The sequence below is a fragment of the Euphorbia lathyris genome, chromosome 2 (genome assembly GCF_963576675.1).
Source record: "Euphorbia lathyris chromosome 2, ddEupLath1.1, whole genome shotgun sequence".
NCBI classification, from domain to species: domain Eukaryota; kingdom Viridiplantae; phylum Streptophyta; class Magnoliopsida; order Malpighiales; family Euphorbiaceae; genus Euphorbia; species Euphorbia lathyris.
This window is the reverse complement of record NC_088911.1, coordinates 130,432,094-130,503,732: the sequence shown is the minus strand read 5'-3', so window position 1 is coordinate 130,503,732 and position 71,639 is coordinate 130,432,094. Positions and strand designations below refer to the sequence as shown.

Genomic DNA, 71,639 nt, shown 5'->3' with positions numbered 1-71,639 from the left:
TGAAAAGTAAAGGAAAAATTACACAAAAATTCATATTTTAAAAACTATTTTTAACGATGTCAATCATCATTTTGAATTATATGAAACTAGTAAAATCAGTATTTTTAATAATTTTAAAGATTAAAATTTATAAATTAGAAGTCTAGAATATATTTTATAGGGTTTATAATATATAAATCGGAGTCTAGAAGTTTTAAATGATAGTGCAAAATCATAATATATAGAGAATAATGACATATTAAGAATTAAATTTGGTGATATTATTTGTAATTTTATATTTAATTATGATATTCATGTATTTGATCCAAAAGTAAACTCAGTTTTTGGGGATAAATTTTTTTTAAAAAAATTATATATATAATATTGATGTCTTTGATAAGGTGAGCGGTAAGCATACTATCTCATTTAGGTACGGACAACAGACTTCTCAGTTTCACCAATCAAGTAACATATGATATCCTCTCCCACATTGCATTTTTTGTTATTCCTTTTTTAGATTTAAAGATTTAAGGAAAATTTCGATTTCTGTAACGGTCATAATAGTATTGTTGAAACTTGTTTAGAGAGTAACAATCATTTGACTTCACTCATATTTCTCAGAATGATTTATAACATCTAACTAATTCATACTTGGCACACAGTTACAAGAATGTTATACGATAATAATAAAAATATGTTGTGTCCCAATTAGGTCTTATAGTGACTTCGGGTAGAAGTCCATTATAAGCATTACATGAGATACACCTACTACACATAACTTTATGATGTTCATAAGCGTATATACCCAATGCTTGCTGTTTCATAAGTCGTTATACCCTTAGTCTGACATTTCATGTCTATGGTCGGCAAAATACCATCACAACCGGGGCACATACTAGTCTTTAGTTCATTATTTTCCCACTATAACAACAAACTAGAGATCATTTAACATAGTATGTAGTCGCACCATGGTTTCACTTGTCCGGATCTTCAACCCTCCAAACACGTGCAAATCACTATATTAGGATGTTCTATTAAGTAAATTTTGCACAAAATAAAATGAACTGCATAGATTATTGCTTCTTATTATTGGTAAGATGTCAGAAACATCTCTGGACTATGAATACACCAACAAAATTGCCAATAACATAATATAGTTTTATTTGTTCATATAGGACATGTAACATGTAATATTCTAAAACGTTTTTATTGCGTATATGAAATCAAGTTAGTTGTGGAAGATAACACATAATGTGTCCCTTTTGTGATTTTTGGCCACATGGATGAAGAATCGACATTACAATGCACAATTTGGTAAGTGGTTTCAAGTACATGCATAATATACCTCTTCTCATGACAAATATTTATGGAACTGAAAAAATATTTAAGGTACAAGTTCACAATTTGGTAGATGATCCGACAAACATATCATTTAAAGTCATTTACATATTCAAAAACAATATGTTAACCTAAAAAAAAAAAAAACTTTGAAACCCATTGCACATACCATCTACTCATTTTACTTCTCCTGGCTTTTCATTTTAAAAAAGATAACTCAACATCCGACATATCCATTAGCAATGCATTCAACAGTAAAAAAAAAAGACATATAGAGTACGTAAACACCGAACTATTAAGTATATTTTAGATCTTTTTATGCTTGTTTCTATATACGATTCTAAAAGCGCTTTGAATAACACATTGTTAATATTTAATTTTTCCCTCCTTTTTTCTACAGCTCACTCTTTTCTGTTGTCCAAAAAATAACTCCGCAAACAAATACACTTAATAAATATATAAGCCGAAATACATACTTACGGGACGTTTGTTTAACCTATGTTTTATGTTTGTACTTTTTTCCCAAATAATGTAAAGTATATTGTCATACTTTTTATATAATTAAAACTATATTGTTACATATTTCTGTGGAAAAAGAGTAGAACTCCCCAAGCATAGTGAGGGTACTTTCTAGTGCAACATTAAGGATTTTGTTATTTTATAAAGATTAAATAAACTTTTGAAATTAATTAAATTTGGTTTGAGTTATTAAAAATTTCGTATTGTTTAAATATATTTGAGGAGTTTCGAACGAAATAATCAGATTAATTATATTTAAAAATAAAAAAGAAAACTTTTTGGATGTTATTGAAATACTTTCCAAACATATGTGATCATACATGTGATTTACCTCACCTGTTTTACTCTTCAAATTCCGGTACTAATTATTATCAAGCCGGATCGGAGTTGAGGGATCCCATCCCCCACTACTTTCAGGACATCTCCAAGAAATCGGCGAAGGCAGAATCAAGAGAAGGATCTTTCAGTAAGTTGAATCGGAACTACTCCTCTTCAGTTTCCGATTTTCAAATGTAAGCTCTGTAAATCTTTGTTGTTAGTGATTACTTCACTTCAATAGTTCAAATTGTTCAATAGCTTTTGATTGATTAGCGAATTTAATCTTCATTTCTAACCTAACGCTCTTTCTTCATTCTGTTCTTATTTAGATAAACGTCTGGCCGTTTTCTGTTTTGGTTGAAGCAGCAATGGAATGGATAAACATGAACAACTTGCTAATATTCTCTGCAGTTCTTCGATTTGTTTTGATCATTTATGGAGAATGGCAAGATACTCATATGGAGGTTAGATACACTGATGTGGATTACCTTGTGTTTTCGGATGCAGCCTCCTTTATGGCTTCTGGGGCATCTCCTTACAAGAGAAGTACTTACCGGTATTCGCCTCTGCTTGCGTTTTTGCTCATTCCTAATTCAATTATTCATCGCTCATGGGGGAAATTCCTCTTCTCTGCTTCGGGTAAGTAAAATTTTCACATTGAAACTAAATTTCCTTTTCTGGATCTTGGACTTTAGGTTGTTGATTTTGCAATTATCATCTGGTTCTTGATGTTTTATATCTCTTTCTGTCCTTAGAATAGTTAAAAAAAATTATATATAGCTTGTGCGGAGGTTCAACAATCTGATTAAATTGAACTATATGGGAATTCAGAAATGTGCTTCATCTATTCAAAAACACAGTTACATAGTGTATGCGAGTAAAAGTTCTCAACTATAATATTTTGCCTGTGGAGAGTGGCCACTGAAATTGGGTGCATAATGCTACATTATTTTAGATTAGATGCATAAGAGTTCCTGAGAGATCTGTTTGTTTCTTTGGTATTGGAATCCGACTACTCGGTTCAAGGTTGATCAGCTATCCTCTAATTAATGTCTGCTGCTTTCACTAGGACTTGAATTTGATCTGTCTAGCTTTAATGACCCGAGCCCTTACCAATTTAACCTTAATTGGTCCTGAGGGATCCGTTTGTGATCGTTAGGTTTTTTCCTTGTTTGCCTCATGCCAGAGTGGTTTCAACTTGGGTACTGAAGTCAAAGAAATAAAACACTTGCTTGTTATGTAACTTCTGCTCATACGGTTCATGGTATGTTGATGAAGTTGGTTGCTAATTTTAAAACTCTGATCAGATATATTCCTTCAAATCTCTGAATATAAAACAAATTGAAACATGAAAGAAGTCAATGATATTTCTCTATTTATTCTGATTTTCTATGGATAAATATGTTCAACATGATTGCAGATTTACTTGTTGGCTTGTTTATCCACAAAATTTTGAAGAAACGAAAGGTGCCTGAGGATCTATGCTTATATTCTGTAATGGTATGGCTCCTCAATCCATTTACCTTCACCATTGGAACTCGTGGGAACTGTGAGCCCATTGTTTGTGCCATGATTTTGTGGATCATTCTCTGTCTTATGAATGGTATATATCTTTTTTTCATCCCTGTTTAAAATATTATTGTTGCAGTGTTTTATTGAAGACGTGAACGTCGTCTTAACCTGTTTAATATGTTCTTCTTGGTAATGATGGATATATAATGGGTTGCAATAGAATTCATCTAATGCTATGTTTACCACCTTTCAATCAAAAGAAATGTTAATTGAACTTGAAACATGGACGCTTAATTGTCTTAAAAACCTTTCTAAAAGTGTAACGTCTTATTGCTTGGACAAATGAAATGCCCTGGTACCGGTTGACATTTGTAATAAGTTCTCCGGTTGTGTCATTTCCTTGCAATGTCTAATTTATTAGTAAGACCTTCAGTATTTTGGGTTTTTATTTCCCAAATGCTAAAACGTAATAGTTCTAAGTCAAGGAAACATTAAATTTAAAATTATATCCACTGAACAAATTAGAAGGGTTGAGATTTCTCTTGAGATTGGTTGACAATGAGCACCCTCAGCTTGGTGCTACGGTTATGGTCATAATTATTTGCTTATATGCAAATCCATGAGAAATTTTTTGAAGAATTGAGTTTCTATTCTCCCTCTTTGAGAGAGGATTGATGTTTTGGGGAGTGAAAATTGCCACATTTGATATTTGCATTCCCTGCTTCTATGTTGCGCATAAACTTTTGATTTTAAAGCATTCCATGTTTCAGGAAACGTTTCGAAAACCGAAACTCTCGAAAACTTGTGCCAAACGTTTTTTTGTCACGTTTCCGTAATTCACAAAAACTGGGAACTCGTTTCTCAAAATTCGTAAACTTGTTTCCTAGGATGTAATGTGTTTGAAAAGTGGATGGATGCTAATCATATGTTCAGTAAATCCCCAATTCTTTTACAAGCTTTCGAAATGAAAAAATCTCTTTTTTCCCTCTATTATGTGTAATTTTTGTAATGTATATATTTAAAAACAAAACTTAAACAGACATTCTTACAATTTTTCAAATTTATAGATATATCCATATATTTTCATTATTTACGAGTTTCCCTTTCCTATAATCTTTACAGATATCGTTTCCCGGTTTCTGTTTCAGTTTCTGTATCCGTATCCATTTCAATGTAACATAGACTACAGTACTTCATTGGTTTTAAGCACCATCTCATCCCATCTAACATTTCTGATGTGTGTTTTTCCTGCTGTACAGGTAAAGTGATCCAAGCTGCATTTTGGTATGGACTAGTTGTTCATTTCAGAATTTATCCTATAATCTATGCACTTCCCATTGTTGTGGTTCTTGATCCACACACCTTTCAATCTGGGAAGACGCCTCTTATCTTGAAATGGGAACCCACTCGAGAGAAAACATCACAGAGCGCTACAGCAGTACAGGAAGGATACAGTTTCTGGACTTCCTTCCAACAGATATTTACAAAACAAAGACTGATGTTCGGGCTGATCTCCGGAACTGTTTTTATCTCCTGTACTGCGCTGTTCTTCTTTTTATACAGATGGGAGTTCTTAAACGAGGCACTGCTATACCATCTCACTCGGACAGATCCCCGACACAACTTCTCCATATATTTCTACCACATATATCTCAATTACGAACACGAGTTTTCAATAGCCGAAAAACTCTTAACTTTTTTGCCTCAGTTGATAGTCCAACTGGTTCTCATTTTCTGCTTCGCACGGGACCTTTCATTTTGCCTTTTCCTCCAGACAGTTGCATTCGTGGCTTTCAATAAGGTTGCTTGTTATATTTCAAACCCGTCGTCACTATTAAAATCCCAATTTCACTCAACCTATTCAATGTTTATAATGGATGTTCTTTTCAGGTAATCACAGCACAGTACTTCGTCTGGTTCTTTTGCTTGTTGCCACTGATAATTCCGTGGAGCGATATGAAGGTGAAAGGGGACGGTTTAGTTTGTATGGTAATGTGGATGGGAGCTCAGATCCATTGGTTATTCTGGGCTTATTTGCTTGAATTTAAAGGTAAAAATGTTTTCCTACAAGTTTGGGTAGCTAGCATAACTTTTTTGGTTATTAATACTTTGGTAGCTTTCGTGTTTATCGCGAAGCATAGATACTGTCCAATGTTCAAACCATTAGAGAATCAAAGTTCAAAGAAATCTGAATGAGTGAATTAGATTAGATTCCATTGAAACTCTTAGGGTATTTCTAGGTTTGTGGATTTGACCTTAAATGGAAGTTTTGTTGTTCCATAGTTTTGGCACTGAATGAACATCTTTTTTCTGTTAGTTTCTTTATATGCTTCCTTTCTTGGATTAAAGAGGGAAATGGTGTTCTTTTTAGTGTTGTATACACCAATTGTAATGCGTTTTTGAAACTATGTACCGAAATAAAGTGTTTCGGACTAAGGAAAAATTGAGATCTAGCAGAAATTTGACGAATCTCTTTAATTTGAACGCTTTGGTCTCACAAGTTAAAACATTAAATGACAATTTCTTATCTAAAATCCAAATTAACAAGTCAATATTTTTAAACATATAAATTTAGCAATTTGCATTAGGGAGGTGTTAAGTTGGGTGAAATTGAAAGGTTTGGGTAATGTGTGTATTGAGATGGATTCTAAAGGGTGGATGGTTTCATAGCAAGCTCCCGATATTTCAGAATTGGGATCCGTCTTAAATTCCTGCCGTCAGATTGCCAGTGAGTGTCAAACTATTGAGATTGCTCATGTTAAACGCATAGCAAATAAAGTAGCGGGCGGATACTTTAGCAAAAGGCATCGTTTTCATGGTCTATCCATTTTTTTGGGATTCAGCTCGAAGTTTAGTTGTTTATAATGTAATGTATTCTTATTAATTTATTGAACTTTAGTTCTTTCGTAAAAAAAAAATAAAGGTCTATTGGGGGATGAATTCATTTGTTTTGATGAGATGATAAGTTAAAAAAAAAAAATCCTTGAGGGTTCATTCTATTTGAGGGTGGAATTACAAGGATCGCTGAGGGTAAATGGACCTCCTAACTCCGGGAGAAATGATGGAAATTTATATGCTTAAATATTTTGTTGGTAATTTTGTTATTTAAAGGATTTGGACAAATTCGATTGTACTGGCGGAATTAGTTTTGGAATATTCTTGATTTTTTTTTTTTTTTTTTTTTGAAACAGAGATAAACTTTATTAAACATCACAAAACACGTCTCTTATAATGGCATCACCGATCCAACTCGGTTCAGAAAAAGAAATGTAATCGTTAGCTAAGGAATCAGCCTGTCTTGCCATCGCATGAGCAGCTATGTTCGCTAACCGTGGTATAAATAAGACGGAGTAATCCGGTCTAGAACTCAAAATATCTCTACAATCCTGTAATATGCAACCATAGTCAGAAAGATCTTCGCTGTTGTTTAGAATACTAGAGACCACTCCTTGCGCATCCGACTCGAATATAACTCGTTCCCAACCCTCGTTTGCTGCTAAAACCAATGTTTTCCGAATTGCTAGAATTTCAACAATACGAGGTTCCGTTACACCAATAACCTTCGAGCTGCAGGCAACAATTACCTTACCCTGGCTGTCCCGAACTACACATCCCAGGCCACCCGACTGTTGCTCTTTGAAGACAGCACCATCCGTGTTGCATTTCAGATGACCAGCAGGCGGCGGGATCCACCGAATTTGGGGACGAACTGTTGTATCGATAGTTGATTGGACCTGCAGATTGTGCGATTTCCACTCCTCATAAAATCCCAGGCAGCGCGTCTAGCATACAACAAGACGCTGCACCACTCCCTTCCACATCAATGCGTTACGTTGCTGCCAGATCGTATAAAAAACCAGCACAGTTTAATAAGATCAATATCAGATGTTGATTCACATTGCTCGAAGAACCAATCTGCAGCAATGTCATGAAGACCAATCGGAGCAGTCACATGAGCCTTATCCCAGCAGCTAACTGCGAAGGGGCAATCTGCAAATAAGTGCCAGTTGTGTTCGATATCGGTCAGACATAGACAACACTCCATTTGAATAGTCATTCTTCTTGCTTGAAATGTATATCTTAGAGGTAAACAACCAGCGCAAAACTTCCATAAAAAGTGCTTCACATTCTGAGGTAAATTTATCCATGACCTTTAAGTTTTTGGTCTTGGCCACTAAGGCCTCCTCTTTATGACTAAAAAAAATTAAACTCAACTGAATGCTACTGAATTGAATTGAAACTGAAATAATAATATAATCCTTTAAAAATAGCAATAATTAAAATAAAAATTTTATAAAAATAATAATGGTTTTGATAATAATAATGAAAAATAATAATTATAATAAATAATAATAAATTATAATAAATTATAATAAGAACCGAATTGAATGCTACTGAACTGATTGATACTGAAATTATGTAATAAAGAACATGGTCTAATCCCATTAGAGAAGTTGTCATAAAACTTACTATAATGAAACTGAGGCGTCATGTCATTGTTGTGCTATATATTTAATGGATAAATTATATATGAGATAAACTAACAAATATGATAATCAAGTTTAACATGTCTGAGACGAATTATTTTGATCAATTGTTTGTTGGTGTCAAAACTTGGTATCTCTATAAAAAAAATTATGAAATTAGAAATAAAGTATTAACCAAGTCATTTTGACAGTCATGAATTTTATTATTTTCACATTAACAAACTAAAATTATGTGTATATTTATACAACAACAACAAAGCCTTAGTCCCGAAATGATTCGGGGTCGGCTAACATAAACCATCATATAAAACCGTGTGTATATTTATACACGTTAAATTTTTTTTCTCTTTATCATATATTGAATAAAAAAATGAAAAGAAAATCTTTTTGAACCAACTGATATATAATTGGTGCATAAAAAAAATATCTATATCTTTTCTAAAATTTGTCCAATTTATTAATGTAACACCTTGAATTATATTATTTATGACGTTAACGATCAAATCTTTGTTACTAACATTAGATTTTTTTTTTTTTGAAGAAATATTATAAATAATTTTGTATCTTGTCTCTTATTTTTATTTTAATTAAATAGTGAAACTGGGTTTTAATATCTTGTCTCTTGAGAAGTTAGTACGTCTCCTCTATTGAGGTGTTTTCGAAAGCCCTAATTTTTCTGATTGAGTAAATTCAAGGAGGTGTCGCCGCAATACTCTTTTCTCACAACCCGGCATTATCGATTGCGTCCAGCACCCAGCATATCACACTTTTCAAGCTTTTCAGACTCAATCTTGATGGACAAAGGGAAGGGGATTCTCGATGCCTATGCCCAACTCAGGCTCGACGACGAAGATGATGAAGGCCTGGTGTTATCAGCAGAAGAAGTTCCAGTCGACCTGACGAAACCATCACTATTCATGATCGGTCAGTTCCTTACTGCAAAAGCCACGCACTTTGATAGTATGAAGTGTACCCTGGCGGCTATCTGGCGTCCCGTGAAGGGTGTAACGATTACCAAAACGGACAAGAAAGGTAGATACCTCTTTCAATTCTACCACGAGATGGACATCTCAAGGGTGCTCAACGATGGCCCTTGGACCTTTAATCAGAACATTCTAATAATAAAAAGACTGGAGATAACAGAACAGGCTCTCCATGTGGACCTCTCCAATCTGATAATTTGGGTCCAGATTTCCGACCTTCCTGTGGGATACCAGACAGAGACAGTATGCAGAATCTTGGGAGACTACATTGGACAGTATGTAGAAACTTATGCAACTAATTTCTCCGGACTCAGACGAAGCTACCTCCAAGTCAAGGTGGCCATAGACGTACGGAAACCAATCAAAAGAGGTCAGAAACTGAAGCGTAGCGGAGGGGATTGGTTCTGGATTAACTTCAGGTACGAAAGGCTACCCAGTTTTTGTTTTTACTGCGGAATCATCGGGCACTCAGATAAGTTCTGCGTCCTATTATTTGATGAGCCAAGTCCAACATCCGAGTGCCAATTTGGAAGCTATCTGAGGGCCGCTCTTCGAAGGAACAGTAACCAAGCTGGGAGGGCATGGTTGAGGGAACAGGCCGGGGAAGAGGAGGAAATTCAAAAGCAGGAAACACAGAAAGTAACATTGCATATCCAGCCAAGTTCCTCAAACCAAAATATCTCAGAAGGAAATTCAGGCTTTACTCATGATCCAAAAAGGCCAAGAACGGAAGAAAGGGAGATGGATGTCGACAACTCAGATAGTTCAAAAAACAATTTTGTGGCGGGACCTGGAGTTCAGGCCCGCCTGAATCAATGAGTCTCCTAAGCTGGAACTGTCGTGGATTGGGCAATCCACGTACAGTAAACGTTCTCCTGGACATAATCAAGATTCACAAGCCCGCGGTTCTTTTTCTTATGGAAACAATGATTAAGGAAGATAAGGTGAGAGGTGTTGGCAGGAAGCTTGGGTTCCCTGGTTGTCACATTGTTGACGGAAACGGGCATGGAGGAGGGCTGGTTCTCTTCTGGAAGGAAACAGTCAAAGTGGACATTATCTCATCATCACAGAACTTTATTAACTCTAAGATTACCTTTCCTAACTCGATTATATGCAGGATCACCGGGTTCTATGGTTATCCAGATAGAATAAGACGTCGTGCATCTTGGGATTTGTTGCGATCCCTCAAAAACCAAGATGGAATGGTGTGGTGTTGTATTGGAGATTTCAATGATATTCTTAATGCCAGTGAAAAAATTGGAGGTAGAAGACAACCAGACTGGCTTCTCGATGGTTTCAAAAAAGCAATTGAGGACAGCGAATTGTTTACCGTAGAGATGGAAGGACACCAATACACTTGGGAAGTAGGGAGGGGGACAGATCATTGGATTGAGGAAAAATTAGATCGTGCACTGGTTAATTCGAAATAGAAAACAGCTTTTGCAAATACAAAGGTACAAAACTTAACAACTATTGCTTTTGATCATTCCGCTCTGGTTCTGAGTATGCAAGCTTGGATCCGAAAATCATCTATTCGCCGGTTTCGTTTTGAAAACGCATGGACAAGAGAAGAAAATTGTGCATCGGTGGTGGCAAACTCATGGGCGTCCTCGCAAGGCTGTTCCTTATCAGAAAAACTGTTAAGATGTTCTTTGGCATTACAGGACTGGAGCTTAACGTTGGACTCCAATTTCAGAAAATCGCTCAACAATTTGAGAGCATTAATAGAAAAATTCCGAGGTAGAAGAGATGAGCACGGGATGGATCAATTTTTCAAAGCGTCCTCTACATATGCAAAAGTGTTGAAACAACAGGAGGATTTCTGGAGACAAAGGGCTAAGTTATTCTGGCTCAAGGATGGGGACTCCAATTCCAAGTATTTTCACTCTTATGCTTCAGCAAGGAGACAGAAAAATGACTTCACCTCCTTAAAAGATGAGAATGGCAATAAGGTTACTTGGGGCAGCGGGCTTGAGGAGGTACTGAAAGAATATTTCGAGGGTATTTTTGCAAGCTCGGGAGTGGAGGATTCTGATGTGCTTCTTCATGTTCGATCAAAGATCACAAATGCTCATAATCTGCTTCTCTCAGAGCCTTTTACTGCAGATGAAGTTAAAGCAGCATGCTTCTCTATGCACCCTGACAAAAGCCCAGGCCCAGACGGACTAAACCCGGCGTTTTATCAGAAGTATTGGGACATTATGGGGCCAGAGGTATGTAACACATGTTTATCAATTTTAAGAGAGGGCTCTCTCCCTTCCCAATTAAATGAAACTTTTATTGTCCTGATTCCGAAGAAGAAGGTTGTGGATACTGTATCGGATTTGAGGCCTATAGCACTTTGCAATGTTCTGTTTAAAATTTTATCAAAGATGCTTGCCAACCGTCTCAAACAGGTTCTTCCGGACATCATCTCTCTCAATCAAAGCGCCTTTATCCCAGGAAGGCTCATCACTGACAATATAACAGTAGCCTTCGAGATTATACACAAGATGAAAGGGCTAAAACAAGGCAAGGTGGGGAGCACGGCTTTGAAACTCGACATGAGTAAAGCCTATGATCGGATCGAATGGGACTTCCTCAAGCATATGTTGCAGAAGTTGGGATTTTCCTCGGAATGGATTATCTGGATTATGCTATGTATGACAACAGTGTCTTATAAGATCCTCCAGGATAACAGGGAGATAGGGCCTATTATCCCGCACAAGGGACTGAGGCAGGGAGATCCTCTTTCACCTTTCCTCTTCTTGATTTGTGCAGAAGGGCTGTCCGCCATTCTTTCGGCCAGAGAGAGAGAAGGCAAGATCCATGGCTTTAAAATATCAAGAAATGCTCCGGCTATTTCTCATCTGTTCTTTGCAGACGACAGCCTCTTATTCTTCAAAGCCACTAGAGCAGAAGCCCAAAGCATTCGTGATTGTCTGAATTCCTATGAGAAAGCATCAGGACAGAGCATTAATTTTCAGAAATCCTCAGTTTTCTTCAGTTCGAACACTCCAAGGCAAGATAGGGAGGAAGTTCTAGCTGATATCCAGGTAACAGAAACGGCTTCTCTTGACAATTACCTCGGAGCTCCGATAGACGTCGGGAGGAGCAAAGCCCAAGCGTTCGGAGTGCTAAAAGACAAAATCTGGAGCAGGTTGAATAACTGGAAAGAGAAATTTCTTTCACGCGCAGGAAAGGAAGTGTTAATAAAATCTGTCTTGCAATCTATTCCAACATATCTTATGAGCATTTTTCTTATCCCTAAGGAATTGTGTGAAGATATCCACAGGCTGCTTAACAGGTTCTGGTAGAGATCCTCGGGGCCCAACCCTTCTGGCATTCATTGGAAAAAATGGGACAGGATGTGTTACTCAAAGAAAGACGGAGGTATGGGTTTTCGAAATATGCAGTTATTTAACTTAGCCCTGTTGGCAAAACAAAGTTGGAGAATTATTCAAGATCCATCTTCCTTAATGGCTAGAACTTTGAAAGCTAGATATTTTCCGAACAATAACTTTCTTCATGCTGGTCTGGGACACAACCCATCTCTGGTTTGGAGGAGCATTTTAGCAGGCAGAACACTTTTACTGAAAGGTCTGAGAAACAAGGTGGGTACTGGTAACTCTATTCGAATTTGGGACAGCCCCTGGCTCCCAGATATTCTCAATCCTTTCCCGACGAGTTCGAAACCGCCGGACTACGCAGTAGAGTTTGTAAGTGAATTAAGGGGTCCTGATGGCAATTGGGAGACTGAATTGATAAACAACACTTTCAGTGACAGAGACCGGAATCTCATCCTATCTATTCCAGTAAGAAATCACGGAATGATTGACTCTATGTTTTGGCAATTCACCCCGTCTAAAGAGTATTCAGTCCGTAGTGGCTACTGGCTTGCGATCGATGCTGAAGCGGAAGAACAACGGAATACACCTAACATGAATTGGCAGCTGTTATGGAAACTGGATGTAGCTCCGAAGATCAAGAACTGTGTCTGGAGAATGCTCTCACAATGCCTACCAACAATGGCTAATTTGACAAATCGACACAGCACATTGGCGAATAGATGTCCGATTTTCAATCTGATAAATGAAAACGAGACGCACACTTTTGTGACCTGTATTTTCGCTAAACAGGTCTGGGCACTGTTTTTTAGGGATGATCGAATGGATCTTGTTAATGATGTACTGGTTTGGTTCTCGGGGCTGCTAGCTTCGTCTTCCACGACAGCGGAACTGGTTGCTTGCATCTTGTGGAACCTGTGGAAGTATAGAAACAAAGTGGTTTGGGAGAAGAAATATAGTCTCCCGAATACGGTCTTAACAGTTGCAGTAGCAGAACACCAACAATGGAGAGCAGCTCAGGTCCTAAAACCATCGAGTAATCAGGCAAGTGGTAAGACCGTAATTAAATGGCAAAAACCCCCTCCTGACTATTTAATATGCAACGTGGATGCTGGTGTAAATTTGGAGGAAAGCTTCTGCACATTCGGAATGCTAATTAGGGACAGCAGAGGAGTGTGTTTTCGGGCTAGAAATGGAAGACTAGCAGACTCGGTCGACCCTACTTTGGCAGAGGCAATGGCTGTCAGAGAAGCGCTCAGTTGGATCAAGGCCCTAAACCTATCTCGGGTGATAGTTCAATCCGATTGTTTACAAGTGGTCCAAGCTTTAAAGGCAAAAAATTTTGATCTTTCTTATTTATCTGATGTTCTCCAAGATAGTTACTCAATCCTTCTAGATCTGAATTTAGTTTCGATCTCTTTCGTTAATCGTTTAGCGAATCTCGCAGCTCATTCATTAGCAAAAGCTGTTAGATCTAGGTCTGATCGTGGTGAGTGGGCTTGTCCACCGCCTTCCCTTATCGATGTATTGTTCTCTGATTTAATTAATTGATATTCTTTATTCTTTCAAAAAAAGAAGTGTCAACTTAGTTGGGATGTCCAAACATACAAATAATACCTTCTACCGTAGACCTGTCCACGGGCCCGGGTACCCGCCCGGCCCGCCCAGGCCCGTGTCCCTTGGACCGGGCTTGGACAATAAAAAGTGTTCATCAGCCCAGGCCGGCCCAGGCCCGCCTATTTTTTGCGCGGGCTTGGGGTTAATAAAAATAACAAGGGCCGGCCCAGCCCGGCCCGCTTATTAATATTAATTAATAAATATATATTTATATATTAAATATTTATTTTTAAGTATAATATTTATTTTTTTATAATTAACAATTATATATATATATATAGGTGGGCTTATATGGGTTGGGCTCGGGATTTGATTTTTAAGCCCGAGCCCGTCTAAATTAATTGTGGGCTGGGCTGGGCTTGGACTGAGTATTTTTACTTAAAAACCCGACTGGCCCGGCCCAGCCCGGCCCATTTACAGGTCTACTTCTACCTGACCTCTTGATTAAAAAATTATCTTATTTTTATTTTAATTATATAGTGAATTTTTTAAAAGTACTTTATGCAATAAAAGAGGGTACATTTTTAAAGAAGATGATAATCCATTTAAGGAATAAGATTAGAACATGTTGAGTGGATAGTGTCCTAAATCTTAAGGCCATCTCCAAGGGCTCTCTAAATTTAAAGAGAGCCCTTGGAATCTCCAAAAATCCAGCTCCAACGGAGCTGGATCTGCTTGCGGCAAAGATGCCGCAAGCCAAGTTTGAATATTTTATTAATTTTTTTTTAAATCCTTTTATTTAATCCTTTTATCAATTTATAATTTTGTTTTAAATCCTTTTATTTTATATAACATTTTGTTTTAAATATTTTTTTATTTTAAATATTAATTTTATGTATATTTATTTTTTGTACATTTATGTTTATTATTTAGGTACATTAATTTTAATTTCTAATTGTAGTGTTATTTGATTTTTTATTGTGTTGTACATTTAAATATTAAATTATAATTATAAAAACACTAAATATTACATAAATTATAAAAACATTTAAATATTACACGAACCATAAAAGCGGTACACGAATTATTTTTAATGTGTTTCTTTGTTCGTGTTAAATCTTATATTTTTTTCAAATTTTATAAAATTATATTTCAAATTAATAATAATAATTATTAATTGAATTATTAATTATTGATTTTAATAATTATCATTTAATTATTTAATTTAAAATAGTAAATTAAACATTACATGATAATAATTAATAAATGGATATATTTTGATTGATAATATAAAGAATATAAATGTTATGTTTATTAAAAAAAATTGTTATGTGAAAAATGAATATAATAATAATAAAAGTTTTAAAGAGTGGTTAAAATAGAGTATATGGTTGGAGAACTTTTACTGTAGCAACTCTATATTTGAAGATAGAGTAGAGAAAAATGAAGATAGAGTAGGCTAAATAGAGAACACCGTTGGAGATGGCCTAATCTATGTCCCTTAATTACCAACCATGTATTAGCATTAGATTAGGTACTTATGTGGTTGGGTTACGCATAGGATAGACCACTTTGTCCACCTCCATTTCCAATATTATCTATCTTTACCTTAAATCCTTATTGCACTTGTGACTTGTCAAATTTTCAACACTAAGGTGTTGTTTGATAAAACTGAAAATTAAGTGCTGAAAAAATAAGTACTGAATTTTAAGTGCTGAATATTATAAGTACTGAAAATATTGAATGATATAACTTTTATAAAAATATTAGTAGATAATGTTTAACTTAAAACGTTAAGTTAAATATTTTGGCTTATCAAAATAAGTGATTTTTAACTTAATTAACCAATTTAAGTGGTGGAGAAACAATCGTTATCAAACGCACTTAAATTAAATAAGTGCTTAACATTTTAATTTAAGCAATTAAGTGCTTTATCAAACAAGGCCTAACTTATAGAGAAAAAATTTAAAGAGTTATTTTAGTTATATGTGGTGGCGGAGCGAGGATTTCAGTTTAGGAGATTAATTTTAATCGTGCATTAAAAATTCGAGTTAAAGGAAGTGGAAACAATAGCGGTTGCCGAAGTTGGTGGATGGAGGAGGGGAAAATTGAAAGGAGACAAAAAAAAAAAGAAAGAATGAAAGAATTTCTTCTTTTCTATTGAAGAGAATAGTGGAAGGAGTCCCGTTCAATTAGATCCTAATGACCATGGACCTTCACCCTTAGATTTAACCAATAATAGTCCAACGATGATCATATTACTAATTAAAATATTAGTAACAGATTTCTTTCTATTTTTTTTTATCTAATTCTAATTAACTCCTACAAACAAGCAACCACTTTAGAGAGAGAAATTCTCAAACTCGATTCTTCCACATTGCAGGAGCCAAACTCGAACAATCTTCTTCTTAGGCTTCACCTCAGAAAAATCCAGGCATTTATTCGTTCAATTGAAGAACATAAAATTGATTAAAAGAATTTGGGGATGAAAAATCCAATTATCTTTGTTGGATGGTATAAAACAATGGGCATCGCACCAGAAGTCGAGAACATCACCCATAAAAAAACTCAGCCCTTCTTCGTCTGCTCCTGCTATTGAATTGAAAGTCAAATAATTAAAGTGGGTCTGATTTTCTAGAGAACAATCAACTAGTTACTGGGGAATAAGGAAAAAAATAATATGGTTCGACTCTGATAAAAAAAAAGAACAAAAACCGAGGTTCTTCAAATGCAATACTGTTTATGATTATACATCCAAATTGACTTTGTGAAACGAAAATACTCAATTGAATCATGGTTGAACGATACTAGTTGTCACAGAAAAGCTTATAAATAAAAGCCAGCATCAGAAAAGTTGAACAAAAATTCCAAGTCTTTTATCTTCTTTAGGGCCATAATGATGGAACGAGTAAATTGTGCATTTTTTCTTATACTGTGTTTTTCCGTAATTACCAAACACCAAAATTCTCATATTAATTAACCAGTTTAATTATCTGGTGTTCAATTCAGTAGAGGAAGGAGGAGTGAAATTTTCACCGGCCATCTTAGTAGAGAAAGGCGTGAACTTTTCTCAGTCTATATGAAAATGGTTCCTTGTTTTTAGAAATAAATTAAATATTAATACAAAAACAAGAAAAAGAAATTTGTTAATTAATATTTTAATTAAGTAATATGATCACCATAGGATTCGTAGTAGGCTAGAAATTTGTTAAGTAATATTTTAATATAAAATGGTTCCTTGTTTATTTCTTTTCCAATTTTACTTAGGTCCTGTTTGAAAATTAGATGTTAGCTGATTACATTAGATGTTAGCTGTTAGTTGATTACATTAGCTGATTTGACTAGATGTTTGTGTAGACCTGTTTAGTAAATATTAGCTGATTGATAATAACGGTTTGTGCAAAAAGACAAATTATGGCATTTATTTTTTTTAATACATAAAATAATTAGGGTTAAAGAAGTCCATTAATTTTAATATTGCAAAACGCTAATTGAAAAAGCTCTTAAAAGGATCTTTTTCCATATTAGCGTTTTCATCCCAAAACTCTCTCCCAAACCTCTTTCCACCAAACACTTCAATCAGCGGTTTCAGTGGTCAACCCGCTAAAATTGGTCAAAACCACTCTTTTTATCCCAAAACGCTCTTTACCAAACATGACTTTACATCGTTTACTCAAAGATTGAAAATGTATACCTATGGGTTGTAGTCAGTTGGCCCTACATGTTGATGAGCAATCTTAACTGTGACTAAATTTCAAAAAGAATTATTTTAATGAGGATATCTGTAGTTTAGATCAGAAAAGGAAAATATATTTTGGAATTTAGAAAACAAAATTAATCTATTATTTGGAATCAACTAAATTTAAATTTATGGATTACATAATTATGAATGTTTCTGGAACAATAATAATTTTTTTTGGTAGAAACAGGAAAGGAAAACAAACAAACAAAAACAACTATCCTGGGATCAGCCTAGGAAAACTAACCCCAATCTTATCCTCTAAAAGAAGAGAAGAGAGAAAGATAGGGGGGTCAGAAAGGGTAGTAACACCTAACATCCCCTCATGGCCAGCCGCAGCCAAGCGATCCGCAACACGGTTTTGCTCTCTGAAAATGTGACTGAACTTTAAGAAATCAAAAGAAGAGCAAAGCCTTTTAATAGCTTTAATAAGGTTGCGGCTATTAAGACAAAAAGCATGATTATCAGAAATTATTTCGATGGCCTCCCTGTTATCAGACTCCACAGATAACCTCTTCACACCCAGACTTTTAGCAAGCTTGATACCGGAGAGAATACCCAAAGCTCTGTAGAAAAGGAAGAGCCCAACCTCAGATTTTGGGTGAACCCAGAAAGCCAGGCGCCCCCCCGCATCCCTAAGAACACCTCCGGCAGCAATCTTACCATTGATAAGGCAGGAGTCATCCGTATTCAATTTCACAACCCCATCCCTCGGCCTTCTCCATCCCACGAGATGGACCTCTCTTTTCTGGGTAGACCTGGCAAGGGAATCCCCTTTGAAGCTCTCAATAATAATAAAGAGTTTTTTCGAGAAGAACTCAGCTAAGTTAGGAATAAAAACGGTTTTATTACCAAAAATCTCCTCGTTTCTCCACTTCCAAATTTGGTGACAAATGATAGCAAAGAAAATGTCACCATGCTCCATGTTAGTCAGTAATTTCCCACTAATACCATCAGAGAACCAGTCATTCTCAGAGTGGGCCAAGAAGGAAGAGAGAATGTGGTGTGGGATAATTTTATTCCAAACCTCTTTACTCTTAGAGCAATCCCTAAGAGCATGGCACAAAGTTTCATCATGGCCTCTGCATCTACTGCAAGCTCCTGAGTTCGCCAAATGCCGTCTGTGCCTATCTGAATTAGTAAGCAACTTGTCCTTAACTCCCAACCACACGAAACTCCTAATACGGTAAGGGATTTGGAGGGCCCAAATGGATTTCCAAGTATCCGAGGGAGGAACGGACCTGTCGAGGGTAAAAGCTTCAAAGGCAGATTTGCACGAATAAACTCCATTATTAGTCAGGGCCCAGCAATGCCTATCCCTGTCTTCCTCTTGATTACTAACCTTCACTCCCCGAATTCTAAGGAGAGTCTCCAGGCTAAAGAAGGTATCAAACTTAGACCAGATCCAGTCCCCCTCAGAGTCCACTACATCGGCAATCCTCTAGTTAAGGATATCACAAGGCGGGGGGAGCTACACACATCTAATAACGGTTTATCACCGATCTAGGTATCATACCAGAAACTGATGGATTTACCATTACCCACCTCTAGACCAACCCCCAAGCAGAACTCTGCAAACACATCGCTAAGCCCTTTCCAGAGGAAGGAACAATTGACAACTCTCTCCTTGGGGCCCCCAAAGATTTTGTCTTTCCGATACTTACCACAGAGAAGATGCACCCAAAGAGAGGAGGGGCATTGCCACATTCTCCAGAGAAGCTTCATTAATAAGACTTTGTTGTTGTCCTTCGCTTGTCTTATGCCAAGGCCCCCCACTGCTTTTCGACTGGCAGACCTCCTTCCACGGGACAAGGTGAATCTTCTTCCCCTCTTCAGACTCCCCCCAAAGGAAGCGCCGGTTAATTTTGTCAAGCTCATTGAGAACTGGCTCAGACAGCCTGCAGGCTTGCATGATATAATTAGGAGCTGCGCAATTGACAGACTGGATTAAAGTTAGGCGGCCTGCCAGGGAAAGAGAATTGGCTTTCCAACTAGCACACAACCCATTCGTTTTATCCAGCGTCTCTTTAAATGAGGCTTTGGACACTCTGTCGCTGTGGAGGGGAACCCCAAGATACTTACCCAAAGAGTGAGTAAGAGGAATGCCATAAATCACTAAGCCTTTTACAAACGCCTTTATCCATATTCTTAGAGCAGAGCATCCGAGATTTATGGATATTGATCTTCTGGCCAGAAGCTGCGCAGAAACAATTAAGGATCTCCATAACCACACCAACTTGCTCCTCATTCCCTTCCACAAAGATCATCACATCGTCAGCAAAGAACAGATGGGTAATAGGAGGGCAAAACTTGTTGATGGACACAGGGTGTAAAAAACCCTTGTTCACGGCCTCTTGGATCAGGTGAGACAACCTCTCCATAGCAATAACAAAAAGGAAGGGGCTCATAGGATCCCCTTGACGGATACCCCTGGAGGGAGAGAACTCATCAGACATATCTCCATTGATCAAAACCTGGAAAAAAAGGAGAAGAAATGCAATCCTCAATCAATCTCCTCCAGCTATCCGGGATACCAGCTCTCTCTAAACTATCTAGAAGAAAACTCCAGTTTAAACGATCATAAGCTTTCTCCAGATCCAGATCCAGCGCCATAATCCATTTCTTACCTTTCCTCATCTTCATGGAATGAACCACCTCCTGGGCAATCACCATATTGTCCATCATTTGCCTGCCAGGAACAAAACTACCTTGATTCTGGCTTATAATCTCCGGAAGAATATGCCGGAGTCTATTAGCCACAATTTTAGTGATAGCTTTATAAAGCACGTTGCAAAGACTGATCGGCCTCATTTGTAAAAAGGAGGAAGGTTTTTCAACCTTAGGGATCAGAACCAGGAGGGTTTTATTAACCAGTCCAATATCGTTGGATCCGCCAAAAACACCTTTCACAAAACTGTAAATGCCTTCCTTCACAGTATCCCAGTGTTTATGGTAAAAGCTAGCAGGAATACCATCGATCCCCGGGGCCTTAGTAGCTCCAATACTGGTGAAAGCCAGATCAATTTCTTTCTGGTCAATAGGATGGAAAGCTCCCTTAATAGCATCCTCCTCCAACCTAGGAAAGGAAACCCCAGAGAGGGCTTTATCCAAATCCACCTTATCCTCTTTAAAAAGGTCTTTATAGAAGTCAAGGGCCAGACGACGAATATCTTCATCCTCATAGACCCAATCACCATTGGAGTCTTTAATAGCATCGATCTGATTCCTCTATCTCCTAATTATAGTAGAGAGGTGGAAAAATCTAGTATTCCGGTCACCGTCCTTAATCCAAACCTTTCTAGATTTCTGGAACCAAAGAAGCTCTTCCTATCTAAGCACCGCTTCCAACTCGTTCTGGAGAGATCTAAGCTGACAATTCAGACTGTGATCGAATCGGGTCTCCAAACAACGTTGAATGCCTTCAATTCTTCTTAAGAGTTTATTTTTCCTTCTGATAATGTGGCCAAAGATGTTTTTATTCCATCCCACCACATTCTTTGTAAACCCCTCCGCGGCAAGGATAACGTTAGAATGAGGCTGCCAATTGTCCTTAACAAAACTTTTAAACTCAGGATGAGACTCCCAAGCAACAAGGTACCTAAAAGGTCTATTCTCTTTAAGCCGGTTACATTTAACCAGCTTAACGAGGATAGGACAGTGGTCAGAATGGCGGAAAGGGAGGTTAAGTACGTTTACCTCGGGAAAGCTATAAATCGCAGCAACATTTGCGTAAACTTTGTCCAACCGAACAAACACGCTATTCCTTTTTCAAGTAAACTTGTGACCAGCGGCTCCCAGGTCAGAAAGCCCGTATAAATCCATATTCTGCTTATGATTAAGGCACCGGTTCACATAATGATTACCTCCCCCTTTCTGATCACTCATAAGGGCAATATCATTAAAGTCCCCAGCCACCATCCAAGCATCCACCATGCTTATACTTATAGAATACAGGATCTCCCACAGCCTTTTTCGATTAGTCAAAACAGGATCGGCATAAACAAAGGTGACAAAGAAAGGTTTGTTACCAGGGTAACAAACCTTACTATGAATGAATTGTTTATCCATACTGATAATATCAATATTAACACGACCTGGCTTCCAAAAAAGCCAAATCCCCCCTGCCCGACCAGTAGCCTCCGATCTGACACAACTCCAATTCTTAAACTTTCTAACCACCTCATCAGCTATGGAACCACTAACCTTAGTTTCCAGAAGAGCAAAACAAGAGGGATTAAATTGTTTAATAAGATCTTTAACATGGATGCGGGTAGCCTTGCTAGTCGCACCTCTAACATTCCAAACAAAAAAGTCCATCAGAAAGGAAGACTACTGACACAGGCCCACACCCTAGATCGTGTATTTATTCGGGGCTCCTGAGAGCCTTAAAGAAGTACCAGAAGGCCCCCTCTTCTCCCAAGACTCCAAAGAACTATGGTTCTTTTTAGGGATAGCCTTAGGTTTCTTCATATTCAACTTATTAACTCCTATAGACTTTCCAATTGGGGCATCAACAAGAATTTTCAAATTACTAACCTCATTAGTCAACACTTTTCCTGTTGAGCCAGAGCTTTGGGAGCTCCCCTTGGCAACAGCTTTGGAGTCGAAAAAAGGATTAATAGAGTCACCAATGATGGTAGGTGGCTCAGCTGATTTCAGGCCTGGCATACTTAGCTCCATATGCTCATTAGAAAGATCTGAATCCTGACCCTCCTCAACAGTCAGGACGCCGAACCTTGACCCTGAACCGGATGCTGAATCAATACCAGCACCAGTCTTGATATCAGGGGGCCTGACCTTGATCTCGGGAGCAATTTGGAGAGAAGTCATCTCCTTACTGATATCTGGATATTGATTCCGAGCAACATTAGCTCGTGGCTTCCTTCTGACCGACCTTTTGGCCAGCATCCATGGGCCAAAATTCCTCCCTTCACCTTGACTCTTCTTAGCTCTATTTATGTTAGGCACCACCACCTGCTCAACCACCTTCCTTCTTTTAGGACATCCATCATAAGTATGGCCAAACATGTCACACTCATAGCAGATATTGTGAATCCCTTCATATTCAATATAAAAGACCTTATTCTGAACGCTGAATTTAGACAGAAGAGGCTTAGCAATAATAATTTAGTTTTTAATCACTTAAATTTATCCTAAATTAAATTTAATTAATAACTATATCCGATTTTTGTATATACTATGACTCATGCGAAATCTAGTTTAAGTAATTTGAGATCCTTAACCACTCAAATCAAATCGATCTTAATTGGTGAATTAATAACTTTTTAATCCTAATGAAAATGACATATATTATCAAATGGATAATATTAGCTTACATTTTTTTTTTCAATTTCAATTTATCATATTAATTATTTTAAGGTTGATAAAAATTAACTTAAGATTACTAGAGGGCGGAGGACCCCACAAAATTAAGGATGTAAAATTTGGAAAATTCCAATGTCAACCAAATATAAAATAAAATGCTTCAATCTACATCAGCTGTAGGCCACTTTTCTTTTTTTTTCTTTTTTTCTTTTTTTATGCTAAAAAATAAAAATTATAGTAGCCATTTTTATATAGAATATTCTGACTATTCTACACCATCAAAAGTAATATGGCTTTTCTAATATACAATAATTAATTCCCGATTACAAGTGTAAAGCATGATAATAAATTAGTAAAACAAAATTTTATTAGATAAATTAAGGAATAAATTATAAAAATACATCTAACGTTTACAATCAGAAGCAATTTTATTCCTAATTTCTAAAATGGAGTAATTTTATCTGTAATGTTGACAACTAAGAGCAATTTAACCCCTAATGTTGGCAAATTGGATCAATTTTAGATATTATTATAAAATACAGATATTTTGTCCCTTATTTTATATTAATTGTATATGAGTTGGTTCTAAACAAAATTTATATTTTTTTATAATTTAATAATAGAATTGGAAATTAATATTTATAAATTCGGTGAAATATTTGAATTTTTTAATCTAACTCATACAAAAGACAATATATTTTTTATTTTTTTAATTGTTTTCACGCCTAATCATATATTTGTGATCTGTTACTAATTAGTGATAAAATAATGTGATGTAAAGTGTAGTAGATTACAAGATTCATGATCGAAAGACAGTTTGATAAATTATTTTCAAATTGACCAAACTTGTCAATGGTAGAGGTAACGTTTATGATAAAATTGCACCAGTTTAAATATTATTGATAAAATTATTCCTCACTATAAACATTAGGATATTTTTGCACCTTATCCTATAAATTAAACTCTCTCACATCAATAACCTTTTTTTTTATAGCAACATCAACAATTTATTGATCAATAGTTTCAAGTGGTTTAAATTAAAAAAAAATTAATATATACAATACATTTTAATTAAAGAAAAACCTCTTCAAATATGTTTGAATTGTGTAGATAATATACATATAAGCATTTAATAAGGATGTGAGATTTCTGGATGGATTATCCTATCTGCTGCCTTCTTGGATCGGGATGGGTCCTCATAAACACTATTACGATCAAATTAATAAGAAGTTGATAGATAATACAAGTGAAAAATCAGAGTTCTAGAGAGAGATTGAGTCTGAATCCTTTACTAGTGAATCAGTCTATTTATAGATATCGAGTTATAGGGTCAACTCAGTGAATTGTCCTTTATGCTACTGTGGATTCGATCAGGTGGGCCTAAGTGTTGTTAGGCTGACTATATTGGTGGATGAGTTGTAGCCCATATTCCTTATCAATTAGTCCCCCCAGCATCGATTGGAAGGTGACCGAACCATTGAATGTGAGAGGTGGGGGAAGCTGGTGATTGAAAAATGAGCCTTTTCGATCACATGCACTGTCACTTGTTGCCACTTGTGATGAAGGTATCCTTTCCCTAAGCCCGAGCCCGGAACTACGAGGCGGAACACGAAAGAATCCATCTAAGGAGGGCGAAAGCCAAGACAAACCAGAGAGCACGTGGGGCATGCCTAACAAGACGCAAGGCGTGGCGAGTCCCATTTTCGAAGGAGTGCCAAGGAACTCAGGGACGCGGGGCATTCCCACTAGTACGCGGGGTGCAGGTGGCAGCTTCGAGCGAGAATCAGCTCAGGAGGTTAAGAACGCGGGGCGTACGCCTAGGACGCCACGCGTAGAGTCCAACCCATAGAGCCACCAAGTTCAGGAGCTCAACTACGCGGGGCGTAGTCCCGAAGACGCCACGCGTAAGGAGCCTCATCGAGCGTCCCCAAGCCTAGAGACTCAAACACGCGGGGCGTGACTCTTGGGGCGCGGGGCGTACTCTACTGGAATAATACTTCTCCTCCAAGTTCTTACCAAGAGGGGACCATTGTTGTTGGTGTTATTTACTGTTTTTCCACCAACCCCTTATTACTAAACTACCATAGACTCTTTCATTTCCCATCCTACCCTTACTCACATGTTTTGCCCAAAACCCTATTCATGGGTTCTTAGTCTTTTCTCTTCTTATTTGGGAGAGTATTTGAACTCTCTTCTTTGTAATGTTTCACAACTTTGAATGAATTAAAACTAAAAGCCTCCATTGGAGCTTGGATTATCAATCATTGGGTTTACTCAACCTTATAGTTTGAGCTAGAGAAGTTTGTATTCTTTGTTGGTATACGATTAAAACTTTCAGTCGATTTCAATCTACATCAACTTGTCTGGGACTGTAGAGAGCATGCTCTGATGTAGAGCATGCATCACCAAAGAGGCCATGAGTGGCAGCTGTGTGAGAGAGACACGTGGTGGCCTGACTGAGTGCGTCGTTTGGGTTCTTGTGACCTTTAGTATGCCCGTCAATGGCCTATAAAAGGAAACGTTCATTCTTCAACAATTTTTTCCATTGTTGCATTTATCTTGGAGTGAAAAAATAGAGATGACAAAAACTTGCTTCCTGTGCTGTGATCGCAGTGATGGTGGTAGGTAATAATTTTGACTACGTTTGCTGTCTAGAGAGGACATTGTTGAAGAGATAGAGGTCAATGTGCTTCTCCTCTTCTGCTACTTAAGAGATGTCCTGGTTTTCTATGTTTAGGCTTCTTTCAGGTAGCTAAGGGATGTCACCTCTTAAAGTGTAGGGATGTTATTGGCACCATTTTATATAGTGTTTTAAGCATAGTTTTAGCCCTATTTACATGCTTCTATTGCCCATATGCCCTAGTTTATATTGTCTTCTCTCCATTATTTGTTTGATGTGTGCTTTGAGGTGTTTCATGAACAATCGAGGAAGAAACAGAATGAAATGAAGCAAAACAAGGCTTGAAGGAGAAACTTTACTTGGCTAGTAGAACCTACTTCTCGATGAGTATGAGTTGCTACTCGGCGAGTAATATATTACTCGCCCAGACCAGACACTTTGCAAAGCTCAATCAAACTAGAGAATGAAAGTCAACCTTCAACCTGCGTGAAAGAGACATGTTACTCGTTGAGTAAGAGGACTCCTACTCGGTCGGTGGAAAAGGATCTACAGGCGAAGCAATCGTAGGTAGACATGCATGGAATACAACGTTAGGCAAAGATCTTTGTAGAAGAAATAGTGAAAGAACCATGTTCAAACTACGATAAACTCAAACTAAACAAAGATACGGAAAGAAATTAAATAAATCTTACATCAGTTGACCAACGATTCGATGCTATAGGTGTGAAGAACAATTCCCTAAATTATTGCTTTCCAAACCAGCAAAGCGAACGACCGATGCCTTCACGAAATTTGATGGGTAGCGATGAGGAACTGATGATAAAGAAAACTCAATAAATGGAGGATGAGAGCAAAGGAAACACGATAGGAAAAATGGTGGAGAATAGAAAAACACTTAAAATGAGAGAGAAACCGTGGAATAGCAATGGACGGGAACTGTGAGGTAATTCTGTCGATAGAAACCCTAAAATGTAATAGGGAGGAGAAAACTCTAAAATGTCTGAAATGACCCTTAAAAGCTTGGTAAAAAGACATATCAAGACTGTAGAAGTTATAAGAAATAAGAGAAATGAAAGGTGTGATTGAGAATATCTGACACATTCAATCTTTAATCATATATGGATGATTTTTTTTAATATAAACATTGTAATAATTTAAATTAAAATAAGAATAAGAAATAATTTATTTAATAAATGATGAAACTGAATACCGAATCGAACTGAAATACTCAGTTCAATTTGTTAATATCATTCGGTTTGATTCGGTTTTAAACACAAAAAGAGCAAAATAAATATAAAAAATCATCAAAATGAATAAAACTGAATTGTAACTATTATTATTTATTAAACATAAGGTCAATATCCAAACTGAAGTGTAGCTCTAAATGATGTTCCGTGACATAATTCATTAATGATATTCCTTTATTCTTCTTTAAAAAAAAAAAGGTCAATATCCAAAAAGAAAAATAAAAAGAAAACTCCAGATTCTAAAAGTTAAAATTCCACAATTATTATCCACCAATCACCACCCAACACGTCAACACGTCGATTAGTACAACAAACAAAAAAACTAATAAAAAAATGTGACGTAAATCAAAATCCACCGTCAAACCCACCATCGGACACCATATCTCCGATCAACATCCCACCAATAGCTCCGCCGAGCAATCCAGCTCCCAATCCCATCCCAAAATTGTTCTTCTTCTGCGCCTGCTGCTGCTGCTGAACCGGCGGATATCCTGGTTGACCCTGACCGTACCCGTAACCCGGAGGTGGTGGATATCCATAACCAGGTGGCGGCGGCGGAGGATATACAGCATAACCCGGCGGCGGCGGGTAACCATAACCTGGCGGCTGCTGCGGCGGAGGCGGGGGATAATATCCGGGAACAGCACCATAAGGTGAAGCTGTACTAGGACCAACTAGAGGAAGAGGCGGAGGAGGAGCTGCTGGATACGCGGTGATGATCGGCATCGGCTCTTCCACCTTAGAAACACTCTCCGATAACACAACTTTATCGCTAAATTTAAAAGAAAAATTCAATTCACCTTTAGGTTTTCCAGAAGGTTTCCTGACTTGAAAACTAACGAACTGCATAGATTTCCCGTCTCCGATAGAATCCAATAGTTCCATGATCGGAACGTTGACTTCTCCGATATCCTTGTCGCCTAACGCGCGATCGCACCGGAGCTGGAAGACGAGATTGAGGCGATTCTGCTGCGCTAGAGGTTCACTGATGGTGAATTTGGCAGGGAAGTTCCAGGTCGGATTGGTGCCGCCGCCGTGGGCGATCGGGGTTTTAGTCTTTTGATTAGGTTGCTGAGGATCGCCGCCGGAGATTGAAACGACGACGTAGACATCCATCTTGGAGAAGAGATTGACATCGTTGAGATCTTTAGCGGAGATGAGATTGATTTCTAGAGTCCGTTGCTCCATTTTTGGGGAAACTCGAGTTGAGTTTTGAGACTAATTTTTTAATTTTTTGTGCGTAATTAAAATAAAGCTCGAGTGGTAAGAAAATAAATAAATTAATTAATTAAATCTCAAGTGTTTATTTATATATTAAGAAAAAATAAAGTCAATTTATTCATGTTGGTTGAATATTTGGTATCTGAAAAAGGAAAAATAAAAAATAAAAAGGTTTGAAATTGCACCTGAAAATGTAATGTATTCCTAATTTTTGTTAAACTAAAAGTCTATTTAGTTTGGTTTTCTTAGCTAAATAAAAATAAATTAATTTTGGTATTTGATGTAAAAGTATAAGGTGTGGTTGTTGTTGCTACGCCTCTCTTTACATAGTTTCATAATTAATTATATGTGTAATTACAAAAGTTATTTAATAAAAAGATTTAGGCCGGTTTAGTTCACATGTTTTTATTTGTTGTTGATGTTAAGTAATGGATGTTAGTTGATTTTTATACTAAAAACAGTTGTTTCGAAATTTTATCAAACCATTATTTATCTCGTATTTAGATTTAAAAGACAAAAAAAACAGCTCCGAAAAACGGCACTTAGTGCATCCTGAAAATTCTCCTAATCCGTATGGATTGAATCCTACTTTGTATCAACACTTTTGGCTTTATATTTAGCTCAAATGTTTATATTGTTTGATATGGTTGGTTTCAAGTAGGGGTATTTCTTTCTCATCTTGCTTCCACTAGTGTGATTCTTATTTGGAAGGTTGATACCCCTACATCTACGAAGGATCTTCGTATATCTCTCTTTGCAATGCCATCTATAAAATTGTGTCTAAAGTCTTGGATAATGGACTCAAACTCATTTTCCATAGTATAATTCTAATGAGCAATTTGCTTTGTGGCTGACTGCTCTATATCAGATAATGTTATTGTGGATTTTGAGATAATTCATTCAATGAAGTGGAGAATCATTGAAAAACAATGAGTGTGACTTTCAAAATTAACATTAACAAAGCCTATGAAAGTATTAATTGGTCATATCTTCATGCATTAATGACAAGGCTTGGTTTTGATAATCGTTTTTGTAGATTAGATGATGTTAGGTTTGACTTTTGTCAGATACCATGTGCACTTGAACAGAAATGCGATTGGTCATATTATTCCTTTAGGTTATTTTGCTTATTATAAGAAAGAAGCATTCTATTTTCAGTTATCTTCGAGATAGATTGTGGCAAAGACTTTTTAAATAGGGTGATAGATTGTTGTCTCATGTAGGAATGGAAAGGGGTCGGTCCTCACAATTTAGGTGCCCTAGGCAAAATAAGCAATACGGCTCATTTAATATAAAATTTACTAATTAAAATGTAAAGATTATGTATCCCCTTTAATTTTTTTTTTATCAATGGACTTTAAGAAAGAATTAGGCCCCTCCTCCTATATGATTATATCACTATCTATATTAAAAAAAAATTAACTTTTATAAATACATGTAACACTAAATTTCTTTTTTTTGCCCCCTCCAACCCTGGGCCCTAGACTGATGCACCCCAGGCCTAGGCCCAGGTCGGCCCTGGAAGGGAAGTTCTCAAATATGTAGCTCTTGTTATTTCCTATTTTTGTACGAGTATTTTTATGCTTCATATTTCTCTACGCGAGGAGCTTCAAAGAATAGCGAACTCTTTTTGGTAGGGTCGACTAGAGCTAAAGAGATAATTCATTAGGCTTCAGTTATGTTTGGAATGAGTGTGGAGGAATCAATTTTTGACATTTTCAATCCTTTAACCTTGCAAAGCTTGATAAGAAAGCTCGAAACTTGATCTTCAAACCGGATGCTCTTACTTGTAGGGTTATCAAAGCTAAGTATTTCCATAAAGGGATTTTTTGGACGACTCAGACGATTAACAATTTGAGCCTAGTGGAGGAGCATCTTGAAATTTGGGGTACTTTTGCGAAAGGTTGTAGGGTTAAGGTGGGTTTGGGAAGTTCGAAAGGAGTGATCCGATCCTTGGATTATAAATGATAACAATTTTAAGTCTATTACTTAAGTAAAAGAAAAGTGGGGGATTTGCTTGTTGGAGATCTTTTTGAAGGAGGAGGAGTTGGTTAGAATGTGCAAATGCTTGAAGAGATTTTTGATTCGATTGTTGTGAGTAACATTTTAGCCATGCTGACATGTAATTTGGATATGGATGATAGTATGATATATGGCATTTTGAAAAATACGTGGGTCTGTTCAGGCTACAAACTTATTTCTAACCAGTGTTTTTCTTCAATGGGTGGCTGAGAGGAATGACATATGAATTAAGATGTGAAGTTGAATATCCATCCAAAATTTAATTTTTTTTCATATGGCTAATTTGTGTTAATTTCTTGCCAAACTGAGAACTTCTACTTCTAAAAGGTATTAATGTGGTCAATGCATGTTCATTTGTAATGAAATAAGAGAACATAATACGCACATATTTATTGACTATGGCTATGCTGCAAAGTGTTGGCGGAGTGCAAAGAGATATTTGTTAGCTATTCAAATCGCCGAGTTCTCTCATTGGTTAGATGCAATATTGCCTCGCCTACGCATGGATGTGCATGCACTTGTTGATGATTTGGAGGCAACACAACCATTGGTTTTGGAATAAGAAAATTATTCCAGCTAATATGCCTTCAAAGCAAGTTATCAATGTCACGCGAGAATAACAAACTTGCAATCCACCGGCTGTTATTGGGGTGGGGGGAGTTTATTGATGTAGATATGGATTCAGACAATACGCGTATGAGTTTTGACATGGTCAGTTGAAGTCACTTGGAAATGATGATTGTTTCTCAGACTCCAACAGTTACAAGAGGTTGGTATTCTCTTTATAGATGAGGTAATGTGTTTTAAGGAAACTTTAGATTGGATCGAAGCGAATAACTTACATAATACTTGAGTAAGGTAGTAGATGTTTCAGAAGTGTACAAGATTATCAAAAGTTGTTGTAAGATTACTACAAGATGTATTAGGTTTAAGCCTTTGTTTAGGAGTTTGGAGGTTAACGGAGGGGAGAGTTAAAGGAGGTAACGGTAGGGGTGCAAGCGAGCCTTGATAGTTCGTAAACTATTCGAACTCGGTTCGGTGAAAGCTCGATCAAAGCTCGGCTCGATATGGCTCGACTCGAGTTCGGGATCGGCTCGAGCACTAACGAGCTGAGTCCGAGCTTCCTCAGGTTCGGCTCGAAAGCTCGCGAGCAGGCTCGATTATTTTTAATTACTATATATATTTCATTATATATATTTAATATATATTTCATTAGTTATTTAGTTTTCATCACAATTCACAAATCAAATGAGATTTAATACATATAAAAAATGACACAAAAAAAGTTTAGACATTTGAGTCTTTAGCGAGACAATTAGGTTTTGATAAGGAATAAAATACATTACAAAGTTAATATATATGTCATTGTTTGAAATTTTTCTCCGAACTTATGTTTTCCGATCACAAGTACTATATACTGGTTTGGAATCTCGACAATAACATGCTTGTTTTTCTTTATAAATATTTTAAACTCATATGGAGTATGTTATAAGGCTTTTCTATTTTTTACGCTACTTATTCTATGTATGTATGATGAATTTGGTTAAAGCTCGTTAGAAGCTCGATAAAAGCTCGGCTCGGTCAAAGCTCGGTCAGATTCGGCTCGGTCAAAACTCGTCAAAGCTCGATTCGAGAGGGCTCGGCTCGAGATATTAACGAGCCAATACCGAGCCTACCTAGGGTTCGGCTCGGTTCGGCTCGGTTGCACCCCTAGGTAACGGAAAGGGAAGGGAAGTGATGGAACGAAAAGTTAACAATTAACCTTGTTTGGGAGTTTATAGGATGTAAATGAGGTTAAATGTTTAACCTTGTTTGGGAGTTTAAATATGGAGGGGAGGGAAGGTTAAATTTACAGACAAGAAATTTTAAAAAAGTTTACGTTACTCCCATTAACCCCCAATTTGGAGGTTAGAGTTTGGAGGTTAGAGGAAGTAAACATTTAACCTCATTAACCTCCATTTACTCTCAAAAAAATAACTCACAAACAAAGTTAACTCAATACTTAACCTTCCATTACGCCCATTAACCTCCTCCCAAACAAGGGCTAAAGTTAGCAGGAAAGCTAACAGGTGTGTTAGCAATTATCTTCTTTCCTTATCCTAATTCTACTTTTTGGGACTCACTTCCTCAATTTATGAGGTTTCTTAATGAAAGTTTCTTCTTGTTTAAAATAAAATAACAACAAAATGATACCAAAAAGAAACCTCATAAACAAGGTAATTTTCTTAATTTCTCCTACTTGTAAGAAAATAATTGCTTAGTATTGACACTAAAAGCTGAATAGTTACACCTTGTTAATTTTTCTATAGCAAATATCATTAATAATAAAAAAAAAAGTGTAAAAGCATTTCTTTTTTGGTTCGTAAGGGTATCCACCGTCGACAACAATGACTATCCCTTTCGCAGATGGTTTGCACCTCTATGGGTGGGACTGCTGGCCACGGAAATTCTTTCCATTCCCAAAGGTGAAGTGTAAAAGCATTTCTAACGTTTACAATCAGGAGAAATTTTATTTCTAACGTTTAAAATTGTGAAATTTTACCCTTAACGATGACAGCTAAAAACTATTTTATTCTTAACGTTGTTAAGTTTGGTCAATTTTCATGAATCTTGTCATCTACATTTCACATATGAGTCATTTTATCATTAATTAGTGACAGATCATAATCATATGATTAGACGTGGAAAAAAATAAAAAATATACTGTCGATTTTATGATTAGGTCAAAAAATTCAAAATATTTCGCCAAATTAATAAAAACTAAACTTCAATCCTATTATTGAACCACATAAAATATAATCTTTTTTTTAAACGAACTGATATACAATTAGTACAGAATAAGGAACAAAATATCTGTGTTTTATAATAATGTCTGAAATTGACCAAACTTGTCAACGTTAGGAATAAAATTGCTTTTAACTGCTAACTTTAGGAGTAAAATTGCATCATTTTAAACATTAGAATAAAATCACCCCTGGTTATAAACGTTAAAGTATTTTTTACACCTTATCCCATTAAAAAAATAGTATACATCCAAGTTCAAAATAGAAAAAAAAATCTCTCTTACAAAAATCCACTAATAAAAGATTTAGATGATTATGAAAAATAAAAAGGAATTATAATTTAGAGAAAAATAAAAAAGACAATCACAATCTTATTTATTTCAAGTATTTACATTTTATAAGGCAAGGATTAATTGATTATTTCGTCTCCTTCTTTCTTTCTACTCCTCTGCTCTGAATTCTATTCCTTCCCAAAATCCACCTCTCCGTGTCCGCTCGCCGCTCGGAATCAGTAAGGCGGCGGCAAAAAGTGGACGTTATAAAATTAGATGGAAGCCGCCCCTTTTCACTTACTAACTTTCTCTTTCTCTTTACTGGTAATCTCTTTTTCAATCCCAAGTTAGAATTCTTTCTTCAAGTTTATTCGAAACCCTAATTGTTGTTATGGCCATGTCATTGATGGTCTAGTGTTTCTTGAATTTGGGTGGTTAGGTCTTCGCATAATCGGCTTAGCCTGAGAGAGAAGGAGAGGGTTAATTTATCTGGCAATGGGAGAACCGGGGCAGCTCAAACGGGCGTTGATTGATACCACTGCTGGAGCTCTAGCTGGTGCGGTATCTCGAACGGTTACATCGCCTCTCGATGTTATTAAGATTAGATTCCAGGTATTTTTTTTTCTTTTACTGTTAAATTGTGCAGAATTTGAACCTACGAATGTTTATCTGGTTTTTTTTTTTTCCCGAGTGCAAAATTGGGTGAGTTTATTTGTTGTTCTTTTAGTTTTGAACTTTTATTAGCTTTTGCATTGAAGAATTGCAGGAAAATCCCCTTCTTTTATGTTTTTCCGTGTATTCTTGAAAAATTGAATGTCAGTGTGTGATCCTCTGTTTCATTATTTCTCTATTTCGAACGCCTTTTGTGTTTTGCAGTTTTTGAAAATTAAATGTCTCTGTGTGTCTATTTCAGTACATCTCTGTTTCAAATGTTCTATTGTTGAATTATAAAGCTTGAGCTTTCTCATGCATCCATGAGCTTCAACTTTTCATGTGGATGGAACTTGATATGCAGTCTACACAGATAGTGATACTGAAAATAAATGGTGACATTTTTGGCAGGTTCAACTGGAGCCAACTTCTTCATGGGCTTTAGTTCGTGGAACTATGAGCACACCATCTAAGTACACAGGAATGTTACAAGCAAGCAAGGATATATTAAGAGAGGAAGGTTTGGCGGTATGTGAATTCCTTCTGTTTAAAGATATGCAGTAGCATCTTAATACTGTTTGTTTTAGTTAGTTCCGCAGTCAATTTTGTATTTACCTTGTAGCCTATTCTTCATTCATCCGAGACTGTTGATTGATTTAGGGTTTTTGGCGTGGAAATGTACCAGCTTTACTCATGGTTATGCCATATACTGCCATACAATTTACAGTGTTACACAAATTGAAAACTTATGCTTCTGGTTCTACAAAGTCAGGTATTATTATACTTTTTTCATAAATAAAATTGAATTTTTTGTGGTGGTAATATTATTTGGTTCTGTATTTCGCCTTTATTATTATCATTCATATTCATTCATGATAAACAAACAATACGAAAGCATGAAATAGTGAGTTTCTTACCTGTTTAATTGTCGAAGCCTTACCTAAAATATTTCCTGGTATATGTCTGTGCTATTTTATAAATTATCATTGTTGGAATATTATGACCTAGAAACTGTCTGTGATGTTGGTGGTTGCTCTTTTTTTTAATGATGATTTCTTGCTTTTTTATAATATAAAGCAATTACGATGGTGTTTTGAGAGCTTAATATCGAAGTAGGCTGTTAATAGCTATAATTTCTTGTGCTGTGTACGGTATTGATTCATGTAAAATGTGTTTTCAGGTTTTTTAGAGATTCCGAAAAATATTTTTTGTTAGTTGTACTGTCATTTTCTGTTGTTTTCCTTTTCTTAATTTTTGTGGGCTTGTTGTTATCTTTGGTGACACAGAAAATCACATCCACTTGAGTCCTTACCTCTCTTATGTCAGTGGGGCGTTTGCTGGGTGTGCAGCAACAGTCGGATCATACCCATTTGATCTTTTGAGAACCATACTGGCGTCACAGGGTGAACCTAAGGTATAGAATGCGTTTATCTATATCTAAAATAAATACTTTCGTTTTCTCAAGTGATTTAATGTTCTTATCATGACTTTATTCATATGCACGTTCCTGAATCATTTTCTGCTTTGGGTTTCTCTTGTAACTGTTATGATTATGATTTTCTTTTTGGCAACAGTTCCAAGTACACATTATTTGAAGGTCTATCACGCTGTTTGCGTACTTCTTACTGATAGAATGCAGGAGTGTATTTGACCTAATTTAATTTGTTCCTTTATGTTAATGTTTGAAGTGAGCTTACAGGCATTGTGGTGATGAGAATATCCTCTACTTCCACATGGGTCATATGGTTTTTGCCATATCTATTCAATCGTCTAGCATGTTGGGTGGATGTTTCAATTTTGCATTTGAGAGCTCAAATGTTGCGTTTTCTGTTGGCTACACCCAGGCAGAGAAGAGCTGTGTAACCTAGTCTAGTTCTATTATATTTGCATTGCAACACTTTTGGCATATAGATTCGGTGAGGCTAGCCTCTACTTATTTTAAGTCGTGGTGTGTCATATGCTGTCAAATCTGAGGTTTTGGCAGTTGTCATGCTGCCCTGTTTGGGCCTTCCATTAGAGTTCTCATGTAAACCATTATATTGAGTCATGGACCACTTACTTCAAATGCCCCTGTATAAGTTTTAAATGCTCATGAACATTCATTTCTTCTTTTTTGTTATAGATGCAGTGTCTCTGGAAATAACTTTGAATGTTTTGACTGTATATTTGTCAGTTGACTAATGAGCGTGGTTATTTAGGTGTATCCAACTATGAGGTCTGCATTCGTTGACATTGTGAATAATCGCGGGTTAAGAGGTTTATATGCTGGATTATCACCAACACTTGTTGAGATCATTCCTTATGCTGGGCTCCAGTTTGGCACATACGATACATTTAAACGCTGGACCATGGTACTATTTATCTCCCTTTTAAGTCAAATATTCTTTTCTAGGTGTGTATAGTACCTTCTAGGGTTAAGGAAATAAATGAATTGAAGCCCCTCAAGCTATTGACATGATACGATGACAAATTGTATATCAGATCATAATGTTTTGACGTTCCAAAAAGTCATGTGAAATGCACTTTCTAGATTAGTCACTATTTGTTGATTTACAACTTTATGTTCGAAGATGTGAAATTCTGGTTTTAGTTCCTTTTTTTTGTTCATTATAAATTGAGATATACTTGAGCATATGTTTTTCAAAGGAATACGCTGTTAGGCTTTTATTAAAGACGATTTAATTGTAATATACTGTAGCTAGTGTTCCTGACGCTGTGCAGCTGAATAATCTTTGCCATACTCAAAAAGTTCCATTGGATGGTCATAAATGTTAAGGTTTTAGGAGGGGTAAAAAACGCATCCATGGCGAGGGTAAATTGCACCTATGACCCCTGAACTATAGGGTTACTAACATTATGTCCCCTTAATTTCATTTCTTGACATAAAAATCCTCAAGTTTACATTACTGTAACATTAAAGTCTAAATCAACAAAAATATTTAAAAACATAATAACTAAATGATTACTTGGACAAGTTTGACTGCATTGTTGACTCTTTTTTTGTTCATGTCACAAAGTTATGGTCAATACCTATTTTACCCTCATCATCTTGTTAATTTTTTAACTGATTTTTGTTGATTTCGAGTTTAATGTTACAATAATGCGAGTTCAACTATTTTTATGTTAAGAAATGAAGTTTAGAAGCCATACTGTTAGTAGCGTTACAGTTCAATAGCGTTATATTTCAGGGGTCATGAATGTAATTTATCCATTCTACGAGTCGTGGAATGCTTACGAATTGCACTCTAAAATACATTCTTCTCTAAGGGAGAAATATTGTTTTTTCAAGGGAAGCTCCAAATGATAAGATTGTGTTATGGTCTTTTTGCATTACTATTACCTGTATATGAAGAGTTGGTTGATGCTTTTTTTTTCCACTTTTTACCTATACATGCCGAGCTATCTTTGAAACTATTTTGCTGCTTTCAATTCTAGGCCTGGAACCACCACAGATCTTCTAATACAAGCTCGACCGGCACTGAGAACAATATCTCAAGCTTTCAGCTTTTTCTCTGTGGATTGGCGGCTGGGACGTGTGCCAAACTCGTTTGTCATCCTCTTGATGTGGTCAAGAAAAGGTTCCAGGTATGTCTGTCTACTCCAGTGATTACATGTGTTCTGTGAGAAAATCAAATTGAAGAACCCTTTTAATCAATAGAAAGTTACTTTTGCCTTAACATGTTTGTTCATAGTAGTAATTGAGGGTAAATTGCAGTGTAAAAACTCATTCCGGGCTAATTTGTGTGTAAAAACTCACACGGTGATACAAAAGACAGTTGAGTAAATGCCAACGAAATGCCACGTCGGACAGGGATCAAACATTTCTGACGTGCTGTTAGCTGGTAGATGGTCAACTGTCTTTTATGAGATGTCAGCATTCCAGTGAGTTTTTGTTCACAAATTGGCTGGAACGACTATTGAAATAAAATGTGAAGTTCAGTGATCTTTGTGAACACAAAACTTTTAACTTCAATAACCTTCGTTGCATTTTACCCCAACAACTGAAGATAATAACTTGGAAGTTGGTGAATCTAAATTCCTTGGGAATTCATGATGTCTCATCTCCTGATGCTAAATCGGTTGTTTGAGAATTCACAACGATTTATTAGGGCTCATAATGTTAGTAGCAGTATAGCTCAGAGGATCCATTAATGTATTTTACCCATTGCTTGAGAAACCCCTCTTTCCTTGTTTTTGGCTTTGGTTGTTGCAGGTTGAAGGGCTGAGGAGGCACCCTAGGTACGGTGCTCCGATCGAGCACCGGGCTTACACAAACATGCTCGATGCGCTAAGACGAATCCTGCACGCAGAGGGTATGGCTGGTCTCTACAAAGGCATTCTCCCATCAACTATAAAGGCTGCACCAGCTGGTGCTGTAACATTTGTAGCTTATGAATTCTTATCGGACTGGCTAGAGTCTCTTTGGACTTGAGAGACTAACTACTAATTCTTAGGTGTTTTTAGGGAGCACCGTGTCGCAATCTAACAGAGTGTCCTATGGAGGACGCGGAATTCCCTAAAATTTCGCCTAATTCATCTTGTTTTCTTTTTAGATCATTTATTGTGTTATTCTTTCCTCTCAAAAGGCGGAGTGAATAAGTGTTTCCCTTTGATATAGCATCATATTCATACAGGCATGCAAGTGTTTGTTTGTACAGTAAGACAATGAGGGGGAAAATTAGATATAGTAGCTGCTAAGAGGAGTTTTGTATTCTTTTGATAATACAATATCTGAGTTTGTTTTATGTCCTAGAAAGTTAACCGGTATAATAGACCTCTTTTTCTTTTACTTTTTTGCGGTATTTTTGTGCATGTGAATTTCGTGTATTCTCGTTGTTCAAATTTAGGGATGGCAACGGGTGGGGTACCCGCGGGTAATGTCATTTCCAAACCCTTACCCTTTTATTTTTTAATTACCCGTACCCGTCCCATTACCCTAACGGGTATACTTTTTACATTCCATACCCTTCCCATTTAATTCGCGGGTACCCACGGGTACCCTTACCCGTTAAGAATCAATAAATAGAAAAAATATTACAAATTTAACAAACTATAAATTTAATAAATCATCAATCTAAAAATTGAATAAATTGAACCTTAATTAATAAGAATAAATTAGCTTAGTGGTATCACTCAATTGTTGAAAAATAAATGGTTGGGGTTTAAATTTCATGTCTTACATCTAAAAAAAATAATGGTATTTATTAATATAATTTTTTTTTATGACGGGTACCAGGTACCCTAGGGGGTATTCCCATACCCGTCCCATTACCCTAACGGGTAATGATTTTGATCCCATACCCGTCCCATACCCTTTTATACAGGGTACGGGTAGTAGTCCTATTAGGGTTGGGTAGTGCCGGATACCCGCGGGTACACTACCCGTTGCCATCCCTATTCAAATTCAATCACAATTAAGATTTCATACTCTTCTCTGCAAGTACGTTGAGTGGAAAACGATTTCTTCTTCTATAGACTTTGACTATATTGTCAACTAAGCAACAAACATTCCACTTGCAGGAATTCTGAAGGTGTTACTAAAACTCAAGCTGATTCGGTCTTTAGTTTGATCAGTTCTGTTTGGTTATAAATCGGATAAAACCGAACTGAATTCAATACACCATTTTTAACAGAAATTTTGATTTATCTTAATTGTACAAACCATGACGATTTTATATTTTATATTATTATAATTGTAAAATAATATTAGGGAGTATGTTTAAATTGAACAAAGTGAATGCATAATAGAATTACAAAAATATAATAAATATATATTTGTTTTAAATCTATTTGATTTATATCCAAACCAAACCATTCTAGTTTAATTTAAACTGAAACATTTCGGTTTCAAAATTTTCTTTCGTTCGGTTCAGTTTTTGAACCGCGCTGTCCGCGCTCACCCCTAAGCACTACTATTACCAAAGGGAGCATTTTGATTTCTGAAATATCAAAAAAATGTCTCTATATCAGAAAATTTTAGCCAACTGCTGTTATCTTTCTGAAGAATGAGCAACGAATATGCAGAAGAGGGAGGAAAAACACTTCAAAATGGTGAAGCTTTGAATACAGCTTTTGGCTCGTTGCTTTCTGTGATGGAGGGTCAACATTTTCATACAAATATGCCTAGGTGAAAACTTCCCTGTTTCCAACAATGTCGACAAAATCCCCGTTTCACGCAGACTTCTTGTTATACCAGATCCGTCTTCTCCCAAATAGAACAGAATATCATACAAAAATTCCGATACAATGGCCTCTAACTCTCCTTTATTTAACAGAATTTCATGTTAGCAATGCAGAAAAGGAAAACCTGTGTGTGATCACTGATAACTTTTCTTTTTGTTGCTGTCTTCTGGAGGAAGTGATACAAACTGCAAGATCTGCTGAACCTGTCCGACTTCGAGACGGAACATCTCAGCGATCTGGCGAATCTCCATTGGCCCATTCTGATCCTCAGCTTTGCCTTGATGCAGAAGCATGATATGGCGCAGCTGTGCTATGTTCAGAGTGCCCGGAGTGGTCGGTCTTTCTTCGTACCGGTCGGAATCAGGTTTTGTGTTGCGCAGCTTTGGCATGGGCCTGTTATACTTTTCAACCACAGCTGCCTGTTACCATAATCCAATTACATTGTCATTAGGTTATCTTTAAGGTATGTTACATGGAAACGGAAACAGAATAACTGGTAAACATCTAAAAGATAAGGGGCTTAATCAGAAAAACATTGAATCGATCAGGGGCTGAAATATATGTTTTTCCATGACCGTAACCAGTTGAAGTTCTTAAAAGGCAAAACCTATATTTGAGCCTCTAACGAAATGAAAATTCTTTCTTAGTTCAATAATGCGCATCAAGTAGTAGAACTTACCGAAGGAAGGAGAAAGGGGTGGCATTTCTAACTCGATAACACGGGTTTCAGATTTTCTTGCATTTATATCATATATAATCTGGGTAAAATATATCTATGGCTCCTGAACTATTGACATTATTATCATTATAGCCTGTAATTTTTTTATTTTATCATATAAGAATCCTTGAACTTTACATTATTGTAAAGTTAAAGTCCAAATCAAAGAAAATCCTAAAAAAAATTAAAGAAATGACGACTTGAAAATAGACATGGATAAAAAAAGAGAGTTAACGGTGTAGTCAAACTTGTCTATATCATTATTTTATTATATTTTAAACGGATTTTCTTTGATTTAGACTTTCATGTGACAATAATGTAAAATTCAACAACTTCTCACGAAATAAAGTTCAGGGGCCATAATGCTATTAGCGGTATAATTCAGAGGCCATGGATGTATAACCTGAATTGCCACCTCAAAAAGCTTGCAGCATACTTCATGTCCACAAACTAAAATGCTTACTAATCACCACACACATTAACAGAAGTTGAATACAGGTGAGTAACCAACCTCACCGATCTCGAGTTTTCCTCCAGGCTTCGTACGGATTCTACCCGCCATTTGATTTAGCATCATATCATACTTCTGGTCTCGTTCTTCAAGAAGATTTTCAGAACTAACAGTTGGATCACCATCTTATCCAAAGCATATGCACAACAATTTTAAGCAATATGAAGTTAGAAAACCCCTCCTTCCTAAAATTCATGAACATATATATGTAATAGGTCAAAAAGAAAACAAAAGTTCACTACAAGTTCAAACCCATAGTTGTTAAAGGCGCAAGGCGCCCTAAGGCGCCAAGGGGTCCTGGAGCCTAGGCTCAAGGCGCGCACCTTAGAAACACGAGGCGCATAAAAATAAAATATATACTCTTTTACTAGTTAAGGATAAAGCAAAAGAACACAGTTATGACCACATACACAAAATAAAACCACATAAAAACGTAATATAAAATCATAAATGTCAAAAACACCAAATTAAGTTCATACTTCATAGAGACACTAACATATATAACTAATGCTACGAAACTGATAACCATTCATTGTCAATAAAAAAGAACGCACACAACAAAAACTAATAATCATTATCATCAAGATCATCACTTTGTTTCTTCTTCACTCTCGAAGTTTGTTTTTGCCTGGAGTGGAGGAGACCTTCTTTCTTCACGTGACTTCTTCTCCTAATATTTCTCTATTTTTTATATATTTAATTATGATTGAGACTCTTGATATTCTTATTTAAATTAAGGGTTAAGATTAATCTTATTTAAATTAGATTAGTGGTTGAGATTAATCAAACAGTTGTTTTAGAGAAAACTGTAAAAATAATAAAACCCATAAGTAAAAACCGCCAGATGCATCAGGCGCGAGTCTTTTGTACAGAGCCTCGTTTTCTGGGTTCAAGGCTCAAGACCCTGAGCCTTGACTGAAGCGCGCCTTTAACAACTATGTTCAAACCAAAGCAAATGGTTAGCAAAAATAAGTATCACTACCGGAAAGCAATGCTTTTTTCTATTGGTGTTTATCACAAGTATCCATATCTCTTTCAAAAGGGGGAAAATGAGAGAAAAGGTCACTCATCTGTGAACAAATCAAATAGCAGTTAACAAAATTGTTCAAGCCAAGTGACTAACACTATGAGCCTATTTGGTTCAGTTACTGTTGTTTCGTGTTAGCTATTAGCTGTTCGGTTCCATTGCTGTTGTTTGCTATTGCTACTAGATATTAGCTTTCTCAATCCTAACCAAACACTCTATGAACCAAACGAGCACTAACGAAAACTAAACGAGTACTAAGGAAAAAAGAATAATAAAGACAACAATGTGCAAGTGTTCCTACTCCTAGTCAGTAGCGTTTCTGCGTTTCGTGTCCATATCCATTTTCGTTTCTAGGCTATTTTATGAAGGTTATGTTTTAGAAATAACGTTCCCAGTGTCGGTTTGTCCGTGCAACATAGGTCTGCAATCATCAACAATCACACAAAACTAGAAATGCAAGAGAAAATAGCACAGGCACAAATTCAAATAAAGATTAATCCCAATTCTTGATATTCAAAGACCCCTAGACCATCGATTTCAGGCTAAACTACACGAGCTTGAACATTAATCAAAGACATTAGAAGGAAAAAATGGAAAATCCCCAAATTAATCGAACTTCAAAAAATTCCCGTTTACACAAAATTGAAAATGAGGTAACTAACCAGAACCAATAGAATCCTGATTGTTAATTTGGGCGGCAGTCCTCGAGATATCCACCTTATCTTTGGCGGCAACCGGATACCTAGTGTCGCTAACCGTCTTAGAAGTAGGAGATGGATCGGTAACTCGAAATCTACCAGATGCTCGACGAAATGCTTGACCCATGCTCTCTTTATATTATGTATAGCTTCGGTAACAATCAGTCCAACCGCTGAAGAAATTGGTTAAATTAGTAGTTCGGAGTCGGCGAAGACTGAAAAATCTTAGTGATAATCGCAAAGTTTCAAAATTTTCCTGGTTTAAGAAATTGAGGGAGGAGGAGAAGTTATGAGCGTGGAGGACATACGTTCATTTGGTACCTTCTAAAGAGGAGAGCACAGAAATAAAAAATTTCTTCCACGTGGCTTTCTTTATTGCAAGCCACGTCTAACATCTAGCTTTTCCTCTCTAAACTAAAATGAATTGGAAATTTGGCAATCATGAACTAATTATAAATTTAATTCAAATTAAATTTTAGATATCAATTTAGTTTTTAGATCTTCCAAATTTTAAAAAAATTAGCTCAAATTTTAATTATTAAAACTGGTTGTATTTGGATCAGATGATTGCCTATGAGTTTTTTTTTTTTTGGCAACAAATGATTGAAGTTTTACCGTTAACTTTTAGATTTACTGTGAGTTTGATCGTTGATTATTTTAAAATAAAAAAAATCTAAAAATTAAATTTATTTAGTAACATATTGCAATATAACCACATTTTTTTATTTTCTAAAATTAACATTTTTAGAAATTTCTCACTTTAAAGCAACACTTTCTTTTTTTTAACCAAAATAAATGATTTCGAAACGAAAAACTTAAAAAGTTAAAAAAATTAAAATGTTTATAATATTACCAATCTATTTTTAGCTCATCAACAATCAAATTGATAGTATCAATCTAAAAGTTATTGGTTTTGTTGGATAGGGATCTCAAAGAAAAAAATTTACAGACATCTATTTATAAATCGATGAAATTGTAGGGAGTATTTTTAAAATTATCCCTTAAAATATAGCAAAAATATCACAATATATTTAATTCATACCCATGATTTTATTAAAAAAATTGCAAAAGATAAAAAAAAATATATCACAACGTATAATTATAGTATTGATTGTTATGAAACAATCTAAGTGATGTATTAAGTGGATGTTCATAAACATGTATTATATGTGTTATGATTAAAAATAAGTTTAAATTAGAGACACATTTTATTATTAGTATAAATAAATTTGGGTAATTAATTTATTAGTTCCTATATTTTGACAAAACACATTGTTTAGTCCATGTGTTTTCAAAAACACACGGTAAGGCCCCTAACCTTTTTTTTTCAGTGAACTGTTTAGTCCTTCAGTTTGTTTGTTAGATTTTTTTACCGTTTATGAATTCAAAAATGACTAAATTACCCTTTACTATTTATCAGTTAAAAGCAATTCACACCTCTATGTCTTTCTCTCACAATTTGCGCTCACAAAAAAAATGAGAAATGATTGAATTCCTAACCCATTAATCGAATCACTCATGCTCACTCTTCCTGTTTGAATTGAAGGTAGAAATCGACTCAAATCTCTCTCGCTTACTCTTCCTGTTCGAATTTAAGGATAGTTAAAGAAGGATATAGTCAAACAAGAGGAAGACAAGCAATAACTTAAGATTTGAATTCAAAATTTACCTTCAAATTTCAGAAGAGGAAATCCAATTTAGAAGAAGAAGCTATATGTATGGAGAACAAGAAAAAGAACACAGATCCAATGTTTACGAATCTGAACGATTAAGAAGAAAATAAAAAAGAAGAACACTCAAAATTGATTTCAGATGTAGTAGAGTCTAAAGGAAAGGAAAATAAAGGAAAAGAAGAACGCAAAAATGAGAAACAATGAAGATAATGGTCTTGTATATTTGATTTTATGGTAAATGGTAGTTAAGGCATTACATTTTTATTTTAAATAGATTTTGACTCAAATCCAAATTGACTAACAGAATCTTCATGAGAGTCTAACAACATGGGCTAAACAACTTACCGAGAAAAATGTTAGGGACTAAACAGTTCATCGAGAAAAAAGTTAGGGACCTTACCACATGTCTTTGAAAATACAGGGACTAACAATGTATTTTGTCAAAATATAGAGATTAATAAACTAATTACCCAATAAATTTAGGGTCCTGATATTTACAGCCCTAAGGGCTGTAAATAAAAACTCATCAATTACTATTATTAGTGTTAGTTAATTTGGTTTTTCTAGATAATCTTATAATAACATTTATTGATACTTTATTAAATATTCATAAAAACTAGTAAATTAATTATATTTCCAATATAAATAAATGTTTTAGAATTAAAATTTTTATTTTATTTTATTGAAAACATATAAAGAATTAATGCTTATATACAACTCTTAGGGTTGTATATATCGTTTGCCATAAATTTATATCTCGCATTACACATCAATAATAAGACATTTGTGTTTTATTATTTTCATTATTAATCTTTATATATATATAAAGATTTTTATTACAAAAAATAATGTTGAGTAGACAGCGAAAAAATCTTTTACAACCACAAACATGTATTAGCAATCATTCATTTTCCATGCCAAAGTTATTTGGGAAGAAGAACGATTAATCCACGAACTAAGAATGAAGTCTCACAAACTAGAGAGAGGAGTGTGACACCGAAATAGGGAGAGGAGAGGAAGAGAATTTTCTCTTTTCTCTTTATTATATTTATTATGTCTGACATTGATCTCTATTTATATGTTAGGTTTCCTTGTCCTTCAAGAATTAAACAATATTTAATTCTTGTTTAGATACTGATTCTAATTTCTGAGTAGATTAGTATTTCTAATTAATTAATCAATGTTGCCTTATGTTGGTAACCATGTTGGCTTGTTCCGTTGATAATGGGCATTCAATTCTCGTGTGGCTCACATGGCATAAATCATAGCTGACTGTTATTGGCTTCAGTGCGGCTGTGGGATGCATAGTTTCCATCAATTGATTTATCTTTTGTGTCAATATATTGATTTACGGATTAAATGTAGTTTCTACAACAAACATACTCTTCCTTGTCATAGGTTTATTAGATTGCAAGTGAGAACTATATTCGGCTAGCTCCTTTACAAGTACATAAGCGGCAAATTCATATTTCCTGAATAGATTTCCACCTGCAGCAGAATCAATAATATATCGATTAAAAGATGACAAGCCTCCATAGAAGAAGTCTATTTACCGCGACTTTGGATAGCCATGGTGGGGGAACTTTCTCAATAACTTTCTGAATCTTTCTCACACTGTAAATAGTGACTCATGCTCATATTATTGAAGGAACTGATTTCATTGCATAGATGAGCAGTTTTAGATGGTGGGAAATATTTGGCTAAAAACTCCTTGATCATGATCTCCCAACTAGTGATAGTGCCTGAATCTTGAGAGTATTGCCACTCAGCAGCATCGTCTTTAAGAGAAAAAAGGAAGAGCTTAAGACGTATGGCTTCTGGAGGTACACCATTATGTTTGAAAGTCCCACAATGAAGCAGAAATTTATTGACATGTGCATTGAGATCTTCATGTGATTCTCCAGTGAATTGCCCTGAGTTCTGAAGCATTTGGATCATAGCAAGTTTGATCTCGAAATTTTTGGCCTCTGCAATAGGATCAACTATGCTTGATGCGAGTAGATCAAGAATAAAAGGTAATTCTGGCATCTTTTCTTGTTCTTATTTTATCCCTCGCTTCTCGTATCGGATCCTGCGAAGAGTCTTTTCAATTTCTAAGTCAAATTGCAAAGGATATAAGCTTCTAGACCTACGGTGCATAAATAATAAAAATAAAAATAAAAAATAAATACAGAAGATTAGATTAGCGAGAATTCGTTAGAGTAGGTATTAAAAATGACTATTCCCCAGCAATGACTCCAAAAACATGATAGGACTGAATCATATATATCAATTAAGAGCAAGTGAACTCTGTCTCATCAAGTAGTAAATGTTCTTGCGAACAATATCGATCCCATAGAGACTAGGTTTTAATTCCCTACCGAATTCTATATTATCTAAGGATTGAATTAAGTGATTTGAGTTTGTAACTTTAAATACTAATTAAACTAGAAAGCAAAGGACTAATATTTGGATTGTCTACATATGAATGAGAAAAGCTAAGACTTTGGATCCCTGTGTTGACTCATATAGATTAATATGTGTACTTTGTGTGTAACGAAGATAACTCGAGATGGTAGCTTTCCTTATAAAGATAATAACTCCATCCTAGAACTATTAACTCCTTCCTTATATATATTAATAATTAATTAATTGATTCTTTTTTGTCGTTGTTGTGTTTTCACATTTAATTTCATCAAGTTAATGTTTACTTGACTCTTTTTTTTAGATCCTCATTTTACAAGGTTACTTAGTATGATTTACTGGCAATGATGGGGCAAGATACAATGAATATAGTGGAACAATAGGGTTGTTCAAAGGATTGAGATCCTTTCAATCCACATTCAAGAGAGGAAATCGTATACGTTTTTCATATGCGTGTAGACTAATGAGAAAATTCAAATTTTGCGTTTTGGATTTTATTTTCTATTTTTCTAATTGTATAAGAAGAAATTCTACAATGACTTAGGAGAAATTGACCCCACTATTAAAAAGGAAGAAGCATTGCACTTTATTGAGAAATGAATGGTTAATAAAAAGAAGTATACAATTATCATATTTCCATTGGTAAGATTAAATGAACCGGAACCATTTTATAATTTCTCATTATATAATTATGTCGCAATAATTTTAATCTATAATTGAAAAGTTTTACAACTATAAAATAATATATTTTTTTTTATTGAGTCCTTTAAATTTCAAACTCGTGATATAATCGTTGAGTCATTATTCAAATTACAATGTCTGTTAAGACACGTAGTGTTAATAATATAAAAGCACCTCTAGTACTTCTAAATTTTGTTAGTTTTCACTAAAAAAAAATAAATAATAACCAACTACTAGAAGTGTTGTAACCAAAATTGGTAATTCTTACAAATTTACCAATTTTGTTTACAACCAATAATTTCTCCCGTAAATCTAAAAGTTCGAGGATTTTGATACCACACAGGTGCTAGAACCGTCAGATCTGGTGCGTGGATGACACGCACCTGATCTGGCAAGTAAGGCGTCTTTGTGGAGGTCAAAATCTGCTTTTGTGAGAGTGGATAATTACATATTGTGTACAGTAAATTATAATTTTGGTCCCTATTAATAATTTATTTATTTTTTTACCCCACAAAATTTTAAATAACAACTCCTTACTAGTGGAATGTTACCAATCTTTGTTACTTTTATCTCAAAACCACAGTGGTTGTAACCAACCATTGTATATGCTCTAATAGTTGAAAAAGTAAAAATCCCTTATAATTTGTGTAGATAGCCATTTTTGTAGGTACCAATTTTTAAGTTTTAATAAATTTATTCAAAATTTGAATAATTCGTAAATTTTTCAGAATATGCGATGTTATTTCAGAGATAATTTATTAAGATGAAATTGTCCTATTAAAGTTGGGTTATCATATTTTGATGTATATCAGTAAAAATACTAAATTATGTTCAAAACATAACTTACTAGAATTAACGTATAATTTTAACTTATTGTGAACAAAGCAGCCAATTACCATTCATTTCTCGGTCAGCGATATCAATCATCAGAATCAGAATCTGTATCTACCCACGGAGCGATAAAATCGACAAGATCCATTTTGCCGGGAGCGGGAGGAAAAATGTACAATTCATCTTACTAATCTAATAGTCTAATTTTAAAATAAAAAGACTAAGGATAATCAAAACATAGACTTGTTATAACCTGTATATTCTTCTATTGTACAATGCCCAAACTCGTAAGCCAACATATTCTGATTGATTGGTGCGATTGATGACTTCACCGTAGGACTTCCTCGATGTTGGAGTTGCAGAGATCCCCTGCCTCGGCCGGTCAAGCTGCTCCTCTCGTCCACGTCCGTTTCCACTCCGAAGAGGAAGGTTAAAATCTTTCAATCTTATGTAGTGAACGATATGACCTATGTTAGGTCCATAAGATACCACAACTCTTAGTGTTCTATGATTCAACTCCGAATAATGAGTAGGTAGTTCGATCCTTTTGATTCTTCTCTTCATAGTAAACTGATGGGAGGATGCGGAGCAATAGATCGAATTTCTATATAAAGAAGAGTAGTTTTTTTATAGGACTTCTTCTTAGAGTAGGAAGATTTCGGGTTTTCTCATTCCTTTTATTCGAAAAGAATTGGCATTTTAAATGATACAAATTTCTCTTCATTCTGTTGTGCTCAGTGAAGGAACTGCCTAAGCATACTTTTTCGGATCCAAACTTTTTTGTTCTTTCTAAGTCTTCTTTTTGCATAGAAGAACGCAACTGTTGCAAAAATCGGGATTTTAGTAGTAGGCGGCATCCCCTCTTAGTTTTGAGTAGGTAGAACCATTTTGTTTTGGTTCTTCTCCACGTTCTTCCCGGGTGATCCAGGAATTTTCCTATGATTTTATCAACTAACATTTTGATATAGAAATATCTTATTTTTTCACCGCGGATTCGTGCGTCATTTTCTTAAAAAGATATTAAATCACCGTGGGACACTTTCAAATGAGTAATGCTTACCATTCCATTATTCACACAAGCCCTTCGATGACTTATCGACTGCCTTGCTTGAGGAATAGTTTCACAAAAATGGAGATGAACCAGAATAACGTCCGATATTGTTTTTGGATTAAGTAGAAAAGAGATATATGAAGTTCGTTTTATTCCTCTGTGCATCTCTGTGTTACTCGAGATAAATTCCTATTATTTTGAATAAAATTGGATTCACTTAAATTCGAGTTATAATTTATTTCAATTAGATTATTATCTCGATTTTTATCGACTTATCGTAAATTATATTTAGAAATACCTAAAATCTGAATCGTGAATTATAATATCATATATTAAAATTAATATTAACTTTAGTTGAGATTTATATTATAATTAAACGTTTAGAATATACTTGATTTCTAAAATTGTAGTTTATCCCAGATAAATTCAAAAATTGAAATATAAACGAATAAACGACAATTGAACGCTTAAAATAAAATTTTATTAATAAATGATAAAATTATGTTTACAAATATTACATCTCTTTGAATTGCAGGAAAATAATTGGCTATGCTCAGAGGACATGCCTTTAAGGTCGGAGGTTTGAGATTACTCACTAAAGCAACTAGAAATAAGCAAAAGTAGCCGAAAGATGACCAAAATTAACCGAAAGGCAACAGAAGATAAAGCGAAAACCAACCTCAAGGTGATCGAAATTAAGCGACAAGACAACCTAAAAAGAGATGACAAAGCAATCAAAGGTTAACATTAAAGTAACATAACAGATGTTTACTATTTTCAAAAAGTTTGATTCAGAAGTTTTAGCGGATAGACAACCATTTTAATTTGGGTCCAAGTCCATTTAATCCAAGCAAAACCAAATTAATTATGGACCAAAACTATTTTTAATTTTTTAATTTTGGTTTAGGGTCTACATGAGAAACAAGTCAGAATAAAATCCGGGTCGGATCCAGGCAAACAGGCTGAACTCAGCCCCCCCACCTGTTTTAATTCATTTCAATTTAGTCCCCCATGACTTGTAAACTAAAACCCTCCTATTTTCTATAATGTTAGATTTGACCCCAGCTATCCTTAATTTCTTTAATTATGCTCATCCTCATTTCAATTTGGCCCCTAATTGTTTGAATTAAGTTCAATTAAGTCCTTCCACCTTACAATTTCCATCCTTTGGTTCATTTAAATTTCAATTCGACCTCTAAATTTATTTATTTATTTTCATTAGGTCCCTTTTATTATAATTCAACTCCATTATTATTTATCTTACTAATTTAATCCATTTATTTTCATTCCATATAATATACTCCCTTCATTCCCTTATACAAGTAATTCTAAGGTATTTCACATAAATTAAGAAATATATTGGCTAACTAAAAAAAAATCCTCTCTCATGTCATTTGAGGAATAAGCATTGGAATATTAAAAACACATGTAATAATACAAAATATTTAATATTTGAATCAAAAAATTCAACTAAATTTTTTTGAAATCCTAGAATGACTTATATTTGGAGAAAAACTAATTTGCTAAAATGATCTGTATAAGGGAATGGAGGTCATGGGTTCGAATCACATCCGGATCTGGTGGGGATTTTCCTTTCTTCTTTAATGTAAGCGCATTGTGCGCAATTTTTTTTTTTAAAAAAAAGGAATGGAGGGAATACATTTTTTTTTCCTATTAAGTTTGGTATTAATTTTATTTTTTAAATATACGTACATAAAATCCATTTAATTTGTTAAATAAAAAAAATATTGATTAATTAGCTAAAATCTTAGTAATATTTTATTTTTACACAATTTCATATGTATGAATTTTGTTTGTAAAAATTTATTAATTTATACAATTTAAAATAACTATTTAGTACAAATTAGTTAATCAATCATTTCTTATATTATCATTTGTATTAAAATTCATTTTCTTAGGGAATATGTCATATATGTTAATTAAATTGAGTTTTAATATAATTATACCATGCACGTGTAATGTATACAATTCCAAAACTAAAATAAATTATCTTAAGATGTTATGTTGAATTTTAATAAATCAAACGCAGGTTCAAATTGATGTGAAAGCTTCGTTTTAATTTATTAAAAATATCTAAATTATTCTTTATTAAAATTCATATTTTATTTATCGTATATGTGATATACGTAAAATAAAAAGTGGATTTTAATCCGATAAAGTACAATTGCATGTATGTTATACACGTGATTCCAAACAAAAACAAATCAATTCAAGATATTATTTCGAATCAATAAAATTAACTCAAATTGATATAAAAATTGCCATTTGAGTTCAATAATATATTTAAAACATTCGTTATTAAAATCCATATTTTTTAGCGTATATACGATATATGTAAAATAAGATTAGATTTTAATTACGCGTATATTATACACGTAATTCCAAATCAAAATAAATCAACTCGAGATGTTATTTCGACTCAATAAAGTTAACCAAACTAATTCGAATCGATAGGAAAATATCATTCGAACCCATAACACATTTAAAATATTCCTCATTGAAATTCATATTTTATTTATCGTATATGTGATATACGTAAAATAAAATCAGATTTTAGTTTAAATACGATTACATGTATTTCATACATATAGTTCCAAACTAAAGCAATCCTAAATTAAAAAATGCATAAGTACATGGTTTACACTTATAATTTAAAAGCATAACAAACAACAAACACGTGATATTATGACAATACCTGTTTATTGGATGAGATAGGGCGAGACTGCATCTCTTTTATACATGTAACCAGAAAATAAACTCGAATCTCTGTGTAGACCATCCTTACCAAATCAAATAATACGGAGTCAACCTAAAAGAATATGGCATCTAATAACGCTCGCACACCTATTACCCGGAGATGATTACCCATGGTAAGCTACTTTGCCAGGAAAATCCTGTGGGATGTGAGTTTTGCTCCCCCTATAAAGACATCACTATCACTACAAAAAAAAAAGTGTGCTTTAACAACATTTTTTTACCAACACTTTTATAAAGTGTCCATGGCTTAACCAAAAAAGCCCAAGAAAAAGGAAAAATGAAATACAGAGTCCGTTCTTATCTCCCATAGCTTCGCGTTCTAGGTCTAGCCCAGAGTCTCTTTTCTTTCCCCACCCCCGCGCTCGTTTCCATGTCTAGCCCTGCCTTCTCCTATCTTTCCCCCTCTCCCCCTTCTATCGTCAAAAACAGCCGGCTGTATGGAGTATAGGCTCGACTGCGATAGTGCTCCCCTGAGGTTTACCATTCGTTTTTATTATCTCAAATTTTCTGATTTTTCAATCGTCGATTCTCATCTTTCGATTTTGATTATTTTTTGGTTTGATTGTTCTAAAGGTGTTTGTTTGTGTCTGTATTTTGATTGAGTTGCTGGTACTAGAGTACGTCTTCACAACTTAGGGATTTTGGTTGCTGCGATAACATTTGGGGTTTTTCTAGATTCATCGATTTAGGGTTGTTGATACTGTCATCGATGAAGAATTGAACATATTTGAAGGTGCATTCTCTGTCTGAAACTCAATTCGTTTTTGTCTAACATGGTGATGAATTTATTTTGCATTTCAATGAGTTTTCATTTCATACTTCTCTGTTGTCTTGGAGGTGATTCACGCTGCATATTCGTATTCCGTTCAATGCTCTTTGCATCAGTTGATTTTGTTAGTACATGTGGCTAGAGGTTGAGTATGACATTGTTTATATAGCTCTGGTGTGATGAAAATGTTATCATCGGTGCTATGACATTGTTTATGTTATCATTGGTGTAAGTGTAGTTTTTGGGTGTTTGTTTGTTTCTCTTAATGTTGTTTTAATTAAACCCCAATTCAGACTCTTGAGATGCAATGAAATTTTCTCATGTGGAATTTTCATGATATCTTTATCTTTTTTGCAGTCTCGTCCAATTGGAGTTTCTCAACCCATTAGTGGTCATGATGAGCATGGTCCTAGCCTGTGAGTACTAATGTCTCTCTATGTTTATGTGCGCACTGTTAATTTCCAATCTATTTTTCACTCTTATCTCTCTGTATACATGTGTTTGCACTTGTGCATTTGTATTTAAATTGTAAATTAAACTGTCTTGCAATTTTTGTACTTCATTTGTAGAAATGATGCAGTATCCTTCCTTTCTATGCTCATTTCACTTCCATGGTACTAGTTTATTATAAAGGTTTACATGTTTCTTTTAATGGGTGAAATTTTGAAATATAACTAGGAGAGGTCGTTCATCTCTGTAATTTGTTTAATAACCACTAAAAGAAACTGTGATATCTATAACTCAATACTGCTATTATTTTTTTCTTTTTCTCATGCGGCAATTGCATTCTTCTACTTACAGGTTCGCCACTGTCTTGTCTCCCTGGTGAATTCAAGTGAAACTTATCATGAGTTTCACTGGAAATATGTACTATATGTGCTAACTGTTTAAGTGATTATTTTTATTCTCTGTAGATGCGGTTTTTTTCTACTTAGTTAGAGAATGCGGGTCATCTTGCTGTAGGTGTATCCAGCTTTTCTCTTTCTTTTATATTGTTTTTCTTCTATCGCTTGAATGTGATTGTTATCTTGCTTCGTTTTAGCTGAAATGCCAGTATCTTAGTTCACTTTAACTGTTTAATATTGTTATGGAAATTAAAATGAGGTAAGGAGCATTTAAATATGCGTTACTGTAGTTGTTGAAGTACATATGATAAGAAATTTGCATTTTTCTTGTGCTGGTTTAATTTTTTAACTTCATTTTTTATATATGATTGATAGAAATTAATAATTTATATCATGCTTAGAGCTATTTAGATTTTTTACTGTACAATGATGAGTCTCTATCTCACCTTTTCGTAGCTGTCTGCCTCATCGTGTCTTCGAAATGATCTTCACGGGATCCAGAGCTTCTTTCGCTCCTAAGAGGTCCTTCTCTACCACTGGTCATTGACACGTTGAATGTAAGTTTATACCCTTTCACTATTCGAATTTCATATGTTTGGTTCTATTCCATGCCACCAGATTCAGAATTCCTGAACTGCAGTTGATATCTTTTTATTTATTTGGAAGAAAGTGAGCACTTGATAAGGAAAGACATTTCGCGGAAATATATTGACATCATAAAGGACATGTATGAGGGAGTATGCACGAGTGTACGTACTAGTGTTGGGAAGACTGAAGAGTTTCCTATTACGATTGGAGTGCATCAAGGTTCCGCACTAAGCCCATTTCTTTTTGCCATCGTTATGGATGAACTAACAAGTTCACTTCAAGATGGTATACCATGGTGCATGCTGTTTGCAGATGATATTGTGTTGGTTGATGAGACGAAAGAAGGAGTGGAGATGAAGTTGGAACTATGGAGGCAAACTCTAGAATCTAGAGGCTTTAAGTTGAGTCGAAGTAAGACATAATATTTGGAGTGTAAGTTTAGCGGCCGTAGGAGTAGGGAGGCAGGGACAATCACCCTGGATGGGAGAGTTGTTCAGGCCTCGGATTGCTTCCGGTATTTAGGATCTATTATCCAAACGGATGGAGAAGTAGATGGAGATGTTGCTCATAGGATTAAAGCTGGTTGGTCGAAGTGGAAGAGTGCTACGGGTTTCCTTTGTGATCCCGGCATGCCTAATAGATTGAAGGAAAATTCTACCGGACGGCAATTAGACCAGCATTGTTATATGGTACGGAGTGTTGGGCAGTGAAACACTGCCACATCCATAAGATGTCGGTGGCGGATATGCGTATGTTGAGATGGATGTGTGGTCACACGAGAAAGGACCGGGTGCGTAATGAAATAATTAGGACAAAAGTAGGGGTCACATCTATTGAGAATAAAATGAGAGAAAACCGACTAAGGTGGTTTGGCCATGTGAGACGTAGAGCGCTTGATGCGCCGGTTAGGAGAACCGAAGAGTGGCAAAGGGATGTAGTGGTGAGGGGTAGGGGAAGACCTAAGCAAACTTGGAGGAGGGTGATCGAGAGTGATATGAGTTTATTAGGAATTGAGGAAAATATGGTAGTGGATAGGACGGAGTGGAGGGAGCGAATCTGTGTCGCTGACACGACTTGATTTTCACGGTTTTATATGATGGTTCATGTTAGCCGACCCCGAATCATTTCGGGACTAAGGCTTTGTTGTTGTTGTTGTTTGTTGTTGGAAGAAAGTGAGCACTATTTCCCATTGAGTGATTTGCTGACATTCTATCAAAAACTGAAGTTAAACAAACCCACAAAACACGTAGAGAGAATGGTTTCCAAGAACATAATAAACTAGTCAGATACATACATCATAACATAACATAACATGGATTCCTTTTTATTTCTATGTACTATTATCAGGTCTGTTTCAGTTTCAAATAACTCCTAGTTGCCTTTACAAAATTATTTTATTGGTAATAATACTCTGCTTTAAAATATCAATTCTAGGAGGGAGCATCAAATCCAAAAGTAAAGTGAGTCTCATTGTCTCATCTCTAGGATGTTTTGTTGTTTCAAACTGCAATCTAAGGGAAGAATCATTTAATGTTCTTGTTTGTAATTAAATGGCTTAACAATATCGTTACAGGAACGAGCTCATCTAGTACTGAACCGACTCCTCTGCAATAACGGCGAGTAATCACATTTCTATTGTCATCTGGCCACTTTGGAACTGTGATCTTGTTAGGATGATTTGTGCAAGAAAGTTTCCCAACAAAGCCAAGAAAAGAGAAAAGAAGAGATGGTGAAGTAACTGTGCATATATGATGTTTATCAGTTTCTATGAACTGCAGTTCCTGTACATGGGCGTGATGCAGACAAGTTACAGCACCAGGTAATCAGTAGTAAGATTTATCCTTTGGTGGATGTTTGTTTCATCTATAATTCTTTATTGAAATTGCTATAACTTTGTCTGATCAGTAGTATAGTTACATAACTTCCATATCATACCTTTGGTTAAGACATGTTACTTGCTTGTTTTTCCAATTTTTATTCAATCTGTTGTCGATTGACGAAGTTGATAGTTTACTTGGGGTTAACAATTTCAGAAACACGGTGGAAAGTTACTCGTAGTCAACAAAAATCTGAGGTTGATTCTGATTATGCTGTGGATATTTTTTAACATATCATCAAACTTGGTCACTTTGTTGAATTCAGATATGGTTAATTTTAGTTTTAATTTTGATAATTATGGTACCAAGATGAGGTTGATTGTACTGGCATTTTTTGTTATTGATATGATGTAGATTGTAATAACTTGTTTGCTTCAGATTGAGCCTAGAATCCAAAAATTATTGATTATGAAATTGGGGCAGAAATGTCGTCTGTAAATTTATATTTTGTACTAAAATTTTAGGACGGATTACCACTGAATTTTAGTCGGTAATTCTTTTTAAATGAAAACAGTTGCTAGAGGCGGTTTAAACCGCACGCCCCTATTGAAAGACCTTACCCCGCGCTTTAGTAAAACCGTCGGTAAGTGTACCGACAATGACCACTTTTCCGACCGTGTGCTATGCGACGGTTAAAACCGTCGCTACAGTATAATGACTTTTTTGGTAATGTATATATCTTTGAGTATTCGTACTTCATTATTATATTTCAACTTTTTAAATGTTGTTATGGGTAATATTTTGGTGAATAAATACTTGATGTACCCTGTTGAGTTATGCATGTTATATTATCTTCATATAGTATCATCAATATATTTTCTTCAAAATGTAAGCCAAAAATCTTCTGGATGTGATGAATCATTGGTCTTAACCAAACACATTATCGATTTATTTGATGCATCACAATTTTTCTACATAAATTGAAGAAGTGACAACTAAAGTTTACTTTGTAGATCACCATGATATAATAGGTACTTAATTGATGTGTTTTATCCATATAAAATATTTTCGATATAAGTTGATTGATGCGTAAAAAATTTGATATTTTAAATGTTTGATCTGCAGCCCAAGATAAAAAAAAAAATCAAGATCTTTCGTTTCAAATTCTTTCTTTAAATAATCTACTGTTTTGATATGTTCTCCAAGAGTTTCGATATATTTAAATCATCAACGTATACAGTAATTACAAAAATTCTAATCTTGATCTTTTTATAAGTACAAAATGGACAAAAAAGATCATTACTGTTCATTCACTTAACAAATTAGTGTACATTGTAATCCTGGTCTTTTTATAAACATGCATGGACAAATAATCCTTAATCTGATCTTGAAGGGGTGATGCCAGAGGAAAATGGCCGAAAGAATTGAAGTGCAAATTTCTAGTGAATAATGACAATTAGAGAATTTAAACAAAACACTATTTTTATTTTTATTTTGAATTTTGCGAAATCGCATTTAGATTTATATTGGTGTTTATAAAATATTCATTGAAATATTTTAATAAAAATATTACGTACAAATAAAAAATAATTAAATTTTATTTAAAAATATTTCAAGCAGTATATTTAAAATATTAAAATTATATATATATTTATTAAAATTATATATATATTCATTGATAATGGGAGTTTCCACCCTGTGGCGATCAACAGCTTCTGTCCCCAGGTGACTCATTTATTCTTTGCAGATAATGTCCTTATCTTTCTTGAGGGTAATGAGGAGCAGTTGAGAGTCATTATGGATATTCTGGATTGTTTTTGTTCGGCCTCTGGACAGAAGCTTAATATCCAGAAATCTAGGATGATGTGCTCTAAGAATATGAATCAGAGAGTCTGTAAGAGATTAAGTGATCTCTCAGGTATTCCTCTTACTGATTCTCTTGGGAAGTATCTGGGCGTTCCCCTCCATAGTGAGCGTGTGTCTAAAGGCTCCTTCAAAGAGACTTTGGATAAAGCTAATTCGAAGTGTGCCACTTGGAAAGCCAAGACTCTGTCTCTCGCTGGCCGCCTCACGTTAATTCAATCTGTTAATTGTGCTGCTCCCAATCACATCATGCAGGCTTGTAAGCTTCCGGATCCTGTGCTTAATGATCTTGACAAGATTAACCGTAAGTTCCTGTGGGGGGAAGCTGTGGAGGGCAGGAAGATCCATCTTGTGCCTTGGAGTGAGGTTTGCCAGCCTAAAGATTCTGGGGGTCTGGGTATTAGGAAAGCAAAGGACAATAATAAAGTTTTATTAATGAAACTCCTTTGGCGTATGTGGCAAAACCCCTCCTCTCTTTGGGTTCGCCTCCTTTGTGGTAAGTATCGGAAAGACAAAATCTTCGGGGGCCCGAAAGAGAGTGTTGCTAATTGTTCCTTCCTCTGGAAAGGACTTAGTGCTGTGTTTGATGAGTTCTGCTCGGGAGTTGGCCTGGAGGTGGGGAATGGTAAGTCCATTAGTTTCTGGTTTGATAACTGGATTGGGGATAAACCGTTAATTGAGGTGTGTTCTTCCCCCCCGCCTAGTGATATACGCAACTGGAGGATTGCCGATGTGGTTGACTCGGAAGGGGACTGGATCTGGTCAAAGTTTGATACTTTCTTTAGCCTTGAGACTCTCCTTAGAATGCGGGGAGTGAAGGTGAGTAATCAAGAGGAAGACTTGGATAGGCACTGTTGGGCGCTGACTAACAATGGAGTTTATTCTTGCAAATCGGCCTTTGAAGCTTTCTCTCTCTTTAGATCTGATCCTCCCTCGGATGTGTGGAAGTCGATTTGGACCCTTAAAGTTCCTTTCCGTATTAGGAGTTTCCTGTGGCTGGGCGTTAAGGACAGGCTTCTTACTAATTCGGATAGGCACAGAAGGCACTTGGCTGATTCTGGAGCTTGCAGTAGATGCAGAGGCCATGTTGAGACTTTGTGCCATGCTCTTAGAGATTGCTCTAATAGTAAAGAGGTTTGGAGGAAAATTCTCCCACACCATATTTTCTCTTCCTTCATGGCACATTCTGAGGTCGACTGGTTCTCTGATGGTGTTAGAGGAAAGTTGCTTCCATACATGGAGCATGGTGACATTTTCTTTGCTATTATCTGTCACCAAGTTTGGAAATGGAGAAACGAGGAGATTTTTGGAGATAAAACTGTTTTTATGACAAACTTAGCTGATTTCTTCTCGAAAAAACTTTTCTCTATTATCGATAGTTTCAAAGGAGAGTCCCTTGCCAGAGCCTCTCAGTGTTGTGATGTCCATCTCGTGGGATGGAGCAGGCCAAGAGAGGGGGTTGTGAAGCTGAATACTGATGGTTCCTGCCTCAGTAACGGTAAGATTGCGGCTGGAGGTGTGCTTAGAGATGTAGGGGGCGTCTGGCTTTCTGGGTTCTCCCAGAATTTAGGGTTGGGTTCTTCCTTTTCTGCGGAGCTCTGGGTTATTCTTACTGGAATCAATCTTGCTAAAAGGCTGGGTGTTAAGAGGCTCTCTGTGGAGTCTGATAATTTGGAAGCAATCAAAATGATTTCTGAGAATCATTCTATGGGTCTTAACAGTCGCAACCTCATCAAAGCTATTATAAGGCTTTGCTCCTCCTTTGAGTTCGTAGAGTTCAGACACATTTTTAGAGAGCAGAATCGTGTTGCTGATCGCTTGGCGGCGGCGGGCCATGAAGGGACGTTAGGCGTTACTACCCTTCCTGTTTCCCCTAGTTACATCTCTCATCTTCTCATAGAAGATAGAATTGGGGTTAGCTTCCCTAGGCTAATTCCTGGGTAGTTTGTTGTTTTTCATTTTTCTTTTCCTTTTCTACCAAAAAAAAAAGACAAGAGAGAAGAAAGAAATGAGATAAAAAAATTAAATTTAAAAATATATTAAAGTATAATACTTAAAATTGCAGTGTTTTTTAAATATAAAATTAAAGTTAGTTACCAAATTATATAACATGCTAAAATTTAATTACTATAAATATAATTTATCATTAATAAAAACAAATTAGTCGAACCAAAAAAAATAAAAATAAAAACAAATTAGTATTTTTAAATGAACAAATGAACTAAATTATTAATTAAAATAAAACTTAAACTTTATAATATATTATTAATAATAAAAAGATTAAACAGTATATTAAATAAAAAACAAAAGCTTTTTATATTCAATTCTTTTATGGATTCTTTTATAATAATAATAATAATAATAATAATAATAATAATTTTATAAAGACTTGGATCTCTTAAAGATTTTTTTTAATAAATCTAATAAAAGTTAATATATGTCAATAACTATTTTGAATTCTTTTAAAATTTGATATCAGTCTGATTACCTATCTTATTAACATCTATTTTGAATTTGTTTAATTCAGCACCAACAATGTCAATCTTGATATCTTAATCAGTCTATTGATAACAAGATAGGGTGCAAACTACGTATTTACGAAAAGAATAACAAACAGTTACCAAAAAAATAATTCTTCATGTCAATGGGGAGCCTCTTGCGCCTCCAACAGTCGCTGTTCGCGATTAGCACGCAGCCTGGCACAAAGTCGGCGCGCCAGCAAATAAGCATCGTTCCAAGGCCTTGGACAAAACCGAATGCCCATCCCGGGCTCTGCCCCAATGTGGTAAACCAACCTGGTAATGATGTTGCTGCGAACCAGGAATCCACAACACACGCACCTGTAGTAGTTTCCGTCCCTGCGAGCATATCTCCACATGGGAGATCTAGCCATGGCCAGAAACGAAGAAATATGACAATAAGGAAGGAAAGATTTTTCTGCGTTTAAAGAATCGCAAGAAACAATAACGTAATCTGGGGTTTAAAGAATCACAACGAACAATAACGAATTGGGTTTTATAACTGACAAACTGGCGCGTACAAATAAATAATTATTTTAAATCCGTGAGAATTTTTATGGTATGCCTTGGCCAGGCCACTAACGTGAGTCCGCAATCACAATTCCAGGACCAAATGGCATTTTTGCCATAATTCAGAGGCTTCTCGACAGATGCAAGTGGGCATATAGGGTCACAATAATAAGGAAATAAATAATTAATGAAAAACGCTAATAAAAATCAATGGAAATTGGGAGCTCGTGTTTTGAATTTACGAGGGTCGGTCCATTTTCTTTATTCGATTTTTCCATATTTTCAGACTACCAAGACAAGTAGTCGTTTCTAGCCTTTTCCATTGGATTCTGGACCGTGATTCTGTACAAAACGATGTGGGGTCCACCTGCAACATATTTAAAATTTATTTCATTTAGTAGTTTATATCAAAAGATAAAACTTAAAATTATTAAAAATAAAAATAAAAATAATCAGCTTATAAAAATTAGATTTGAGGGATAATGTGTAAAAATATCTCTAACGTTTATTTATACACATGAGTAAAACTATCTCTAACGTTGGTAAGTTGGATCAATTTAATTTAGACATTATTATAAAAAATAAATATTTTGTTCTTTATTCTCCACTAATTATACATAAGTTGATTCTAAAAGAAATTATAATTTTTTGTGATTTAATACTAAAATTTGAGATTAATATTTTTAAATTCAGTAAAATATTTGAATTTTTTTTATTCGACTCGTACAAAATACAATATATTTTGAACTATCATATGATGAGAAATTGAGGTAGGTCGGTCCTGGATATACTGAACTTCGATGTCTGCACTAGAGTACAAAGATTTTTCATCCTTTACCGGGGTGAGATCTCCCAATTTACAGGTTTTTAGCTTGAGGCGTTTAAGGCTGTGTTTTTCTTATACTTTAATACTTTATTAAAGATGTGTTTTAACAACAGAATCACTCATATAGATTAAGGTTAAAGAAATTATTACTTGTCAATGCGGAATGAGAAACGTTCCCGTTGATAGCTTGATTTTTCTCAAGCTCGGGATTATGAGGTAAAAATCGAGCTCCCTCTACTTTACATTTTACCGGGTTGGGCTTGCAATAGCCGAAACAATATAGCCTACACCCGACAATCAACCCTTAACCGAAATCAACAGGAAGGTGACAACTCCTTTTATGTGTTCTTCAGTGTTTTTGGTGTTCTTAGTTTTAGAAATAGTATTGGAGGCTTAAGAAAGATTCATTCATTAGCTTAACCCTAAGTTGTTTTTAAGCCAATTAACACTTTAATTAATTAAACCAAAAACTAAAATAATTGGCTTCTAAAACGATTCATTAGATTAATTAAACGACTCATGGATTTCAACGAGTGATTTGAATGTTATGAGTAAATAAATCAATAAATACTTAAAGTAAAGTGACATAACATGGGATAATCAAGTACAATCCTATAAAAGTTCTAAACTTTTACAAAATTGAAAAAGCTTCATTTTTTGCTTCAATTCCAAGTCTAGGTGTGGGCTTCTAAGTTTTGGCTTTCTATTTCGTCTTATATTACATAATATAGAACCTGCTAATCTAAAAAAATAAATTACAAAATATTAAAACGACGTGCAAGCTATATTTATAAGCTTGTAAATTACAACCCATCAATTCTAAATCATAAACCCTTGTCACTCACATAACATATAGCACATTAATACCTTTTTGTTTTACCAATTAAAACATATCATGACCGAGTTTGAAATTTCACAAATAAAATCTCTAAAAATCATCCAATGATTTACTTATCCAATAAGTAGATCTTTTATGACATTAGAATGTTCTATGCTTTAGAAACATTGCTAGTTTATTTCCTTTAAAATGTATTCCGCGTGTTTTACTAGAAATATTTACTTTAACCTCACCAATTTGTTAATCCAATTAACAAAACTTAAATTAGAATTTATATTGTATCAAATCTTACATGAGTTAATTAGATTAACTTTGGCCTTAAAAGTGGGCCTAGCCCAATAAATAATATTATATCTAATATTATATCCATTTACAATTACGTATATAATGGGCGTTTGATCTAGGGTCTTTAAGAATAGGAATGGGAATGGGAGGATTTTATTCCCTTTGTTCTTGTTTGTTTACAAAAAAAATCCATTCCCTTTACCCACTTTAGGTTAAGTCATTACCCCATGCCCTTTAGAGAATTGGATTCCTTTTACCTCATTCTCTTTCCTAAACATATCCAAACACATAGGGGAATTAATGGTTATTCATTTCCTTTCCTTTAGTTTCCTTTTCTTGATTCATTTTCCCTTACCCCTTGTGAACCAAACGCCCCCTAAATATATATCAATGACATTTTATTATACAAAATATATTATCCAATAATATATTTATATCCATAAAATTCACATGTATCCTTTACATTACATATATCAAAGACGTGTTCCGAGGTTCTTTAATTTCCACGTTCATTAAATCTTAAATTCTCCTCGCGGGAAGAAGGTGGTCTATATCGCTCTCTTTAATAACCAGTTTTTATTTTCCTTTTTATATTATAAAAACAAGATAGATGCAAGGTCTTTAACATATATGTTTGCAACATTTGGTCAAACGGGTTCTCAAACTAAACCGTTTGTAATTTAATTAATTTTATTTTAATTAAAACTAAAACTAATTTTGAACATCATTTTATCCAATACCTCCACATGAATAAAATTGGAAACGAGACGATTATGATGAGGTGATAACTTTCTAGAGTCGATATTTGCATAAGATAGATAAGCAACAACCATTGAACATTCCCTTGTGAAAACATATGAACTTTACTGGCTAACTAGTAGACGTGATGTCCTTGAACTATTATGTTGTTTTGTGTAAATGATGATATACTCCACATATATACAAACATAACATGTTTTTTAGTTCTCATGGTTATATTCGGTACGGTCATGAATATCTCCTACTTCAATGAGAGTTTTAGAGAACTAAACCTTATTAGTCTCCTTTGAAGCAACCTCACTTCACTCTTACATATGTATTTCTCTCGCTAAAAATTGCATAAAGAATCATTAAAAATATAGTATAATCTTTTTCATTTTAATATCATTATTTACATCACAAGAATGGACCAGGGTTGAACCCCCACAAGTGATAACACAAGGTTTATGCAATTAGGTTGTCACTTTGAACCTGGATCTTGGGATCTCCAATCAACAAGGTAGGGTTTTCCTCCACATAACTCCATAAATTCTAACGGGCTTTAGTCATATTCCTTTTGATGTATTTTTAATTTAATATCGGTTTAACCTTTAGGTTAACAGATCTGTTGTGTTATCCTTTGATTCTCAAAATCAATAGAGATGACACCCCCTTAAGACCAATTGACTAAGGGTGTTATTATACGAAAACTTTAGTCACATTCCTTTTAATGTCTTTACTTGGATGACATATGTCATAAGTGGAGTCAAATGTCAAGCGCGTACTGGCCACTATTCTACAATTACACCAGATGACCTAAATTAAGGGGCAACAAAGTGTTACATTTGTTGAGTTGAGGATGCTAATATGTTGTCCCCTGAATGAGAGGCAAAATGAGAAAAAAAAGTATAAGTTGAGGGGGCTGCGAATGTATTAAGCCAACAAAATATTTATGTTCTATAGTTATGTTTGAAATTGATCCAATTTGCTAACCTTATAGATAAAATTGCTCATGGCTCCTAACTTCAGGGGTAAAATTATATCATTTTAAATGTTAAAAGTAAAATTACTCCTAAGAGTTAATGTTAGATATATTTTTGCACTTCATCCCTTTTATAAATAATAAATAATTCAAAGCTTTATAAACGGAGCTAAAAGATTCCAACTCTAATTAAAGATTGAATTGAATTAAATTATAATTACATAAGAAAACAAAGACTTAAAAGCCCATTATATGAGGAGTTGGACTTAATTCGGAACTTCTAATTTTATGAAGTTGTGTGGGCTGTCAAGGCCCAATGTGGACTGAACCAATATTTTTTTTAACAGACCAGAATTATCTTTAAGATTCCGAATATTTTTTATGCTCCATCATCCAATGGCGAAAACACACCAAGTAATGGTACTTTGTAAGAAACAAAGTAACCATAGAAGGCACCTTATACATTTATATATATAATGGGCGTTTGGTTTAGGGTCTTTAAGAATAGGAATGGGAATGGGAGGGTTTTATTCCATTTGTTCTTGTTTGTTTACAAAAAAAAATCCATTCCCTTTACCCACTTTAGGTTAAGCCATTACCCCACTTTAGGTTAAGTCATTACCTCATGCCCTTTAGAGAATTGGATTCCTTTTACCTCATTCTCTTTCCTAAACATATCCAAAAAGTTCCTGAAAAACACTAATCATGCCATAAGATAAATGAAACATAAAACTGACCTAAAACACGAAAACAATAAACAAAAACAGTTGAAAATAACTAAGAACAGTGAATGAAATGCAAATAAACATCTATGAAATATGGAAATATCAGGTTGTAGTGTAACTATTATCTTTAAGTTGAGCTGAGTTGGATTTGGATAATATTACAGTCAATGTAATATGATGTCGTAAAAAGTTTTACAGAAAAACGTTAATAAGTGTTCGATAAATATACTAGTGGTCACATGTATCCTAAATGATCAAATAAATTTGATTAGTCACCATTAGATTTAGACGTGTTAAATTTAAGTTTTAGAATGCTTTACATCTCCATTTTAGAATTTATTTAAATATAGATCCAATGGTAATCAGGGTCATTAAACATTACAATTGAATAAATACATCAGAGTGTTGCATGTTCATTTTCAATTTATTCATTGTGAAGTTGTTCAAAATGGAGTGTTTACTTGTATAATGACGGTTGTTTATGCGTCTCCTTGTGCGTCGAATAGGGAAATTTTATGGAATCATTTGGTTAGTCTCAACCATTCAATCATGATCCATTGGTTTATCCTGGGAGATTTCAATGATATAGGAAATCTTGAGGATCAGAGAGGAGGAAGTGATATGTATAGAAGGAGAGCTTTTAACCATAATAACCGGATGAGAGAGTGCGAAGTTTCTGATTTGGGTTGTTCGGGGGCTCAGTTTACTTGGAGAAGGCAACTTCTTTCGATTCAGTTAGACAATGTGTATGGTAATATTCAAAGCCGGACATCCTTTCCTGAAGCTACTATTATTAACTTGCCTTTCTGTCACTCTAATCACGCTCCTATTTTGTTCAACTTAAAGGGGCTGGTTAGGGAGCGTGAGCGTCGACCTTTTCGTTATTTATTAGCTTGGGAGGAGCATGAGGAATTCAGATCAGTGGTTCGGGAAGCTTGGGGTAGTTCGAATCATCATATTCAAGCTATCAACAGTTTTAGAACTAAAGCTTTAGACTAGAACAAGAAAGTGTTCGGTAATATCTTTGCTCGTAAAAGGAACCTAGTGAAACGGCTTGCAGGGGGTCCAGAGAGTGTTGTTTAATCAGAGAGAGGACAGTTTTGTTAAACTTGAACGATCCTTGCTCAACGAACTTACGGTTGTACTTCGTCAAGAGGAATTACTGTGGTTCCAAAAGTCAAGGAATCGGTGGATCTCACAAGGGGACAGAAATACACGATTATATCATCTTTCTACTATCACGCGACGGAAGAAAAATAAAATTGGAGCAGTGCAGGATAATTTGGGACAATGGGTGTATGATATTAATGCTATTCGGCAGCAAGCTTTGGAATTTTTCTCTGCTCCTTACAAGGAGGACGATACTAGCGCAAGTGGGAGATTGATAACTATTTCCTCTTTTCCGATTGTCGAGAACAGCAGGTTGAATGCTATCTTTAGACCCGTAAATGCAGATGATATTCGTTTAACTCTGTTTGATATGGCTCCGAGCAAAGCTCCTGGTATAGATGGTCTCCTCGCCTTCTTTTTTCAGCATCACTGGGATATTGTCAATTCTACACTTGTTGATTACATCTTGAATATCTTTTCTGGAACTGATTCAATTGTCGCAATTAATCAGACTTTGATCACTTTAATTCTGAAGGTTTCTAATCCTACTTCCTTTGCTTAGTATCGCCCTATTAGTCTTTGTAATGTAATTTACAAAGTTCTTACTAAGGTGATTGCGAACCGATTTCAGCTTCTCTTCCCTAATATTATTTCTCTGAATCAATCTAGCTTTGTCCCTAGAAGACAGATGATTGATAATATCATCATAGCATAGGAAGTGGTTCATTCTATGAGGATGAAAAAAGGTCTGGATGGGTTCATTGCTATTAAGATAGATATGGAGAAAGCCTATGACAGATTGAAGTGGGATTTTATTGCTGACACCCTCTCCATTGCAGGGTTTCCGAATTGCTGGAGACAGATTATTAACAATTGCATCACTTCAATTTCTATGCAAGTGCTTATTAATGGTGAGGAATCTGATATTTTCTTTCCTTCCAGAGGGATCCGTTAGGGAGATCCAATGTCTCCGTATTTGTTCGTTCTGTGTATGGAGAGGCTAGATCATTTAATTAGGGATGCAGTCCTCCAGCATAAGATTCGGCCTATTCATTTGAGTGTTAATGGTCCGCCGATTAGTCACCTTTTCTTTGCGGATGATCTTCTGGTGTTTCTGGAGGCGGATATTGAGCAGATGTCTAATTTTATGGAGGTCATGTATATGTTTTGTTCTTTCTCGGGCCAGAAATTGAATCTCAGCAAATCTAAACTCTGTGTTTCTAAAAAAGTCTCGGATGCTTATGCTCGTGAGCTTAGTCGATCTTGTCATATTCCTCTCACTAAATGTTTGGAGAAATACCTTGGGGTGTCGATGTTGCATGAGAGGGTTAATACAACCACTTTTGCTGATACAATTAATAAAGTTCAATTTGGGCTTAGTGCGTGGAAAGCCCAAACTCTTCCTCTCGCGGGTAGGATTACGCTGGTCAATTCAGGGACATCGGCAGCTCCTAATCATGTGATGCAAACAAACCTCTTACCAGCCAGTAAGCTCGACAAATTAGACAAGCTGAACCGTAGTTTCATCTGGGGAAGTTCAGTTAGTAATCAACGCATTCATCTCCTGCCGTGGGACAAGGTTTGCATACCTAAAAGGGATGGAGGAGCTGGTACCTGCAAGGCTTCAGATACTAATAAAAAATTTCTGATGAAATTGCTGTGGAAAATTTGGAAAGAACCGAATGCCTATTGGGTTCAAGTCCTAACGTCTAAATACAGGAAGGATGTTCTGTTTGGAGGAGATCAAAGGATAACGAGGAATCGTTCCCATCTATGGAAGAGTATCCACTCTATTTTTGATGGTTTTATTTCAGGTCTTTCTTGGAGTATTAGTGATGGTCGGAGTGCCTCTTTCTGGGATGATAGATGGCTCGATGACTTGAAACTCAAGGAAGAAGCTATACATCCTGTAGATAATGCCATTAAAGGGTTCCGGGTGGCTGATATGCTTGATGATCAACATGGTTGGTGCTGGGATTTATTGAATCATTATTTTGAAGAGCCTATTCTTTTAAGGTTCCATGCTATCCTAGTTGTTCGTGATTTGGGTATTCGAGATATGCCGAGATGGAGGATAGCTCCTAATAGAGTGTTTACTTGTAAATATGCTTATGAATTCCTTGCTCAGGAGGATATTCATCCTCATAGTAGTAAGGCCTTTACTCGCCTTTGGAAACTGAAAACTCCACAAAAGTATAAAACTTTTGGTTGGCTGGGTTTGCATGGAAGATTGCTTACAAACCAAGAAAGGAATATGAGACATTTGACGGAGGAGACTAGCTGTTCCAGATGCGATGCGAACGTTGAATCTATCTTCCATGCACTTAGAGATTGTGTCAATAGCAAGGGTAGTTGGAAGGAAATTATCCCTCGGTGTTTCTGGGTGGATTTTATGCACATTAACAATGATAATTGGTTTGATGAGTGCTTTAATCTTCCGGATACTTCTTTCGGCTTTGAAAACTGGCAGAGTGTGTTCTTAATCACTGCATCCACGATTTGGGGTTGGAGAAATGCAGAAATTTTTCGAGATAACTTCAGTTGTCCACCGAATAAGGGTGAGGTTATTTTCAGGAAGATTTCTGAAAATAAAAGCTACTGGCAGCTCGTGCAATGGAATAAGCATCCGATTCAGAAAACTGAGAGATGGCTCCACTGGAGGAGGCCTCCATCGAGCTTTTGGAAGCTTAATACAGATGGGTCTCGACGAGGGGAGGCAAATTTAATCTCAGCTGGTGGCTTGATCAGAGATTCGGATGGCAATTGGGTTAGAGGCTTTCTTCATAATATTGGTTCTGGAAATTCTATTGAGTCAGAGATTTGGGGTTTGATTACTGGTCTGCAAGTTGTGTTAGCAGCAGGGACCATGAAGCTTGAAGTCGAGTCAGATTGTGCGAAAGTTATTTCTTTCATCAACAATAATTGTCCTCCTCATCATTCGGCTCGTGGTCCTATTCGGTCGGTTCAACAGCTTCTTACTAAGCTTGATCAATATAAAGTGGCTCATGTGTATCGTGAAGGGAATAAATGTGCAGATTTCCTCGCTAACAAAGCACCGGATCAGATTGTTGGAGTCACTGTGTTGTTTGTTGCTCCTCCAGATATTGCTCAGTTACTTAGAGATGATTTCCAGAGAGTCGCTCTCCCTCGTTTGGTTGCTACGCAATGTAGCCTTTTGTTTCTTGTCTTTTGGTTTCTTTCGGTGTTTTTTTCTTGCTTTTAGTTGTAACCCCCCCCCCCCCCCCCCCCCCACGAAAAAAAATACATGATAATGTATAAATAAAGTATAAGAAATATTTAAGGACGTATTAATATTCTTAATGTTATGTAAGAAATATTGAAATATTTATGTTTTCAAGTTTTTTATGTTAAATATTTAATATTATTTTTCCAATTTTTTAGATAGCAAATTTAATTTAATTTATATAATAAAAAATTTAAAAATATGAAAACGCTAATTCCAAGAGACCTCAGCTGCCCGATTAACGCCTAGTATTTTTCACTATACTGATACTTTTTAATTGAGGCATCAGTTTAAAAAATAAACAATTCCTTTTTTTTTTACATGTATTGTTGAGTCTTATATATAATTTATTTTTCTGCAGTCCATGTTGAAAGTGAGAATCAGAATGAATGAAGTAGAAATGAATGACCGAGATGAGGCTTCAAGTTCCCTCTTTGAAGATTTTAATTTATTTTACAAATTACAACTCTAAAAAATGTCAATAGTTTATGATATTTTTATTTTTCTAACGAATTCGGTTATTTTACAAGAACTCCTTAGGGAGCATTCGTGCAAGATTCCTACACCAATATTTTTGTTATTTATTTCAAACAAATTTTTTTTGATAACTATTTTGAGTCTTATAAGAATTATTATATTATTTTATTTATTCAACTATTAGTTTTCCACCCTTACTTAAAAAAATAACAAATTCACATATCATATTGCTCTATTAGAAATTAAATATTCGCATTTTAATTATCTCAAACTCCAATAAATATCAAATTATTTTTATAAAAATAAATATATATTAGATTACCAAGTACCTTCTTACCATTCAAATTTTAACAAAAACAATATCTTTTGAAATTTTATATAATAATCCATTCAAATTGTAACAAAAACAATATCTTTTGAAATTTTATATAATAAAAGTTAAATGATAAATATTTATAGAGTAATTATATTATTCAGTTTATTTATATTTTTCAATTTAATTTATAAATAATATATTCAAATACCTCCCAACTAATAAGTTCATATTTATGTATAAAATTACATTTTCATGCATTGCACAGAATTTCAAACGAATCAATTACATTAAATTAAAATTTTTGATTTGCATATTTATAAGAGAAATTACTTTTAAGAGTATCTACTAATTCTTAATTGACTAATGAAGTGATAAGTCAATAAAATGGCTGAAAAGTCGGCTTGTACGGAATTATAAAATCTAACTTCTGCAATTTCTTTAACTCAATCCGAACTTTTACTGATATAATATCATCAATAGCTACATAAAACACCAATCTGTTTGATGATATTCTGAACCAAACGTAGTCTTGTGGACTTCGCTCATTGATGGCTACGCCCACGTAGGTAATCCCAATTTCGCTTTCTCTATACAAAACAATGCCGAAAAATTGGATCACACCAAATGAATTCACTTTCACTACATTAATTAAGGTGCCTTCGATGATTGCTGACGACGATACTAATAAGAAAATACCCATGTTGAGATTTTAGGGTTTCAACAAAACCTCATCT

At 35.2% G+C, this 71,639-nt stretch overlaps 5 protein-coding genes, 1 long non-coding RNA gene and 1 pseudogene across 18 annotated transcripts in view; 3 read left to right on the top strand and 4 right to left on the bottom strand.

The window, feature by feature from the left end:
• Positions 1 to 2,165: 2,165 nt before the first annotated feature.
• On the top strand, positions 2,166 to 5,944 carry LOC136219951 (GPI mannosyltransferase 1). 2 transcript variants are annotated; one of them, XM_066007565.1, is made up of 5 exons: positions 2,166 to 2,348; positions 2,484 to 2,793; positions 3,575 to 3,757; positions 4,926 to 5,467; positions 5,557 to 5,944. In XM_066007565.1, the coding sequence occupies exons 2-5, from the start codon at positions 2,523 to 2,525 to the stop codon at positions 5,860 to 5,862; spliced, it is 1,302 nt and encodes a 433-aa protein (XP_065863637.1). In that variant the 5' UTR covers positions 2,166 to 2,348; positions 2,484 to 2,522; the 3' UTR covers positions 5,863 to 5,944. The 2 variants fall into 2 exon arrangements, with proteins under 2 accessions (XP_065863637.1, XP_065863638.1); XM_066007566.1 differs by having other exon boundaries at positions 2,168 to 2,302.
• A 21,073-nt stretch (positions 5,945 to 27,017) lies between these two features.
• Positions 27,018 to 28,224, bottom strand: LOC136219950 (protein SRC2). The gene has a single exon (XM_066007563.1). The coding sequence runs from the start codon at positions 28,136 to 28,138 to the stop codon at positions 27,296 to 27,298; it is 843 nt and encodes a 280-aa protein (XP_065863635.1). The 5' UTR covers positions 28,139 to 28,224; the 3' UTR covers positions 27,018 to 27,295.
• Positions 28,225 to 33,381: 5,157 nt separating this feature from the next.
• On the top strand, positions 33,382 to 38,688 carry LOC136219949 (mitochondrial thiamine diphosphate carrier 2-like). Of its 2 annotated transcripts, none has more exons than XM_066007561.1 (8): positions 33,382 to 33,572; positions 33,688 to 33,860; positions 34,311 to 34,427; positions 34,560 to 34,671; positions 35,186 to 35,313; positions 36,098 to 36,250; positions 37,335 to 37,484; positions 38,113 to 38,688. In XM_066007561.1, exons 2-8 carry the CDS (start codon positions 33,744 to 33,746, stop codon positions 38,329 to 38,331), a joined length of 996 nt encoding a protein of 331 aa, XP_065863633.1. In that variant the 5' UTR covers positions 33,382 to 33,572; positions 33,688 to 33,743; the 3' UTR covers positions 38,332 to 38,688. The 2 variants fall into 2 exon arrangements, with proteins under 2 accessions (XP_065863633.1, XP_065863634.1); XM_066007562.1 differs by having other exon boundaries at positions 33,664 to 33,860.
• Positions 38,689 to 39,814: 1,126 nt separating this feature from the next.
• Positions 39,815 to 43,357, bottom strand: LOC136219948 (uncharacterized). Its single transcript, XM_066007560.1, has 3 exons — positions 43,001 to 43,357; positions 41,312 to 41,436; positions 39,815 to 40,501 (listed from the first exon to the last, which is right to left on the bottom strand). The coding sequence occupies exons 1-3, from the start codon at positions 43,161 to 43,163 to the stop codon at positions 40,217 to 40,219; spliced, it is 573 nt and encodes a 190-aa protein (XP_065863632.1). The 5' UTR covers positions 43,164 to 43,357; the 3' UTR covers positions 39,815 to 40,216.
• Positions 43,358 to 48,870: 5,513 nt separating this feature from the next.
• On the bottom strand, positions 48,871 to 52,475 carry LOC136217486 (small ribosomal subunit protein uS4m-like; annotated as a pseudogene).
• Positions 52,476 to 52,695: 220 nt separating this feature from the next.
• LOC136219947 (uncharacterized) lies at positions 52,696 to 56,946 on the top strand. 5 transcript variants are annotated; one of them, XR_010684337.1, is made up of 7 exons: positions 52,696 to 52,928; positions 53,027 to 53,186; positions 53,580 to 53,638; positions 54,524 to 54,624; positions 56,090 to 56,115; positions 56,229 to 56,474; positions 56,689 to 56,946. It is a non-coding gene; the product is annotated as an uncharacterized lncRNA (long non-coding RNA). The 5 variants fall into 5 exon arrangements; XR_010684338.1 differs by lacking the exon at positions 56,090 to 56,115 and having other exon boundaries at positions 52,701 to 52,928; positions 53,057 to 53,186; XR_010684335.1 differs by lacking the exon at positions 56,090 to 56,115 and having other exon boundaries at positions 52,701 to 52,928.
• Positions 56,947 to 71,172: 14,226 nt separating this feature from the next.
• Positions 71,173 to 71,639, bottom strand: part of LOC136219946 (cysteine-tryptophan domain-containing zinc finger protein 7) — a 10,766-nt gene continuing 10,299 nt past the window's right edge. For all 7 annotated transcript variants that reach the window (XM_066007554.1, XM_066007552.1, XM_066007556.1 and 4 more), the window contains one exon: positions 71,173 to 71,639. This exon is cut by the window's right edge. The gene's annotated coding sequence lies outside the window, so the exon portion shown is untranslated.

Bases quoted from the DNA above. Each gene is read 5' to 3' on its own strand.
- LOC136219951 (XM_066007565.1), top strand. From the start codon at position 2,523: ATGGAATGGATAAACATGAACAACTTGCTAATATTCTCTGCAGTTCTT. The intron at 3,758-4,925 runs GTATATATCTTT...CCTGCTGTACAG, and splicing joins CATTCTCTGTCTTATGAATG to GTAAAGTGATCCAAGCTGCA. The intron at 5,468-5,556 runs GTTGCTTGTTAT...TGTTCTTTTCAG, and splicing joins CATTCGTGGCTTTCAATAAG to GTAATCACAGCACAGTACTT.
- LOC136219950 (XM_066007563.1), bottom strand. From the start codon at position 28,138: ATGGAGCAACGGACTCTAGAAATCAATCTCATCTCCGCTAAAGATCTC.
- LOC136219949 (XM_066007561.1), top strand. From the start codon at position 33,744: ATGGGAGAACCGGGGCAGCTCAAACGGGCGTTGATTGATACCACTGCT. The intron at 34,428-34,559 runs GTATGTGAATTC...TGATTGATTTAG, and splicing joins TAAGAGAGGAAGGTTTGGCG to GGTTTTTGGCGTGGAAATGT. The intron at 37,485-38,112 runs GTATGTCTGTCT...TGGTTGTTGCAG, and splicing joins TGGTCAAGAAAAGGTTCCAG to GTTGAAGGGCTGAGGAGGCA.
- LOC136219948 (XM_066007560.1), bottom strand. From the start codon at position 43,163: ATGGGTCAAGCATTTCGTCGAGCATCTGGTAGATTTCGAGTTACCGAT. The intron at 41,437-43,000 runs GTTAGTTACCTC...GCTTTGGATAAG, and splicing joins TCAGGATTCTATTGGTTCTG to ATGGTGATCCAACTGTTAGT. The intron at 40,502-41,311 runs GTTGGTTACTCA...TTATGGTAACAG, and splicing joins GAAAACTCGAGATCGGTGAG to GCAGCTGTGGTTGAAAAGTA.